The 72,089-nt window shown below is 41.4% G+C and overlaps 2 protein-coding genes across 3 annotated transcripts; one reads left to right on the top strand and one right to left on the bottom strand.

The window, feature by feature from the left end:
- Positions 1-16,792: 16,792 nt before the first annotated feature.
- LOC109912654 (leucine-rich alpha-2-glycoprotein-like) lies at positions 16,793-21,966 on the bottom strand. 2 transcript variants are annotated; one of them, XM_020512080.2, is made up of 2 exons: positions 21,803-21,966; positions 16,793-17,889 (listed from the first exon to the last, which is right to left on the bottom strand). In XM_020512080.2, the coding sequence occupies exon 2, from the start codon at positions 17,877-17,879 to the stop codon at positions 16,872-16,874; it is 1,008 nt and encodes a 335-aa protein (XP_020367669.2). In that variant the 5' UTR covers positions 17,880-17,889; positions 21,803-21,966; the 3' UTR covers positions 16,793-16,871. The 2 variants fall into 2 exon arrangements, with proteins under 2 accessions (XP_020367669.2, XP_020367670.2); XM_020512081.2 differs by having other exon boundaries at positions 16,793-17,884.
- An 8,364-nt stretch (positions 21,967-30,330) lies between these two features.
- On the top strand, positions 30,331-71,249 carry LOC109912656 (very long-chain specific acyl-CoA dehydrogenase, mitochondrial-like). The gene is made up of 11 exons (XM_020512083.2): positions 30,331-30,413; positions 31,915-31,981; positions 33,738-33,810; positions 48,385-48,449; positions 48,901-49,035; positions 54,116-54,260; positions 59,202-59,325; positions 60,027-60,152; positions 63,361-63,559; positions 67,028-67,132; positions 71,067-71,249. The coding sequence occupies exons 1-11, from the start codon at positions 30,331-30,333 to the stop codon at positions 71,247-71,249; spliced, it is 1,305 nt and encodes a 434-aa protein (XP_020367672.2).
- Positions 71,250-72,089: the final 840 nt, after the last annotated feature.

Genomic DNA, 72,089 nt, shown 5'->3' with positions numbered 1-72,089 from the left:
TAATTGTGTACTTCACATGCCAAGTCTCTCGCTTAAAAACAACACATTTCTATAAGCATGTCCTCTTTGTGTGCATGCTTTCCCAAGGACTTCCTAACAGCCTCTAACAAATGATTTGGTGCATCTGGACTCATGACAACGCAAGGTCCACAATACTCTGTGCACTTTGGCAGTTTCTTATTCAAATATTCCTTAACAATGACCTCCCATTCAGGTCAATTGTCTGCCATGATTGCATAGCAACTTTCAATGCCAAATTCAAGATTACTAATATTTAAACATTCAATTAAACCTGAAAAAGGCCTTGGTGCAAATTCAGAGATGCCATTTGTTGCCTTTTCCTCATCCACCCATTTGAATCAGAGTCATCATGTGGAGCAATTGTTCTCTTAATTCAGGCTCAGGCTTGATTTTTAAGAATTCAAGGCTGGTAGGTTTGACTTTAGAGCAACTTAGCGTCACTTCTTATTGAAGCCCAACTAGGGACACCAACAGTTGCGTGTACAATGTAACAAGCTACTTTTGATTTGGCTACTTATTAAGAAATCCCAAAGAGACTCAAATACAGTAACAATAAATTAAGCTTTATTGTGTGTAGAAACCAAAATAACACCCTTCAAGTAAGCAAGTTGAGCTTTACAACTCAACTTAACCATTACCCAATTCTTGGTGGAATTTAGCTATGATTCCAACCAACAGTGCCTGTCTCTGGATAGGTCCAAGGTTTGATTCTTGTGCAGTATGCCACTGAAGAATCCCAAAGTTCAATTCTTATGAGATTTTTTGTCTTGTACATTCGCTGATGTGACAATATGATCCTTTAGATCTATTCATCCACAACTTTGATTATACTTTTGAAGTCATTCAATCTACAGCTTGCCTTCTTATCAGGAACAGATTTATCTTCCTTGTTACGTTTGGTGTTTGTTGTCTGTTTGAAACACATCCTGTCCTGCCATTAACTCCTTCAATTCTTCTGTAGGGCAATAATTTTCCCTTGTGGCATATGGCAGCTAGTTATCAAGCAGTTAAAACTATTTGTTTATATAGCTTTGACTCCTTCAGGATGGCATGGTGGTTCAGTAGTTAGCACTGTTACGTCACAGTGCTGGGATCCGGGGTTCGGTTCCAGCCTCTGGTGACTGTCTTTCTGGAGTTTGCACATTCTTCCTGTGTCTGTGTAGGTTTCCTGTCACAGTGCAAAGATGTGAAGGTTAGGTGGATTGGCCATGTTAAATTTCCCATAGTGTCACAGGCTCTGCAGACTAGGTGGATTAACCATGGGAAATGCAGCATTACTGCAATTGGCTAGGGGTTTGAGCCTGGGTGGGATACTCTTCAGAGAGTCGGTTTGGACTTGATGGGCCAAATGGCCTGCTTCCACACTGTTGAGTTCTATGATGATTCCTGGGCATGGCTAATTAGTATATTGCTTTGAATTCCTTGTCCTGTTATCTCAGGAAACAGTTTATTCCAGAAAAAGTTATTGTTAATTCTTTCAAACCCTTAAGAGTATTAAAGTTCTGAAGTTTACAGTATCATAATGGTGTCCGGGAAATTTTATGGATGAGTGAACGGGGAAGATATTGTATGCAAAGGGGATAGTGATAAATAAATGGAGTTCAGAAAAAGAAGATAATCCAAGGTGGAGGATGGAAAAAGTTGTGGCTGCTCCTTTTTTGAGGTATTTTCTGTGTTGGAGCTGATTTCCTTGAATTCAAGGAGCAGTAATTACAATTTTATAAGCTGTTGCATTGCCTTGGAACTTTGGAAAAAAAAAATCAAAACAATGGCCCTTTGAAAAGGAGGAAGAGAGACAAAGGTTATGATCAAGTGGGAAGTGAAACAAAAGGAAAAGTAAACCTGCACAGCTGTCTGACCCAGCAGTGAACCCGAAAAGCAGACTGGCTCTGTTGATTGGTTTCAAGTATTCCTAGAATTTGGAGTTTGTCTAAGAAAAATAAACAACCAGTGAAATTCACAGCTGACCTTGGAGAAACCTGTGTGGGGGAGGTCACAGCAGTAGAGCAGCTAAGTGGCTTGTTTTTAAAGTGGAACCTTACTTTTTTTTAAATAAATCTACAATGGTGAATAGAGTGGGTTCATTTTTAATTATATGTTTTTATTGAAATCTGTCTCTTGATTTAACTTTAAAACATAGGTCCTAAGTTAGCCTGCAGCAGTGTTTTTAGAACAGTAAGACTGGGCAATTTTCTGGCTCTGTAGATTGTTAAGGTGCAAAGATGGCCTTCAGTAGAGTGATGTGCTCTTCCTGTTGGATGTGAAAGATTAGGGAGAGGTTCCATGTTACTCATGATTATGTCTGCAGGCAGTGTGTTTGGTAGCGAATCCTTTCGGATCACATGGATCGGTTAGAGCAGCAGTGAGGAATTTACAGGAGCTGGGGGTTGTGATGGATGGCAGTTGCAGAGAGGGAGAACAACCACAGATACAGTCAGGTAGATGGGTGACCTCTAGAAATTTTAGGAGGGGTTGGCAGGTAGTGCAGGAGTCTCCTGTGGCTATCCCCATCTCAAACAAGTATGCTGTTTTGAAAAATGCAGGGGGTGATGCACTCTCAGGGGAATGTAGCACTGACAGCCTGGTTTCTGGTACCGAGATTGGCTCTAATATAATGAGGGGTATGTCAGATTCCAAGCGATCGATTATAATGGGGGACTCTCTAGTCAGAGGCTGACAATGAGACATCAGAAAGGTGTGTTGCCTCCCTGGTGTCAGGATCAAGAATATCTCAGAGATGGTGCAGAATATTTTTAAAGGGGAGAGGGAGCAGTAGGAGGTTGTCGTACACATTGGAACTAATGACATAGGAAAAGAAAGGGATGAGATTCTGAGGAGACAATATAGGAAGTTAGGCAGAAATTTAAAAAGTAGGTCATCAAGGGTAGTAATATCTGGATTACTCCCAGTCCCACAAGGATTCACATTTTTGTATCATTCGAATGTCTTCTGGGGTGGAAGTGAACTGTATAAGAAGGATAGATTGCACCTAAATTGGAAGGGGGCTAATATACTGGAAGGGAAATTTGCTACAGTTACTCAGAAGGATATAAACTAGTAAAAGGGAGGTGGCGGGGGTTGGGGTGGTTTGCAGGAATCCCAGGGAGACAGTAAGAAAACAGATCAGTCTGAGACTGGTACAGTTGGGAAAAGGAGCAGGTCAAACAGTCAGGGCAGGCAGTAACAAAGCAGAGAATGAGGTAGGACAGATAAATTAAACTGCATTTATTTCAATGCAAGAGGCTCAACAGGTCAGGCAGATGAACTCAGGACATGGTTGGGAACCTGAGACTGGGATATCATAGCAATTATGGAGACGTAGCCCAGGGATGGACAGGACTGGCAGCTTAATGTTCCCGGGTATAGGTGCTATAGGAAAGGACGGAAAGGGAGACAAGAGAAGAGGGGGAGTGGTGTTTTTGATTAGAGATAACATTATGGCTGTATTTAGGGAGGATATTCCTGGGAATACATTCAGGGAAGTTTTTTGGGTGGAACTGAGAAATAAGAAAGGGATGATCACCTTATTGGGATTGTACTATAGATCCCCAAATAGTCAGTTAGGAAATTGAGAAACAAATTTGTAAGGCGGTGTCAGTTATCTGTAAGAATAGTAGGGTGGTTACGGTAAGGGCTTTTAACTTTCCAAACATAGACTGGGACTGCCATTGTGTTAAGGGCTTCAATGGAGAGGAATTTGTTAAGTGTGTACAAGAAAATGTGCTGATTCAGTATGTGGATATACCTGCTAGAAAAGGTGCAAAACCTGACCCACTCTTGGGAAATAAGGCAGGGCAGGTGATTGAGGTGTCAGTGGGGAATCACTTTGAGGCTAGTGACGATAATTCTGTGAGATTTAAAATAGTGATGGAAAAGGATAGACCGGATATAAAAGTTAAAGTCCTAAATTGGAGTAAGGCCAATTTTGATGGTATTAGGCAAGAACTTTCAAAAGTTGATTGGAGGCGGATGTTTGCAGGTAAAGGGATGGCTGGAAAATAAGAAGTCTTCAAAAATGAGATAATGAGAGTCCGGAGACAGCTTATTCCTGTTAGGGTGAAAGGCAAGGCTGCTAGGTGTAGGGAATGCTGGATGACTCAAGAAATTGAGGTTTAGGTCAAAAATAAGAAAGAAGTATATGTTAGGTGTAGATAGCAGGGATTGAGTGAATCCCTAGAAAAATATAAAGGCAGTGGGAGTATACTTAAGAGGGAAATGCGGAAGGCAAAAGGGAGACATGAGATAGCTTTGGCACATAGGATTAAGGAGAATCCAAAGAGATTCTACAAATACATTAAGGGCAAAAGAGTAACAAGGGAGAGAATAGGGGCCCTTAAAAATCAGCGAGGCTGTCTATGTGTGGAAGATGGGGGAGATACAAAATGAATATTTTGCATCAGTGTTTACTGTGGAGAAGGATATGGAAGATAGACAAAGTGGGGAAATAAATACCGACATTTTAAACTGTCCATATTACAGAGGATGGGGTGCTGGATGTCTTAAAATGCATAAAGGTGGATAAATCTCTAGGATTCTGAAGGAAGCTAGGGAAGTGATTGCTGGGCCCCTCGCAGAGATATCTGTATCATCAATAGCCACAGGTGAGGTGCCAGAATACTGGAGGTTGGCTAATGTGCTGCCCCTACTTAAGAAAGGTGGTAAGGAAACGTCAGGGAACTATAGACCAGTGAGCCTGACATTGATGATGGGCAAGTTGTTGGAGGACAGGATTTGCATGTATTTGGAAAAACAAGATCTGATTAGGGATAGTCAACATGGCTTTGTGCGTGGGAAATCCTGTCTCACTAACTTGATTGAGTTCTTTGAGGAAATAACGAAGAGGATTGATGAGGGCAGAGCAGTGGACGTGATCTATATGGACTCCAGTAAGGCATTTGAGAAGGTTCTCATGGTAGACTGGTTAGCAAGGTTAGATCACTTGGAATACATGGAGAACTAGTCATTTGGATACATGTAGTTCTGGTCTCCCTGCTGTAAGAAGGATGTTGTGAAACTATAAAAGGTTCAGAAAAGATTTACAAGGATGTTGTCAGGGTTGAGGGTTTCAGCTATCTGTAGAGGCTGAATAAGCTGGGGTTATTTTCCCTAAAGCATCAGAGGCTGAGGAGTGATCTTTTAGAAGTTTATAAAATCATGAGGGGTATGGATAGGGTAAATAGTCAAGATCTTTTTCCCAGAGTGGGGAAGTCCAAAACTAGAGGGTATAGGTTTAAGGTGAGAGGGGAAAGATTTAAAAGGGACCTAAGGGGCAATTTTTTTATGCAGAGGGTGATGCATGTGTGGAATGAGCTGCCAGAGGAGGTGCTGGAAGCGGGTACAATTACAGCATTGAAAAGGCATCTAGATGGGTATATGAATAGGAAGGGTTTAGAGGAATATTGGCCAAATGCTGGCAAATAGGACTACATTAATTTAGGATATCTGATCAGCATGGGCGAGTTGGACCAAAGGGTCTGTTTCTATGCTGTACAGTTCTATGACTCTATGAGAGAAGGGATCTGATTGAAGCGTATAAAATTCTAACAAGGCCAGAGAGACTAGATGCAGGGAGGATGTTTTTCGTGTTGGGGACTCTAGAATCAGCAGACACAGTCTCAAGCTACAGCATGGACCATTTAGGACTCAGATGAGGAAACATTTCTTCATTCAAAGGATAGTGAACTCATGGAATTCTCAATCACAGAAGGCTATAGGAGCCAAGCCACTGAATATAGTCAAAAAAGAGATAGATAATTTTTCAGATTTAAAAATGTATTAAGGGGTATGAGAGGAAGTGAGCATTGGCATTGCGATCTAGGATCAACCATGATCGTGTTGAATGGTAGGGCAGGCCGAGGGGCTGGAAGGCTTACTCCTACTCCTAGATTCTTTGGTTTTATTTTTCTATCATGAGCCTTTGTGGGCAATATATGCTGTAGCAGAGATAGGGTGGGTGCGGGGAAGCACAAAGAATATGATGGCCCTTATCCTGGCAGAACCGAAAAGTTCATTGACACACTTCCTACATTCCTGGGTGTTCCTTCAGACGGGTGAAGCCACAGTGACCTGAATGGCATCCTGGGATTAGACTGTGAGGGTCTGGTGTCATGGACTCCTCTGCTGGTCCTGTGGGAATGGGATATGTCTGCACCACCCCATCCACAAGGACTTCCAGGTCACTGCCCACAAAGCAGGGCCCTAATATCACCTAATCTTCCATGTCCAGGGCAAATGGCACAGCCATGCAATGCAGCTCTGCACTAGCAGTGTTTGACTGGGGATATGCAATGGTCTTTTAAAAAAGGCATCAGCACCAGAAAGGATTCTACGATAACCCAAAATATCATGGCAATAGTGAGTACTTCTGGCTACAGCTAGTGGGTGAATCAGGCTAACATTTGTTGAGAGTTTCACCAGAGGGGGCTGGTAGGTAGTTAATGAGTTGGACATGGTAGAGTGAGAAAACTGGCTAGGCTTTGCAGAGAGAAACCCTCTAACAATCTTGATGAAAATGACACCTTTTAAAAATATGGCAAGATTCAGGCCTGTTCAGCCCTTTGCTCTGCAAAGTGTCTATTAGGAAATGCTGCCTGGTCTTCAAATTGCAGAGTATATAAATGGAGATGTAACAATGGTACTATATTGCCAAAAGCTTCTTCTCTTAAGAAGGTGTCCCTTTGGTAAAATTAGTGTGAAGAAGATGCAAAAAAATCATTTGCAAATTTTTATTTTGAGATTTATATAAAAATAATAGCAGATAATTTAGCTCGACAGACAAAGATTGATGGACTTTCCCGATAAAGTCAACTTTGCTGCTTCTCCAATAGCCATTGTGAAAACAGTAAAACCACTACTTTTAATAGACCCCATTTTATTTAATTTTAATCCAAGTTGCAGGGTGCTGTCAGTGTATAAATTAGCTTCAAGCAAGCGATTCCTTGCTTCCAATAGTATGAGAGTACTAATAAAGTGCAAAAACAAAATTGTTTGATTGGAAAGGGGGTGGAGAGGCTGTTTCTGCTTATTGAACAACTGTTATTTACTTGGTCAAGGTTACCTTGCACTTCAAATCTTATCTTAACTTGTTTTGGTACTGTGACCTTGAACAGGATAAATACAGATTCAACCAATTTACCAAACTTGAGTGTCATATGTTTGCTGATTTTAGATCAAAGTTAACAGTGAAGTTCATGATGATATGCGTCAAGGTCTGGTGGTTTACACAAACAAACGAACAAGTAACACCATTTTTTCATGATGATACATAAAACAAGTACTTTATATTGTATTAACTAACTATTCCACTTCTGCTGTTTGTTGTGTCCAGTTTTATTTAATTTTATTAAGTTATTTTCCAATGCACTTAGAGTCATAGAGTCATAGAGATGTACAGCACGGAAACAGACCCTTTGATCCAACTCGACCATGTCCACAGGTATCCTATATATATCTAGTCCCATTTGCCAGCATTTGGCCCATATCCCTCTAAACCCTTCCTATTCTTATACCCATCCACATGCCTTTTCAATGTTGTAATTGTACCAGGTCCACCACTTCCTCTGGCAGCTCATTCCATACATGCACCACCCTCTGCATGAAAAAGTTGCCCCTCAGGTCCCTTTTAAATCTTCCCCCTCTCAACTTAAACCTATGCCCTCTAGTTTTGGTCTCACCCCCACCCAGGTAAAAGACCTTGCCTATGTACCCTATCCATGCCTCTCATGATTTTATAAACCTCTATAAGATCACCCCTCAGCCTCTGACGCTCCAGGGAAAATAGGCCGAGCTTATTCAGCCTCTCCCAATAGCTCAAACCCTCCAACCCTGGCAACATCCTGATAAATATTTTCTGAACCCTTTCTAGTTTCACAACATGCTTCCTATAGCATGGAGACCAGACGTGCATGCAATACTCCAAAAGTGGCCTAACCAATGTCCTGTACAGATGCAACATGACCTCCCAACTCCTATACTCAATGCATTGACCAATAAAGATAGGCATACCAAACGCCTTCTTCACTACCCTATCTATCTGTGACTCCACTTTCAAGGAACTATGAACTTGTGCTCCAAGGTCCCTTTGTTCAGCAACACCCCCAAGGACATTACCATAAGTCCTGCCCTGGTTCGCCTTTCCAAAATGCAGCACCACACATTTATCTAAATTAAATTCCATCTACCAATCCTCAGCCCATTGGCCCATCTGATCAAGGTCCCTTTGTACACTGAGGTAACCTTCTTCGCTGTCCACTACAGCTCCAATTTTAGTGTCATCTGCAAACTTACTAAACATACCTCCTATGTTCACTACGAAATCATTTATATAAATGACAAAAAGCAGTGGACCCAGCACTGATCCTTGTGGTACTCTGCTAGTTACAGGCCTCCAGTCTGAAAAACAACTCTCCACCGCCACTCTTTGTCTTCTACCTTTGAGCCAGTTCTGTATCCAAATGGCTAGTTCTCCCTGTATTCCGTGTGATCTAACCTTGCTAACCAGTCTACCATGAGGAACACTGTCGAATGCCTTACTAAAGTCTGTGTAGATCACATCCACTGCTCTGCCCTCATCAATCCTTTTTGTTACTTCTTCAAAAAACTCAATTAAGTTAGTGAGACACAATTTCCCACACACAAACCATGTTGACTATCCCTAATCAGATCTGGTCTTTCCAAATACATGTAAATTCTTACCTCAGGGTTCCCTCCAAAAGCTTGCTGACTACCGATGTCAGGCTCACCGGTCTATAGTTCCCTAGCTGTTCTTACCACCTTTCATGAATAATGGCACAACATTCGCCAACCTCCTCCTTAAGTTGATCTATCAATCCTGAGAAAGTAGAATACAATCAGGTTTGGGAGAATTCCAAAGATTCCTTCTTATTCCAAAGTGAAAACAGGTAATGCAAGGGTGGAGGGTTGAGGGAAATTAGGCAGAAGGCCTCCTGCCCAAATTATTTTCCTTAAGGTGATGAATCAGAGTTTTCTCGCCTCCTTGAATCATAAAAGGTTAATGACCAGGTGCACAAGTGACTCGGAAAGGTAACAGAATTTTGCAATGTTTTGCAAAGGAATTGAATGCAAGAGTAAGGAGGTTATGTTTCAGATATATAAGCATTGGTGATATCACATTTAGAATACTGTGTACAGTATTAGTCCTCCTAATTAAGGAAGTGAGCGATGTTGGACCAGCCATTATCCTATTGAAGAGTGGAGCAGGCTTGAGATGCTTCTCCTGTTCCTCTTTCTTATGGAAGAAATGTAAATCTGTTGGAAGCAGTTTAGAGAGGGTTTACATGATTAATACCTGGAATGGGTTGGTCTTATGAGAAAATCGTGGACAGCCTGGATTTTGTCTAAACTTCTGAAGAAAAGAAATTCTCATTTCTGAGATCCCTCTTTTTTAAATTGTATACCCTAGTTATAGTGTCTCTCAAAGGGGGAAAAATTCTTTCAGCATCCACTCTGTCAAATCTCCTCAGGATCATAGAAACATAGAAAATAGGGGCAGGAGTAGGCCATTGGCCCTTCAAGCCTGCTCCACCATTCCATATGATCATGTCTGATCATCTAACTCAGTACGCTGTTCCTATTTTCTGCAATACCCTTTGATCTCTTTTAGCCCTAAGAACTATATCTAATGCCTTCCTGAAAATATTTCATATTTTGGCCTCAACCAGTTTCTGTGGCAGAGAATTCCACAGGCTCACCATTCTGTTTGAAGAAGTTTCTCCCCGTTTCAGTCCTAAAAGGACTACCCCATATTCTTAGTCTGTGATCCCTGGTTCTGGGCTCTCCAGTCACTGGGAACTTCTTTTCTGTGTTTATCCTGTCTCATCCTGTTAGAATTTTATAACTTTCTATTTTTTAAATACCAATATATATAATCCTAACCAATCCACTTTCTCTTCATACGTCAGTCCTGCAAACACTGGAATCAGTCTGATAAACCCTTCCTCCATAGCCAGAACATCCTTCTTCAGACCAAAACTACACACAATACTCCAGGTGCAGTCTCACTAAGGCAGTCTACAATTGCAGCAAGACCATCCCTGTACCTGTACTACAACCCTCTCACTATGAAGGCAAGATACCAATTGCCTTCGTCACCGCTTACTGCACCTGCATGCTTACTTTCAGTGACTGGTGTACAAGAAAGCCCAGATCTTGTTGCACCTCACCCTTCCCCAATCTATTTCCAATCAGATAATAATCTGCTTTCCTCTTTTTGAAACCAAAGTAGATAACTTCACGTTTATTCACATTAACTTCATCTGCCATGCATTTGCCCCTCACTCAACTTGTCCAAATCACCCTGAAGCATCTCTGCATCCTCCTCACAGTTCACCCCCAAATCTAGCTTTATGTCATCTACCAACTTGAAGATATTACATTTAGTTCCCTCATCTAAATTATTAATGTATATGCAGTACTCCACTAGTTACTGCTGGTCCTTGGAAAAAGATTTCTTTATTCCTACTGTTTGCTTCCTGTCTACCATTCAGCTTCAAACATGCCAATATTCTAACCCCAATCCCATGTGCTTTAATTTTACATACTCATCTCTTCTATGGGACCTTACTGAAAGCCTTCTGAAAGGCCAAGTAAATCACATTCAGTGACTCCCCCTTATCAATTCTTCTAGTTACGTCTTGAAAACATTCAAGAGATTTATCAAGCATAATTTCCTTCTCATAAATCCATGCTGACTGTCTGATCCTGGCACTGTTTTCCTCAGATCTTGTATGTTTCAATAAGAGTAATTCTTATTCTTCTAACCTCCAGTAGACAAAGCTCAACTTGTCTAACCTTTCCTCGTATGATCACCCCCGCACCCGCAGGAATTGAGTAAACATTCTCTGAACTGCTTCTCATGCAATTATGTTCTTTCTTGAATAAGGCAACCAAAACTGCACTCAAGACTCAAGATGTGGTTTCACCAATACCCTGTAGCAAAACATCCCTATTTTTATGTTAAGTTTCACTTGAAATAAATAACAACATTCTGCTTAAGTTCCTAACCTGCATATTACCTTTATGACATCCTTATACCAGGATACCCAGATTCCTCTGATCTTCAGAGTTCTTCAACATTTCTCCATTTAAGTGATATGCTACTTTCCCTGCCAAAGTGGACAAGTTCACATTTTCCCATATTATACTCCATCTGTTAAGTTTTTGCCCACTCACTTAACCTAGCCATATCCGTTTGCAGACTCCTCGTGGCCTCTTCACAATGTACTTTTCTATCTACCTTTGCGTTATCAGCGAACTTTCCAACCACACATTAAGCTCCTTCATCCAAGACATTGATATTGATGGATGTCTAAAGTCAAGTTTCTGAAAGATCCACTTTGTTTCTTAGCCAGCTCAGGTAAGCCCGTGCAATATTTGCTGATGCCCTGGCAAGAAAAAGGTAAGTAGGTAAATGTAACTACATTTCATTCAATAGTCCAGTTAGTTCAGAATGGATGATTAGCCATAATGGATCAATGCCAGATTTCTAACGTATCTGTACAGGGGCTCATTGTTTAATAGCAGTAGGCCCTCTTCAGCTGATGTTGTTCTATAGGGTTAGGATACATCAGAACTCTAATCAAATGAATTGTTGCGGCAGAATAGAAGTGGACACTAGAGGGCCATGCTTAAAGTGAGTTTTCCAGACTAAATGCCCCTTAATCATGTTTCTTTGATCCCAACAGGCAATACTTAACGCTGCAAACAAAATTTGACCCCCAGCTCTGCAATCTTTGATTCCTCTCTAAAAATGTGTTTTTGTAACTATTTGGTCATATTGTGTTTTCAAATTGCACAATTTTGTATATGTCCTGGTTTGAAAACTGTACATACTGTTTATATTTGTCCTTAATTTAAATACAGTGCAGTACAGTTGTTTCAAAAGTTACCAAACAAGTTGCAGTCAATGAATCATGCAGTTGAGAAAACAGAATCTGGTTCACAAAGTCCTCTCTTCTAATAGGAATTTGTAGCATCTCTAATGGAGCAAATAGTTGTGCCATTTTAACCAAATTGTCATCCAGTGAATATTGTCCAGAAATGGAAACACTGGGCATAAATAAGACACTGCATGTATGGCAAGTCTGGTTTTTATGTCATAGATTTTCTAGTATGTTGGGAAAAACTCCAAAACTAATTTTTAGAAAATAAAAATCAAAAACTCTTGGAAGTCACTAGTCTTGATTATTTTCATCCCATCAAATGGACAGACGCATTTCATTGAAATAGAGTGAATGGAAGTGATTTGCATCATATTCAGTAGAGTGTGCTGAAGGTATAACAGCAATTAAAAATGCAATTTTATTAATTTACACAATCAAATTGGTGACACAGATCCATGGAATGAAATTCTTCAGCATGAGGTGTCACATTTGGGTCAACCGAAGTTGATGCAGTTGAGTTCCAACCACCATGAAGCAACAATTTCAATCCTACAGCCTGGGAAATTTAAATACTTTGAAGGGTTGGAGTTCACTCTGTGCACATGTGCAAAGAAAGAAGAAACCAACAGAGGACTGCCCATTCAAAATAAGAAAGCCAGAGACTGCTAATGCTAAAGTTCACCTGTTGCAAATCATCACAGTGGAATGATGAGGAAAGAACTCATTTGCATAGCTTTCAAGAAGGAGGTAGATATAGCTCTTGTGGCTAAGGGGATCAAGGGGTATATGGAAAGAGTAGGATTAGTTTATTGGAACTCAATGATCAGCCATGATCATAATGAATGGCAGAGCAAGCTTGAGGGGTCAAATGGCCTACTCCTGCTCCAATCTTCTATGTTTCTATACACAGTTCACTTTCATCATGTCAAGAATCACATGACACCAGGTTATAGTCCAACAGGCTTATTTGAAAACACTAGAAAACACTACACCTGAGGCAGGAGCAGAGCTAAGAAAGCTTGTGTTTTCACATAAACCTGTTAGACTATAACCTGGTGTCATGTGATTTTTGGCCTTGTCCACTCCAGTCCAACACCGGCATCTCCACATCATCACTTTCACCAGGCCTGTTGGAATTGTCAAAATATCAGGTAGAGGCAGGAGAGAAAGCTATGTAGAAAATTTTGTTTCATGGTATTGAAGTTTCAGCCGCCATTAATAAAAATAGCAATTCAATAAATTTAGAAACAAATTATAATTTGCTGGCTAAATACAGACTGACGTGGATATCAGATCATTCCACACAGATCACACCATCAAAAAGTCTGTTCTGACTTCAGTTATAGGCCTTGTATAAATTTTGTTAGTATGCATTTTCCATTTAAAGAGTGAACTATGATGCACATTACTTGAAATATTATGGATGCTTTTGGCTATTACCTCGAACGTTTACCTGTATTATTAAAACTTAAAACGCACCGATGACATTTTTGCTCTAACTCTTATCATCTGTTTGAATGCCAAGAGGAATTCATGTTCAGCTAAGAATTAGTTCTAAGACAGTTCACAGAGCAGAGATTATATCAGACAGTAGATAATTTCGGATAATTGGCCTAAGGCCCATTCAAACAATAAGATTTAGAGTACATTTTTAAAGACAGGAAAGGAAGCAAAGTGGCAAGGTGAAAAAGGTTATGAAAGAAGTTCCAGTGAGCAAAATTAAGGTAGCTGAAAGCTGTACCAAAAGCAAATAAGGCCGAGAGGGGGAAAAGCACAGTAATTCAGTGGAACAACAGGAGGTTGTGGATTTTGGGAATATAATTTTAGAAGAATCCGTAGGGTAAGTTCCACAAATTTCTATACAATGGCAGCATCTGAACAAAACCAGCGAAAGTATAAATATCGACTTCATGACTGTTTGCATTAACATGTCATTATAATGCAAATGCCCTATGTAAAAGTTGATCCTGTTGTTTCAGGGATCAAGGCCCAAAAATTTAAGAACAAAAGTGTAATCCTGAAGCTGTTAATGACAGGACAGAGACACGGTTTTAAAATAAGCGCCTCCTTTCAGGACAGAGATAATATATTTTTTGTCTCTCACAGCGTTCTAAACTTTGAAGCTCTGCTTCAGAAGACAGTGGAGATGTGATTGTTGAATAGTTTTAAGACAGAGTAGATAGATCCTTGTTAGGCAAGAAAAGCAAAGGTTATCAGGGCTAGATGGGCATATGGAATTAGAAACATAAAATGATCAACCATGATCTTATTAAATGGTGGAGCAAGCTTGAGGGATTGGATGGTCTATTGCTCTTACTTTGTAAGTTAATAAGTATAATAGTGATGAAAGTAAGTGCTAGTAAATAAGCTAATAAATATTAAAAAATTAACAATGGACAGAATGTATATAGGACTGTAAGATGTAAAACCTGAAGTAAGCCATTGGCTAATTGAATCTGTTTCACCGTTAGTGAGGACATGGCAGATTTGATAAACCTTAACTTCACTACCATCTGAGAGAAGAAATTTCTCTTCATTTCTGCCCCTTATTCTGAGATTATGTCCCCTGGTCCTAGACACTCCCACAAAGGGAAACAACCTCACAGCATTTACCCTGTCAAGCCCCATAATAATCTTACATGTTTCAATAAAGTCACCTCTCAATCTTCAAAAGTCTAACTAGTCCAGGCCTAATCGACTCAATCTCTTCTCAAGAAAATTCCGTTGTACCTGGATCAACTAATGGACCACCTCTGAACTGCCTTCAGCTTCAATTGCTGACAGCTGGTTTGCGATACAGAGTAATGTCAACAGTGTGGGTTCAATTCCCGTAGCAGCTGAGGTTACCATGAAGGATTCTACTTCCCAACCTCTCCCCTCACCTGAAGCATGGTGACCCTCAGGTAAACTCCATCAGCTATCTCTCTCAAATGGGAGAGCAGCCCTATGGTCTAGAAAGACAGCGGTAAATTTACCTTTTAGTTTTATCTTTTCTTAGATAATAGGACCAAAACAGTTCACAGAATTCTATGTGTAGTCTAACTCATGTCTTGCATCTTGCAGTTTTCTTCGTTTTATACACCACTCCCTTTGAAGTCAAGGCCAACATTCCAATGGCCTTTCATGTTAGCCTCTGAACTTGATGTTAGCTTTTGTGATTTATGCACAAGAACTCCCAAATCCCTCTGTCCTGCAGCTTTCTGCAGTCTTTCTTCATTTAAATAATATTCAGCATCATGATCTTCTTGTCAAAGTGCATAAACATGCATTTTCTCATTTTACATGGTTTCTGTCAAGTTCTTTTTCCTGCTCACTTAACCTGTCTATATCCCTCTGTAGACTGTTTATGTTGTCCTCATCACTTGCTGTCCATTTGATATTTATTGCTAGTTGACTCTCAAAGTTTATTTTCTCCGTTTTTTTGTCACCTTTAGATTAAAAAAAAATCCCAACCCTCTTACAACTAATCTTTGCAGATTGTATTTTTTTTTCTTTCAATTTGCTGCACTCCCTGGTTAACTATGGTTGATTTATCCCCTTCCTAGAATCCTTCTTCTTCACTGGGATATATCTTTGTTGTGAATAATTAACTATTTTTCTTAAATGATTGCCATTGTTCCTCAACTGTCTTTTCTGCTGGATTCCTTTCCCAGCGCATTCCATCTAAGTCTACATTCATTCCTTTGTAATTATCCTCGTTCAAGTTTAACACAGTTGTTTCTGATTCCGGTTTCTCACTCTAGTCTGTATAGCATATAATACATCAAGTCCATAGCCTATACTGTTATAAAATAAATAAATACTACATAATTAGCATGAATTATTTTGTGGGTTTTTTTTTGTTTTATTCCATTGTGATAATCCTTTATTCATTTCACTCAGACCCAAATGAAACACACACCAATCACCCACTTAAAAGTTAAGCCCATGATTTTTGGCTTAATAAAAGTCTCATGAATTTAACTTTTACACAATATTTCCCCCACCCATTATCTTGTTCCCAATCATATTGGTGAGTGAATACATGTGATGGATGTTAATTTAGTTAGGATGGATCAGTTCTTCTACATTCACATTGGCTTCCAACATGGCAGTTAATTTTATTTTGTTTAATTTGTTCACAGGCAATACCAGGTAAGGATGGCAGTTTCGTTCCTTTAAGTGCATCTGGGAATCAGATAGGTTTTTCCAACAATCACCAGTGGTCGTCATTCCAGATTTTTATTGAATTCAAATTCCACCATCTTTCACCGGGGTCTTTGAATCCAGGTCCCCAGAACATTACCAGGTCTCTGTATTAGTAGTGCAATGATAATACAATTAGGCCTTCATCTCCCCTATAATTCAAGTCTCAATGGATATTAACTTCACCACTTAGCTCACTTGAAGAACTAAAGTATTCCCTTTGAATAAATGATTTTCTAAGTGGCATTGGAGAAACATTTGTTTTGAGTAGTGTGCATCATTTTATAAAGAAGGGGTTCACCATTTCCACATATATAATGAATAGAGAGACCCCTCCCCTGCTATAAAAGCCAATACAGTACTTTATCAAACTCTTGCCATGTCTTCAGATCTCATACACGATCTGGCTAAAAAGCCAGCTGATGTGAAACTTATAGGGTTTCGACAATGTTGCAGACCCACTGGAAGGAGGCAGGTGGTGGTCAAATGACCTGCCTGCTAACTCCCTGTCTATAAAAATCCCACGCATAGTACTTTAACTAAACAGTTCATCCAAATCATGTATTCATTAGTTGTGTAATCATCAAACATAGAACCATGTTCTACCACTTTCTGACCTAGAATTTGTCAGCAACCACCAGCTCACCTATAAACAGATTATTCAAAAACTTGATGCGACAGCAAAATGGGAACAAGTGTTTATTTTTGCTTATTTGAAGTGACTCATACAAGCACCAAGTACAAAGTGACTCAGAAGCAATTACTTTAACACATTAATTCTACTTCAGTCAGTGTTGTAATCTGTTTTGCCCTGACGATTTCAGGTTTCGCACATACTGTTGAATCGACTGAGAACAGTTTTTCAGAATTCACTGAGAGCCAGTCCCACAGATACTTCAGATCACAGTTACAAACCCATGGATTCAGTGAGAGATCTAAACCCTGTTGCCATTTGGCCCCGATGTGCAAAAGTTTATCAAACACTCCTGGAGGAAGTGACTCCAATGTATTGTTTGAAAGATCCATTGTATCGAGCTTCAGTAGTTTATTAAACAGCCCCACTGGGATCTTTCCAATTTTATTACCATTAAGAAACAAATATTCTAAATTGAGCACACGGTCAAAGGTACCAGGGAGGAAACTACGCAACTGATTATGTCCCAGATTTAACCTCTTCAGTTTAGACATTTTGTTAAATAAATCAACTGATAGATGTTCAAGTTTATTACTGGAAAGGTCAAGTGTTATCAGGTTAGTCAGATTTTGAAATGAATCAGGAGGTAATGATTTCAACATATTGTTTGATAAATCCAATGATTCAAGATTGTGAAGATGATGAAACCATAATGGATTTACAGTTTGCAATTTGTTTCCAAGTAGTACCAGTGTAGTTAAATTAAAAGAGGTGCTAAGTAATTCTGGTGAGATTGTAGTCAGCAAGTTGTCGGTTAAATCCAAGATTCTCAGTTGATGGAGGCCTCTTAGTGCACCTGAAGAGATGTTTGTCAATCTGTTGCTTGAGAGATGAAGCTCTTCAAGTTGGTGAAGTCCACTAAAATCCTTTTCTTTTATAATGGCAATGTTGGTAAATTCGAGCGATAGTCTTGTTGCATTGGGCGGAACGTTTTCTGGTACTTCATGAAGAGATTCAATTGAGACACAAATCACAGCTATGATATTGTTAGAGAAATAGCAAGTGCATTGATTAGGGCAAATGGACATAGACGATGAAAAGCTCAGGAACAGCACTGCAGTAATTTTCATGGCATCCATTTGATCTAAACTTTGTGAGAAGCATGAAAAGAACAACATTACTTGTGGCTAATTTACAACAGTGGACATCAACAATAACTTATATTTGTATTGCACTTTTAAATATGAAAAGATTCAAATGAGAATTTTAAAATAAAGTTTGACACTATGCTACATAAATATTAACTCAGGTAACCAGAATTTGATGAGCACAGATTCCCAGAGTCCTGTGCAGCTTGAAGAGCTTTCAGAGATAGGGAGACATAAGGTACTGGACGGATTTATGACTGGGATGCAAATTTATAAATCAAGAAATTTCTTGACTGGAGCACAAAGAAAGACAGGAGCAGGAGTAGGTCATTTGACTCCTCGTGCCTTCTCTGCCATTCACCATGATCATAGTTGTTCATTGAGCTCAATATCCTAATCCCATGGTACAGTAGTGAAACAATGCAGATGCTATGCTCACGGATCAGTAGACACTGCGCAACAGTCGCCAAGCTGGGATGTTCCCTCCCAGTGGGGGAACATTTCAGCGGTTGAAGACATTCGGCCTCGGATCTTCGGGTAAACATCCTCCAGGGCGGACTTTGGGATTCACAACAACTGATAGCTAAACTCGGTACCCATGAGGACAGCCTCAACCGAGATCTACAGGTGATCCCACCACACTACACTCTCACACACATAGTCAGTCAATGTGACATTTTATAAATTCTTACTTTAGAAACAAAATCAGTCTGACTCCAAACCAAAACAAAACACAAACAGATTCTAAACAAGGCCTCATGCCTAACATGCATTGTTGGACCTGAAATGTCACTTCTTCTTTACGCTGATAAAACCTTTAGTTCTCTCAGGACAGTGACTTCAAAGGAATTTGGGGATTTACACATACATATTAATCAATTAAAACCTTCTAACTGATTAAAGATTTAACAGCACATAAGGTTTGTTTACTACATCCTCATCAGTGGTATGACCCTTTAATCTTTTACTTATAAATTCTGTGTCTGATACTACCTATCTCACTAACACCTGAAGAAGGAGCGAGGCTCCGAAAGTTTGTATTTTCATATAAACCAGTTGGACTATAACCCGGTCTTGTGTGATTTCTGGCCTTGTCCACCCCAGTCCAACACCGGCACCTCCACATCATTATCCTAATCCCAACCTCCCTCGTATCTCTTAGTCACCAGAGCTATATCTACCTCCTTTTTAAAAACACATAATGTTTTGGCTTCAACCATTTTCTGTGGTTGGGAATTCAACAAGATCACCACTCTCTGGGTGAAGAAATTTCTCCTCATCTCAGTCCTAAAAGGTTTACCCTTTTTCCTTAAACTATATCCCTGGTTCTGGTGTACCCCACTATTAGGAACATCCTTCTTGCATCAAACCTGCCTGGTGCTGTTAGAATTTTATAAGTTTCTATGAGATTCAACCCTACCCCCTCATTCTTCTAAACTCCAGGGAGTACAATCCTAACTGATTCAATCTTTCCTCACATGTCAGTCCTGCTATTCAAGGGATCAATTTGGTAAACCTTCACTGCACTCCCCCTGTACCAAGAATATTCTTCCTTAGATAAAGAGACCAAAACTGAACACATTATTTCAGGTGTGGCCTCACCTATCCCCTGTGTAAATGCAACAAAACATTCTTGTTCCTGCACTCGAATCCTCATGCTACAAAGGCCAACACATGGTTTGTCTTCTTTACTGCCTGTTGCACCTGCATATTTACTTTCTGTGGAAGGGTCCTGACACGAAACATCAGCTTTCCTGCTCCTCTGATGCTGCCTGGCCTGCTGTTCCTCCAGCTCCACACTGTGTTATCTCAGACTCCAGCATCGGCAGTTCTTGCTATCTCTGTTTATTTTCAGTGACTGGTTATGAAGACACCCGGGTCTCATTGAACAATGTAGTTCAGAGAACACAGGGCTGACAGAGGAATGGGACTAGCTGTGAGTTTAGGCCTTTCAATGGCATCATGTTTATGGAGGGTATTTTATGGGTGAAAGGCATTGGAATAGGAAAATTGTATGTTACAAAATATATGGATAAGGGTTTCAGAGCAAATGAATTTTGACATGGGTATGGTCAGTGCTGTTACAGAGGTGGAAATAAATATTCTTAGTTGGACAACATGAGATTGAAAGGCATATCTTGGGATCAAACATGAAAGCTATATTGTGAATGGACTTGTTTCATTTCAGACTGTTGCAAAGGAATCAGTTGTTAAGAAACACTGTTCAGAATTGGATTGAAAACAATGACTTCAGTCTTTTCAATATTCAATTGAAAGCAACTGTGACTCAGCCATCAGAGGGTAGATAGTATCATGAAACGTGATGGGAAAGGATTTTCACTTTTAAATTCATTTTCTCCACAAAATGTCTTTGTTGAAACAAAACATGCAAATAATATGATTAGTGGAAATCTCTGGAATATGGTGTTGATCTTGCCGCTAATCCTATGTTGGAATTCAGACATTGACGTGCTCTGGGACCCTCTCAATTAGTTGTTTAATCCTGTGAAATCCCATTCTGGGAGGTCAGGTGGCTAATATACACTGAGCATAATTGGACAAGCAAGCACCAAGGCCAGAGTGCGTGGGTCAAAATAGTTTGAGTAGAAAATTAGGATAACTGTGAAATGTGCAAACTGATCTTTGTGTCCTGATTTCTGATCTATGTTCTTGCTGTGTGGCACTCTATTGTTGGGAGTGGAACTTCAAAAAAATTACAAGTCACAGCCTGTAACTTAAGCTTAGCCCTATAGCATTTTACACAGAAATCATCTGAATTATTAATCAGATTGCAGTTCATTCCCAATAAAGCATCAATTACAGTTTTCAATCCCATTCTTGATCAGGTCATAATGTATAGCTGTTTGGTCAGATCTCGTTTATTCTTTATCGAACTGAACCCTTCCATAGGATACTAACATCTGCTACAGTGAGCTGAATGATAAAAAGAAAAATTATCTTTGCAGAAAAAGCAAGGCTGCAAAAAACCTGAGTGCAGGAGAGTGAAAATCCACAAAAATAAATGTGTGTGGCAAAGGGAGCACCGAGAATAATCTGGCAGTAGGAAAGAGGGACAAATGGTTATCACAAGGCTCTGGATGTCATTCTCAACAGTCCAATAACTGGTCCCAAACTGCTCCATTAAACAGCAGGAGCAACCCACATTACTTCAGACTAATCAGGGTCAGAAACTAGGACATTAAACAGGTTTGCTGAATGGTGTGCAACCTTATACATTATAATATCTGATGTGATGATTAGAAGATATCACATCTCTGGTATTTTTGCAAGTTGATTTCTACTTCTGTGAGGAATGTCTGCTAATATTGTTATTTCGTTCAGAAAATGTCCAATGTTTCTGTTAACCATTACAAAAAAAAATGCCCCATTAACACAATTTCCAGTTTTCACTTTTAGAAGGTGGTTCATGCATAATGACTAAATAACCTTTCTCTACATTGCACCACCCAGTAAAATATTGCTCAACAAAAACCTGTAATTTTCTCAGCAGCCAAGTTGCTATGTTTGACTCAGAGAGGAAGGTAGCAGTTGGTCTTTTTAGCAGTTACATTTCAACAGTTATGTGACGGTGTAATGTTTTTTTGGTACCGTACATTTAAGTAACATTTCAGCAAAGATCAATTATTGTTCCCGCTAAGTATTAAACACCTGGCGAATAATTTGAATCTTTATAACACCCTTCAATAACCGGATAGAAAAAAAATTGGAAAACAGAGCAGAGCCTATTTCTACTGACGGCAGTCTGCAGCCTGCACACCACACAAAATAACCCGTAGCGATTCGTCCAAACAGATCACGGCAGATTGACTGGAAGACAGCTCGTAACAAAAGGACGGGAGAGAGAGAGAGGCCGGAGAAAACACACACGCGCGATTCGGTTAGCACACTCCTACCTTACTGTTGAACTTATTCGGAAGTTAAGTTTGTTCTGTTAGCTTTGTGAGAGGCAATTAATTTGGAGAGGTGTTACATAAGGGTATATAGCCAGTTTTTCTTCGCCAAAACAAGCAACTGTCTGCTTGTTCCTATCAAAGGAAGTGAGGCTGGAATGCTGGAACTGGCGAAATTTGAAGAGACGTTACATAATCACTGGAACTGGGAACATCGCTGAGGTCTGTGCCATTATGGTCAATGGCACTTTCACGCAACATTAGTTAACTGAGCAATAATTACTTTGCACGGAACATACAGAACTCTTATGAAGTGTATGTTGTTTCTTCATTTTAATCTTGCTGTTCTGATAAAACGATATTGCATCAATGAGACTGAAAATGAGAAAACCTGAAGCAATATCTAAAAGTTAGTAAACCTGTAACCTGACCTACCGATAAGAGTATAACTATCACTGACCATTTTACCAGGAAATCAATATGCCCATTTCTTGCTCAGTTAAGACGAGGACTCAGTGAGAATTGTGGAGACTACAGGAACAACGTTTTTGAAATATTCTAACAAAAATCTGTGAATATTGATAAAGAAACTGCGGCTAGTATATTGATAATGGGCTCAGTTGTTAGCACTGCGGCCTCACAGAGACAGAGACCCCGGTTCCATTCTACCCTCGGGTGACCGTGTGGAGTTTGCACATTCTGCACGCGTTTCCTCCGGGTGCTCCGGTTTTCTTTCACAGCCCAAAGATGTGCAGGTCAGGTGAATTAGCCATGGGAAATACAAGTTTACAGGGGTAGGGTAGGAGGCTGGGTCTGTGATGCTGTTCGGAGTGTAGGTGTGGACTTGAAAGGCCGAATGGCCTGCTTCCGCACGGTAGGGATTCCATGAGTGTGAACATTATTCCATGTAACTCATAAGTCAGTTATTGAGACTTATACCTCCCAAATTGGAATTATCTCACATGAGCACAGAACGTGCTTTTAATAGACAAACCTTGTGGCTTCTGACTTAGAAACCGATAATTCATAATTATCTTAGAATCTTGCTTTAGTTAGAAGCTTAATGGTTTTAATTAGTTTTGATTTCTGGTGACAGCTTGGCGTTTTGTTCCACAGCTGAAATTTAGATACTCAAGTGCTGAGTTCCATTTTGAGAGCTCCTTTTCCCCGCTGAATCCTGAAAACCTCTCTTCAAGCAGTTGGCTAGGCATGCTTTGCAAAGCCCCAAACGCAGAATAATTTGTACAAACAGTGCTCTCCCCAGCCGACGTCCAAAACTGTCCCAGCTCCCAGGGGACCACCTGCCAGAAACTGTACAGCATTTTTTCTTTCTATATTCTTTCTCAAATGTGGGTGTCACTTGGTTGGCTCAACATTTATTGCCCATCCCTAATTGTACTTGAGAAGATAATAGAAAACTGTCCTCTTGAACGGCCGAAGTCCATTTGTAGTTGTAACAGTAATTGCCATAGTCCCAGGGGACCATAAGGCTGCTCTCTCTTTAGAGAGAGACAACTGGTGAGTTTAACCTCTTGGTCACTATGCCTCAAAGAAGGGGTGCATTTGAGAAAACAGAACCTTCATGGTGACCTGAGCTTGTGCAAGAATTGAACCCACACTGTTGTTGTTACTGTGCATTGAAAATCTGCTGGCCAGCCAATATCCCCTTCCTTTTAGTGTTTGTACATCCAGAATACTGCTAGAGCCGAAATTCCAGGATTTTGACTCACTGACAGTTAAGCAATAGTAAAGTTCCAAGTCCGGATGGTTTGAGGTTTGGAGGGGAACTTACAAGTGGTGATGTTCCCACATAACTGTTGCCCTTATCCTTCTAGGTTTGGAGACATCATGTGTTAAGATCTAAATGATCAACCTCCACCAACATGGATGTGGGATAAAGGGTTAGCTGATGTCTTTACTCTAAGAATAGTTACTGAGCAGGTGTAAAAGGACCTATGACATAGTGATGTCAGGTCACATTGAATTGGAACTTGAATCTTAGGGTTCCAGAGAGGTCTTGTTTCACCATGCCTTCCGTATAGTCATATTCAATAAAGCCTGAAAGTATTCACTTATCTGCGAGTAGAACTGACCTTACAACATGGTAGAAAAGATGATGAGATCATAGAACCGGAGGCAAGCAGCAAGGAGTGTCTGGAGTGAGACCCAGTGACACTACAGTGCTAATGATGAAAGCTGAAGCCAGCCCAGCTGCTTGAACATAGAAATAGAGATAAACACTTGAAGAGTGATCCCAGTGGAAGTGAACTGCTGTGGTTAAAGTAGTTCAAGGTCCTCCCAGGCACTGGATTGCAGAGAAAGGAAGCCTGAACAATGCTGATGAAATGTGAGAATGCCACAGTTGGGAATGTGGTATGCTGCAAAAAAATCAGTTGGTCACAGTGTAAATTAAGTTACTGCAGATTGGAAGTCTTTTCAAGAAAGGAAATTTGTGCAACACAGAAAAAGGTCAGAAATGCAAAAGGGGGTTTTGATTACCATAGCCCACATAGCAAAGATAAATGATGATGGATAAAACCTTGCATTTATCACTCTCTCTATGTACAGGCCCCTGACTATACTGTGTATTCAATAAACTGGTGCCGAAAGTTTAACAGATATCACATTATTTCAGGTCTCGATTCAAAAATCCTAGGCTAAGATTAGGTCATTGTATTACTGTATATGACTGGTAGTATTATCGATACCCTTCTCATCAGCCAAAGTATGAAATAAGCAATTGTACAGTATGATGATTTGACACATGCTTTGGCTCCTATCTTAGTTTAAGAAGCATCCCAACTGTAGGTCAAAGTTTAATCATTTAATCAGCACAACAATTGACCCATTTCTGTCTCCATAGATACTGCCAAACCTGCGGGTGTTTCACCAGCATTTTTGTTCTTATTTCAACTTTCCATTGTCTGGGTTTTTCTAAGCTACAATAAATCTCTGATTTTTCTAAACCAAAAGCAGACTAATGTCTTTCAATTTTTTCTCTCTCCTATTTAAATACCCACAATATAAACAAACATCCATTAACATTCCAGGGGGTGTTGCAATCATCTGCTGTCTGACACATACTGATTTATAGTCAGTGCTTCTAGAAAGATCGACGTAGTTAGTTTATTAAACCCTTTCAGAAGAAAAAGACCATATGCCACTAGTTTAAAATCCAATCTCTTAAAAGGGTACATATATATCAATCACACATATTTCATTATACAAGTTTATGTCTTGCCACCAAAACACCAGCACAATTGATGGAAAATAGCTAAACCCATATTTGAGGGAAGAAATGAAGGGTGTCTCTTTACTGAACAAAATCAGTCAGTGGATATGAGTTAACTCTCTATCTCGTCCCCTTCTACATCTTATAGGAAGGACATTACAACATGCACAGAAACAAAAAAACTCCAGAATATTAGCATTAGTTCAAAGTTGAGATACACAGATTTAGGGTTTTTGTCAGAAAATCCTTTTCTAAATCAATATTATTGCAGATGAACTTTATCTTAGGGCTTTAAAAGACATGGCTGGTAAATTAGTGAATGTATTAGTGTTAAAAAAAAACCTAGATTCAGGAAAGGCTCCTGTTGAATGGAAAGTTTAAAAAAATACTCTTTACAAGAACTGACTGAGCAGAAAATAGAAAACTATCAACCTTAATATTTGCATGGGGAAGACATTACAATCGATTATTAAAGAGGTTATACTGCGTAAAAAGTCAAAATACAGGTACACCACATCATTAAGAAGGTTAATAGGATGCTATGCTTTATTATAACACAACTCCAACAAAGAAGTAAAAGGGTTAAGCTCCAGTTATACAGTTCATTGGTGAGATTAAATTTCCAAAACTGCATGAATTTGGTCTTATATAAGGAAGAAGGTAAGTGCATTGGGGGTGGTTCAAAGGAAGTTTACTGGAATGAAAGCTGGATTGATGCCTTGTGAAGATGGATGGTACAGGCTGGGCTTGTTTCCATTGGAGTTTAGAAAAGCGATGAGTCACTTTGAACTGTATGAAATCATGAATGACCTTGACAAGGTGATTGTGGAAAGAATTTCCTCTTGTGATTCAGAACTAGGGGACTTTCTTTATTAAAATTAGGAATGATCCTATTGGGACAGAGACATAGAGAAAAGTTTCCTGTCAGAAATTTGTGCAACTTTGGAACTCTCTGCCTCAATGGGAGGTCAAACTTGAGTCATTGAATATTTTTAAGACAAACGTGGATAGATTCATATTATACAGGAAGGTCAAAGACTATCGGAATAGATGAGAAAGTGAAATTCAAAACACAAACAGACTAACCATGATCTCATTGAATGGTAGAATTTTGTTCTTTTTCATCTTATGGAAACAGGCCATTCAGCCCAACAAGTCCACACTGATTCTCCGAAGAGCATCCCAGCCAGACTCACCCCCCTACCCTATCCTTGTAAACCTGCATTTCCCATGGCTAATGCACCTAACCTACACATCCCTGGACACTATGGGCAATTTAGCATGGCCAATCCACCTAACCTGCACATCTTTGGACTGTGGGAGGAAATTGGAGCACCCAGAGGAAAGCCACGCAGACGCAGGGAGAATGTACAAATTCCTCATACACAGTCGTCTGAGGCTGGAATCAAACCCTGGTGTTGTGAGATGGCAGTACTAACCACCGAGCCACTGTACTGCCCCTTTTTCAGATTTTCCTATTGTCATAAAACGTTGATTAGACTTCAAATGAGGGTATGATAGACAGAAATCTGTGAAGAATTAAAGGACTAAATGGACTGTGATATAGGGATAGGTTGGACTAAATTATTCCTGTTGGATAAGCCATGAAAGGCTTTCCTGATCATTATTATTATTCTTGTATTTCAATGGGAAAATGGACTGCATATAAAATGGGCACTGACAGACAATAATATCATGCAAATCAATGGTATAAAACTTCAATTCTCAAAACAGAGGATAGGTAATAAAGAGACAACAAGGTGCAGAGCTGGATGAACACAGCCGGCCAAGCAGCATCATAGCAGCAGGAAGGCTGACGTTTCGGGCCTAGACCCTTCATCAGAAATGGGGGAGGGGATGGGGGTTCTGAAATAAATAGGGAGAGAGGGGGAGGCGGATAGAAGATGGATAGAGGAGAAGATAGGTGGAGAGGAAACAGACAGGTCGAAGAGGCGGGGATGGAGCCAGTAAAGGTGAGTGTAGGTAGGGAGTTAGGGAGGGGATTGGTCAGTCCAGGGAGGACGGACAGGTCAAGGGGGCGGGATGAGGTTAGTAGGTAGGAGATGGGGGTGGGGCTTGAGGTGGGAGGAGGGGATAGGTGGGAGGAAGAACAGGTTAGGGAGGTGGGGACGAGCTGGGCTGGTTTTGGGATGCGGTAGGGGAAGGGGAGATTTTGAAGCTTGTGAAATCCAACTGCCGTCGAGACATCAATCGCCTCAACCTCTCCACCCCTCTCACCCACTCCAACCTCTCCCCCGCAGAACGTGCAGCCCTCCGCTCCAATCCCAACCTCACCATAAAACCCGCGGACAAGGGAGGCGCAGTTGTAGTATGGCGCACTGACCTCTACATTGCCAAGGCCAGACGCCAACTCTCCGACACCTCCTCCTACCGCCCTCTTGATCATGACCCCACCCCGGAGCACCAAACCATCATCTCCCAAACCATCCACAACCTCATCACCTCAGGTGACCTCCCACCCACGGCCTCCAACCTCATCGTTCCCCAACGCCGCACCGCCTGCTTCTATCTCCTTCCCAAAATCCACAAACCTGAATGCCCTGGTCGACCCATTGTCTCCGCCTGCTCCTGCCCCACCGAACTGATCTCCAACTATCTGAACTCCATTTTCTCCCCCTTGGTCCAGGAACTCCCTACCTACGTCCGTGACACCACCCATGCCCTCCACCTCCTCCAGAACTTCCAATTCCCCGGTCTCCAACACCTCATCTTTACCATGGACGTCCAGTCCCTATACACCTGCATTCCCCATACAGATGGCCTAAAGGCCCTCCGCTTCTTCCTGTCCCGCAGGCCCGACCAGTCCCCCTCCACTGACACCCTCATCCGCTTAGCCAAACTCGTCCTCACCCTCAACAACTTCTCTTTCAATTCCTCCCACTTCCTACAGACAAAGGGGGTGGCCATGGGTACCCGCATGGGCCCAAGCTATGCCTGCCTCTTTGTAGGTTACGTGGAACAATCCCTCTTCCGTACCTACACTGGCCCTAAACCCCACCTCTTCCTCTGTTACATTGATGACTGTATCGGCGCCACCTCGTGCTCCCACGAGGAGCTTGAACAGCTCATCCACTTCACCAACACCTTCCACCCCAACCTTAAGTTTACCTGGACCACCTTTAATACCTCTCTCTCCTTCCTGGACCTCTCTGTCTCCATCTCGGGCAACCACCTAGAAACCGATGTCCATTTCAAGCCCACCGACTCCCACAGCTACCTAGAATACACCTCCTCCCACCCACCTTCCTGCAAAAACGCCATCCCCTATTCCCAATTCCTTCGCGTCCGCCGCATCTGCTCCCAGGATGAGGCATTCCACTCCCGTACATCTCAGATGTCCTCGTTTTTCAATGACCGCAACTTCCCCCCCTCAGTGGTCGAGAACGCCCTCCAACGTGTCTCCCACATTTCCCGCAATTCATCCCTCACACCCCGTCCCCGCAATAAGAACCAAAAAAGAATCCCCCTCGTCCTCATGTACCACCCCACCAACCTCCGGATCCAACGCATCATCCTCCGACACTTCCGCCATCTGCAATCCGACCCCACCACCAAAGACATTTTTCCCTCCCCACCCTTGTCTGCTTTCCGGAGGGACCACTCTCTCCGTGACTCCCTTGTCTGCTCCACACTCCCTCCAGCCCCACCACACCCGGCACTTTTCCCTGCAACCGCAGGAAGTGCTACACCTGCCCCCATACCTCCTCCCTCACCCCCATCCCAGGCCCCAAGAAGACTTTCCACATCAAGCAGATGTTCACCTGCACATCTGCCAATGCGGTATACTGCATCCACTGTACCCGTTGTGGCCTCCTCTACATCGGGGAAACCAAGCGGAGACTCGGGGACCGCTTTGCAGAACACCTACGCACGGTTCGCAATAAACAACTGCACCTCCCAGTCGCGAACCATTTCAACTCCCCCTCCCATTCATCAGACGACATGTCTATCCTGGGCCTCCTGCAGTGCCACAACGATGCCACCTGAAGGTTGAGGAACAGCAACTCATATTCCGCTTGGGAACCCTGCAGCCCAATGGTATCAATGTGGATTTCACAAGCTTTAAAATCTCCCCTCCCCCTACCGCATCCCAAAACCAGTCCAGCTTGTCCCCGCCTCCCTAACCTGTTCTTCCTCCCACCCATCCCCTCCTCCCACCTCAAGCCGCACCCCCATCTCCTACCTACTAACCTCATCCCACCCCATTGACCTGTCCGTCCTCCCTGGACTGACCTATCCCCTCCCTAACTCCCTACCTACACTCACCTTTACTGGCTCCATCCCCACCTCTTCGACCTGTCTGTTTCCTCTCCACCTATCTTCTCCTCTATCCATCTTCTATCCTGTCCCCCTCTCTCCCTATTTATTTCAGAACCCCCTTCCCCTCCCCCATTTCTGATGAAGGGTCTCGGCCCGAAACGTCAGCCTTCCTGCTCCTCTGATGCTGCTTGGCCTGCTGTGTTCATCCAGCTCTGCAGCTTGTTGTCTCGGAGTCTCCAGCATCTGCAGTTCCTACTATCTCTGATAGGTAATAAAGAACTAGTTTGTTGATATTAAATGTATGACAATTAAACAATATTTAAAATTTAAGTCTTGTAAACATTTTTTGAAATGAGAATTTTTTTTCAAGTAGGGAACGGTGAGCCTGTGGAATTCTCTGCCACAGAAAGTGGTTGAAACTAAAACTTGAATGGTTTCAAGGAGTTAGACATAGTTCTTTGGGCTAAAGGGATCAAGGGTATGGGACGATAGGAGAACAGGGTACTGAGTCTGATGATCAGTCATGATCATATTTAGTCACGAAGCAATTCTTGCTCCTATTTGCCACATTTCTGTGATTTAACACGTCTGAATCCATAGCCCCCTTCACATCTGAGGAAAACATCCGAGTTTCTGTCGGGGACTTCGTGGTACGCGAGGACAACGTGAGAGCAAATCGGACGGTGGGCCAGTCTACAGAGGGTTGAGTATCTGGAAGCATTTTAACACCAGCACGTCAGGAATCAAAGAGGACAGCAAATCCTCAAATGTTCCACTGGCAAAGTTGAATCACTTTTCACTCAAAAATTGTCACGGCTGGCGTCACAGACCAGTTGCCCTGGAGATGAGGCTCCCTCGCCATTTAAAAGAGGATGTGGAGAACAGTAGCGGCCTGCACCGCTAACTGGGGGCAGTGAGGCTACATTGCAGAGGCGCCGTGCTGCGGATGGCGGTGTTGGGCAGTGAGGGCTGAAAGCGTTGCCTCCTTCCGGGGTAGTTTCAGAGAGCAGACCACACGATGCTCCCTCGCCTGGTGCTGCAGAGCTGTGCTCACCGAACAAACATCGTCCACTGGCGCTCTTCTCATCCCATTGCCAATAGGTGAGCACTGCTCAAACCGAATATATCCAGGTCTCCCATCCATTGGTATCACCGGGACTCATTCGGGAACTTCAAATTGTTCGAAGCGAACCGATGTCGTCCAGTCATTTCCTGATTAATCAAGTGGTGGATCATAAATTTGTCATAGCACAGAAAGAGGCCAGTCGGATTGTTTCTGTTCAGGCCCTCCTAAAGCAAATCACCTAGTTCTACTCCCCAGCCTTTTCCGAGCTGCGATTTTTATACTTTTCAGTCAATGATTTAACTCCCTTCTGAAAATTTCAATTGATCCTGCTTCCGCCACTATCTGGGACAGTGCATTGCAGATCCTAACTCACCATGTGTGAAAGAAGTTTCTTCATCCTCATGTCGCAATTGATTATTTTGCCAATTGCTTTAAATATGCGCCCTCTGCTCCTCAATCCTTCCAACAGTGGGAGCAGCTTCTCTGCCAGTCGTCTGACCCTTCATAATTTTGAACAGTTCCACCTTCTTTAGGGGGAACATTCCAAACTTGTCCAAATCTATGCACATAATTGCAGTTTCTCATCAAATATATGAATCACCATATTAGTGAACCTTTTTTCACTCTGTCTAATGTCTTCACATTCCTGCCAGCATAGTGCTCAGAACTTGACACAGTGCTCCAGGTGAGGGCAAATTACTGTTTTTATCGGAGGGAAGGAGAACGGACATGTCCTATCAAATAATATAGATGCATTTAAGAGCAAGCTAGAGTAAATTTGAGGGAGAAAAGAATAGACAATTATATTGATAGCATGAGACAAATTAGGGTAGGGATGCTGGGGGACTAGATCAGTTGGACTTGATAGCCCCGTTTCTGTGCTGTAAATTATAAGCAAATTTGCATCACTATTCAAATTATAGATCATATTAACCAGTGAAACTACCTAAGGGAAGAGAAGATGGATCTCTGATGTATAAAGACTGGGGTAAATCTTCTGTCTGTCTTTTCATCCTTTATGGTGGGAGATCATGAGAACCCCTGACGTAGCATCCTTGTAGTGCTAATTTCCATCTACCTTGCTTACAATGCTTATAAATCTTTGTGTCATCAACAAACTTGTCTATATGGTTCTGTCCCATCATCCATATCATTAACATGTACTGTATAGAGTTGAGGATCCAACATGGATTGATGTGGGACACTATTAATTCAATTCTGCTAATTAAAGTATCCACAACTATACTGTTTGTCTCCTGTTGGTCAGTCAACTTCCTTAACAGATCAAAAAACTTGCCTCAATTTCACGAGCTTCAATCCAAGATGGATTCATCTAAACAAGTTAACTTTACAACCCCAATTCTTGGGATGTTATTTTCACAGGCTGCTTTAAAGTCAGTTCATATTTGGTATTAAATGTTAAGATCTGCCTGTAAAACACACAGCATATTATTTTCTGAGTTGTATCTGATACCATTTAAGTAATACTAATGGTTTTCTAATATTCTGTATATGTCACATTCCTATTTCCAGCAGAATTTTACAAGGAGTATTTATTCCCACTTTGCAGTTTAATGCTCACTTTGCAAGTAAAGGAAAAAAGGTGAGCCAATCTGTTGAAATGCTTTTTATAATTGCTCATTTTTATTTTTAAGGTAAGAACTGAAATATTAGCTGAAGTATGACTTTTGACCTTTTGAACCTGCAAGCCTTGTCCATCTTCCTGCACAATTGCATACCCTTTAGTTCCCTTTGTGCTCCAAATTCTATCAACCTCTGAGTTGAATTTGCTCAATGACTGAGCATTCTGAATACTCTGGGTACAGACAATTCCAAATATTCAAACCCTTTGAGTGAAGGGTTTTCCCGCCTTATCTAAATTAGAAACGGAGAATCGCTACTGTGTGAAAGCAGGCCATTTGGTCCATTAAGTCCATACCAATGCTCCGATCCAGACCCACCCCCTACCCTATCCCTGTATTTCCCACGGCTGTTCCACCTAACCTACCTATCCGTGGACACTGTGGGCAATTTAGCATGGTCAAACTACCTAACCTGCACAACTTTAGACTATGGAGGGAAACTGGAGCACCTGTAGGAAACCCACGTGGACATGGGGAGAACGTGTAAATTCCATACAAGCAGTCACCCAAGGGTGGAATCAAACCTGCGTCCCTGGCATTGTGAGGCAGCAGTTCTATCCACTGAGTCACCATGCTGTCCACCATGTGGTTCGCATTCATAGCTACATTGTGATTTCCCACCTTGTTTTAAAAGTTTTCTCAAAACCATGCATTTGGTCATCCAAATTTTCAGTCATCTGCACTGTGCGTTTTTCATTGGTCATTTATAATGTTAAATGAACTTTGATGAAGGGTCTAGGCCCGAAACGTCAGCCTTCCTGCTCCTATGATGCTGCTTGGCCTGCTGTGTTCATCTAGCTCTACACCTTGTTACCTAAATGTAAGTTGTTGAATGCCAATAATAATGCAGGAATTCAAATCGATTATATAATTCCCATGAAAACGTATTAATCATTACTTGTGTGTAACTCTTGTATGATATTAGAAATAGTCTTCTGTACAAGATGGTGTGTATTTTTTAAATTGCTACAAGCTTTTGCAAGTTGTATTCTGAATCCAGCACAGTCCCCTCATTTTTATGGCAATGTTGAAGACTGCAGAATGTTCCTAGTTTTTGCAAAGGGAGTCAGCACTTGTTAGTCACAGTATGAAGCTATATTGAACAATATGTTGCAGCTAATCTACAACTGTGTCACTCTGAATGTTTTCATTTCTGACACCAGCTTTGGTAATGGCATTTGAGAGAGATTTCGAATTGTTGCCATATTAATACTGTCACAAGTATGATTTGCAAGCCTCAAAATGCGGTCACATTGGGAAAATGTTTGGGAAGCATCGCTGTAGATGCTTTGGGTGAGAACTGCAATTTAGTGCCAACTGAGGCCAAATTTGGAGCAATTCTTGTGTGTATTTGATATAAAGAACTGGGTTGAGACTATCTGATCACATTTTATGAGACCCTTGCAACCCATAAACAAAGGAAACCTTTCATCCTATCAGCAAAGTTTAAAGTGGAGCCCTGTTTCTAAAGGTGAAAATGTTTAACGTACTTAAGTTTGCCCTCAGAATTGCAAAGTATGAAATAGCACACCTAATGATAATTCACAAATGGTAGTGCAAATGAAATCGTAGGAATTCCATTGAAATGATTCTAGGTCTGAAAAGTAATGCAGTTCTATATTTAATTTTCTATATATTATACTGATGTTTTTGTGAAGTGCTGTGTGAGCTCTGGGAATTTCAATTAAATAACGTGATTTTTTTTTCCCTTTGCAGGAATCAGTTTCCTTTGGTGTGAACATATTTCAGGGTAGAATCAGTACTGAACAAGTTTTTCCTTATCCATCAGGTGAACAGTTTAGTGTAATGGGAAAGAGAGTGTGCTAATGAATTTTTTTTTATAATTATAAAATGTAAGAAACCCTGGCTCATGTGTATACTCTGAAAATTGCCACTTCTACTACTTTAAGATGCATGGAAGCAGAGATAATGGCAGAAGTGCTAAGTCTAGCATTGCTCCAAGTTTGAAATTCATTAAAGTGGAATATAAGGAGATGAAGCAAAGGCCTTTTCCAAGGACAGAGTTTTCAGAGTCAGAGAGAAGGAAGTCAGTAGACATTGTAAAAATATGGTGAGGGGTGAAACTCGACGAAGAGAGTTGGTAAACCTTGCAAACCTTCACAATGAGGTAAGGTGTGCCAGTTTTGCTTATGGGAAAGAGTGACAGCAAATGGCACTGAGAGTATCACTATGGGTGAGGCGAGAACAATAGTCAAGGAGTTCTGAATGTTTTGGGATTGCTGGTGGCACAGTGGCTCAGTGGGTAACACTGGTGCTTCATAATGCTAGGGACCCAAGTTCAATTCCAGCCTTGGGCAACTATCTGTGTGGAGTTTGTCATTCTCCCTGTGTCTGTGTGGGTTTCCTCCCACAGTCCAAAGATGTGGATTCATAGAATCCCTACAGCATGGAAACAGGCCATTTGGCCCAAGAAGTCTACACCGCCCCTATGAAGAGCATCCCTCCAAGAACCATTCCCCTACCCTTGATTTTCCATGTCTAACCCAACCTAACCTAAACATCTATGGGCAATTTAGCATGGCTAATCTACCGAGCCTGCACACCTTTGGACTGTGGGAGGAAACCGGAGCACCCAGAGGAAACCCATGCAGACACAGGGGGAACGTGCAAACTCCACACAGATAGTCACCCGAGGCTGGAATTGAACCCAGGTCCCTGGCACTATGAGGCAGCAGTGCTAACCACTGAGCCACCGTGCCACCATGCTAAATTGCCCATAGTGTCCAGGGATGTGCAGGCTAGGTGGATTAGCCATGGGATAGTAAGGGTGATGGGGTGGATCCCCTTCAAAGGGTTGATGTAGACTTAATGGGCCAAATAGCTTGCTTCCACACTGTAAGGATGATCCACTACTTATGTTTGATTCTTTCTTTTGACTTAGCTTTGTTGTTTTAAAATATTAGTTTAAAATTTCTCCACTTGTTTTGTGAGGCAGTAAACTGTGGCAGGAAAAACAGCAAAGCAGAGTATTAGTTGAGATAACCTTCAAAATGATGTTGGACATAAGCACCTGGGTGATCTTGTACATGCATCACAAAAAGTCAGCATGCAGGTCAGCAATTAATTAGCAAGGGAAATGGAATGTTATTATTGCAAAGTGGATGGAATATAAAAGTAGGAATGTTTTTCTGTAGTACTATAGGATTTTGGTGACACCACATATGGAGTATTGTACATAGCTTTGGTTAGTAAAGGATGTAAGTGTACTTGAAGCAGTTTAGAGAAGATTCATACGATGCATACCTGTGATGGGGGCTTTTTCTTATGAGGAAAGGTTGGACAGGCTGAGCATTGGAGTTTAGAAGAATGAGAGGTGACTTTATTGAAACATATATGTTCCTGAGGGGCTTGACAAGGTGGATGCTAAGATAATCCATGACGTTTCCTGTCATAACTATAATCTAGAACTAGGAGGTGCAGTTTGCAAGTAAAGGACCTCATTAAAGCTGGAGATGAGGAGGAATTTCATCTTCTCAGAATGTCACTAGTATTTGGAAATTTAGGATTTGCAATTTGCAGGTTGCTTCATTCAATATGTTAAGCTGAGTTAGATTTTTGATCAAGAAGGGAGTTATGGAGGTCAGGTTGGGAAATGACATTAAGGCCATATCAGATCAGCTACAATCTTAATGACTAGTCAGGCAGTTCTGAGAGCCCAAATAACCTACTCCTGTTCATTTTTTTAATGTTCTTTTGTTCCTTCTGCTTTTAAACAGCCCTATCATATCCTAATTGATAAGAGTAGATAAAACTGGTAGTCAAAGCTCTTCCAATCCTTTTTTCTCCAAAAATATACTTCAATCATAAAAAAAGACCAAACAGCGTGTTTTGCCAGGTTGATGATCCTTCAGCAGTGGTTAATGTTTGTTTTTGAATGTCTCCCTGAGAACAACTTGTATAACGCAGAGTGTAGAACAGAGTCATGTGTCATGATGCTGCTTAGGGTGAACCTCAACAAAAGATGCTGCACCACTTTCCAGACCTTCTATGTAAAGGCACTTCCCAGAAAGAGGTAGGTCACTGTCTCTTCGCCACCACAGACACCTCAAGGGCAGATCTCTTCTGACGTCAGCCTAAATTTGGTCATGTGTATATGAGTACTCAGGGATCCCAAGTTATTGTGGTAACATGCACTTAGTGTCATGTAGTCATACCACACGGAACCAGATTCTTTGGTTCAACTTGACCATGCGGATGAGATATTCTGAATTAATCTCCTCCCATTTGTCAGCATTTGGCCCACATCCCTGTAAAGCCTTCCTATTCATGTACCCATCCAAATACCTTTTAAAAGTTGTAATTGTACCAACTTCCACCACCTCTGGCAGCTTATTCCATACACACACCACCCTCTGCGTGAAACCGTTGCCCCTCAAGTCGCTTTTAAATATTTCCCGTCTCACCTTAAACCTATGCCATCTGGTTTTGGACTCCCCTACCGTGAGGAAGATCCTTGGCTAATCACCCTAACCATGCCGCTCATGATTTTATAAACATCTAAAAGGTAGGAACCTCAATGAGTTCGATTGGCCACGCTAAATTGCCCATAGTGTCTAGGGCTTTTGCATGCATTTTGTAGACTGGGATAGTGATGGTACTGGAGGCTCAAAATGTCTTTCCATTACAGGCCTGATAAGGAATCTCTCCTGCTCTTAATGCTTGTTGTTCACTTCAGGCAGCATCATGATGTATAACTGTGTGTTCTAGACTTTGTATTTTACAGGGAGGCATTCAAAGGCAAATATTAATTACGGCTGGGAGATCATCAACTTGGTGAAAGATGCTGTTTATTCTGACTGAAACCTTGTTGATCTTCCAGGAATGTAATTTTTCAATATGCTGATAGCGTTGGCAAGGTGATAAATCAATTGGTTTGGCTGCATTATGAACGCATTTTATTTGTCCATCTTATCCTGGAGTGGGCCTTAAACTCTGAGCTTCTGCGTAGAGGCAGAGGTGCTAGCCACTGTGTCACAAAATCATGCTTCGCTATGTCAGCAGCCTACAATAACCTGTTGCCTGTTTTTTTGATTGCTTTAACTCTCACTCACTTTTACAGTTGCTTGTTTGCTCAATAACTCCAGTTTGGTGGAGGTTGTGAACTGACACCATAGGAATCATAAACATGAACCCGAGTTGTGTAAGAGAGTGACAGGAGACATGGTTGTGTGATTTCTGTGGAGTGCTGCAAGCTTTCTATAGCTGTCAATGGTGGTAGTGAGACAGAAACAAACCACTTCTCTGCATAGGAGATAGTAGGAACTGCAGATGCTGGAGAATCCGAGACAACAAGGTGCAGGGCTGGATGAACACAGCAGGCCAAGCAGCATCATAGGAGCAGAGAGGCAGAACACCTACGCTCGGTTCGCAATAAACAACTGCACCTCCCAGTCGCGAACCATTTCAACTCCCCCTCCCATTCCTCAGACGACATGTCCATCCTGGGCCTCCTGCAGTGCCACAACGATGCCACCCGAAGGTTGCAGGAACAGCAACTCATATTCCGCTTGGGAACCCTGCAGCCCAATGGTATCAACGTGGATTTCACAAGTTTCAAAATCTCCCCTCCCCCTACCGCACCCCAAAACCAGTCCAGCTCGTCCCTGCCTCCCTAACCTGTTCTTCCTCCCACCTATCCCCTCCTCCCACCTCAAGCCGCACCTCCATCTCCTACCGACCAACCTCATCCTGCCCCCTTGACCTGTCCGTCCTCCCTGGACTGACCTATCCCCTTCCTAACTCCCTACCTACACTCACCTTTACTGGCTCCATCCCCGCCTCTTCGACCTGTTTGTTTCCTCTCCACCTATCCTCTCCTCTATCCCTCTTCTATCCGCCTCCCACTCTCTCCCTATTTATTTCAGAACCCCCTTCCCCTCCCCCTTTTCTGATGAAGGGTCTTGGCCCGAAACGTCAACTTCTCTGCATAAGCTGCTGTGCAAAGAAAAGCTTGATGGCTGCAGATTTCACAAGCAGTATCAAATTGCACAATAGGCATATTATGTGCAGTGGTTGTTTTGATATACCTTTATCATAAAAGGGCAATACCCTCATGTCTTGCATGGCACAAATAATTTGGCGTTCTCCTGCAAACATCATTCTTCTTTGCTTATTTTAAGATTTTATGTTTTCAAAAAAGAGTTACTTACTGGGTGTATTGTAGAAATTTTACAGTTGTGTCAAAAAGAAGTTTGTTACAACAGATATAAAGTTGAGGACTATCTACATGAATAAATAGATGCAAGGGAATCAAGGGTCGTGGGGAAACGGCAGGAAAGTGGATGTGAGGAATGTTGAATCAGCCACGATTTTTTGATCGGTTGAGCAGGCTTGAATGGCTGAATGGCCTACTCCTGTTCCGATTTCTTATGGTATTATGGTCTTATGCCTGTGCATTGTCAAACCCTCTCATAATAAGCAATATTACCTCTTTATCAAAGCCCTGTAGGAGCTTATTCTTGTCCAGATTTGTAATTTTGTTCATTTAGGTGTTTTTAATTCTCTTGCTCACCCTTTTCACCTCAGTTATATTACCCTATAGTTTTACAATTTGGCACTTAAGATGCACTAATGGGCATAAAATGCCCAAAGATGTGTATGGTTTCTCATGCTCAGACTGTGGGCCAAACTGTACACCACTTACTTTTGGTACTTCTTGTGCTGTGTAAAATAAATGATCTCCTCCAAACTTATTAAAAGCAAAATGCATCAGATCTGAAAAACAAACCTAAAATGCTGGAAATACTCAGCAGATCTGGCAGGTCTGCACTGAAGAAGACTCAAAACCTCAACTCAGTTTCTCACTCCACTGATGTGGTCAGACTAGCATTTCAGTTTGTCAGATTAAAATGTAGTTTGAACATAAACACTGGATATGCTGCATTCCGAGACTTACTGCAGATGTCTTCAATTTCTAGAGGTTCCTAAAATGGATGATTGTTGAACAGAATTGAATTTGGTTGTTTTTTGTATTCCTTTGTAACTTGTGTTTGAGCCTGGCAGTCATAACATTCTGATGTTTCACTCAAGTTACTTTGGAATAAACATCCCCTTTGTTAAATATAAAGTGCTGGGAAAACCCAGCAGGTCTGGCAGTAACTGTGGAGAGAGGAACAGAATTAAAGTTTCGAGTCTGATATGACTCATTTCATATCACATGAATGTTTCAAGAATTTGTGCTGGGTAGTGAACTTTGTTGACACATCAAATTTTATTTGTATTTTAGAAGTTAAATCAGGTACATTTATCCCCTTTCTCAAATTATAACTTTAAATGATTCAGAGTTTGCATCCTACTGATAAACACAGGGGCATTGATCTCTGGGCCACAGTTTATTCTACTTTTTTTAAACTTGATTTTTGATGAACTTTGATCAATGGTGCATATTCTTGAGGTCCAAGAGTTTAAACACAACAAAGTCATATTTTGTGAGCAGTTGAAGATTTACACAACTGACTCAATGCGAGATGAGTCAACAGCAATTAAAATGAAAGCTATTACTGCAGCTGCTGGAGATTTGAAACAAACACAGAAAATGCTGGTGAAACTCAGCATATCCGGCATCATCTGTGGAGAGAGAAACAACCCTTCTTCAGTTCTAAATTAAGAGGAGATATAGTGACTTGATAACTCTGTCTTTCTCTCCACAGATGCTGCCAAATGCAACTAGTTTGTATCTAAATGACTCAAACAGCCAAATTTCTAATTAAGCCCATCTGAAATGTTCCATTTGTTGATAAGATGATTAACTGACCTTGCATGCATTGTACAGAATAATAATAATTATGTTTCCACTGCTTGACATTCAGTGCTTTATTTTTAACTTTTAATAATTAAATCTGCAAAAATGTTTTTAAATGGATTGGCTGGATATGTACAGAGGAAGGAGGAGGAATTCCATCAGTAAACACTAGCAAAGAGGTTTGATTTTTTTGCTCCTATTTTGTAACTGCATCATCTGTCATTAGGAAAAAAGGTTGGTGTGAAAATGCCATTTTTAAAGATACTACTGTTGACTGTGTCCATATCTGAAATATCAATTCCCATGCTTCATGAAAGACCTTTGACTATGATATGCCATATTACTTACGGCCTCTGCCTTTATGTCACTTCTGACGTTTCTGACACATCGATCCACTTGTAGATTCAATGAAATCCATTCACAGAACAGCTAGACTTACGTTAAAAGTAATGCCATGGGCTGCTATCTGCTTGGCCCTTGTGGCATTCTTCATTGGTATCATTGAAGATTACCATGGACCAGTGATCATAGCCTATGGAGTGCTTGCCTAAACCCTGAAATTGTGCTACACAAACAAATTTCTGCCTGAAATTCTCCAATACTCTCCTTATCGGCCTGCCATCCTCCACTCTGCTTAAACCCCAACTCATCCAAAACACAACCACTCAAATCATATCCCTCACTGAATTCTGCTATCACCCCCATTTCACTGATTCAGATAGATAAGTAGATAATTAGCCAATTGAAATGTCATCACAGCAATGATGATGATATAAACAACTAATTGTAATTTATGACTTAGTTACTGACCATTACTAAATCAAAATAAAGAATAACATATTGTATGTATTCTCAATTTTGAAAAAAGTGGCAAGGTGGCTCAGTGGTTAGCAGTGCTGCCTCACAGCACCAGCGACCTGGCTTTGTTCCACCCTCGGGTGACTGTTTGGAGTTTGCACATTCTCCCTGTGTCTGCATGGGTTTTCTCCAAGTGCTCCAGTTTCCTCCCATAGTCCAAAGATGTGTAGGTTAGGTGGATTGGCCATGGGAAATGTAGGGTTACAGGGATAGGATATGGGGGGTGTGTCTAGGTTGGATGTTTTTCAGTGAGTTGGTGTGCACTTGATGGGCCAAATCGCCAGCTTCCACACTGTAGGAATTCTATGATTCTACATAGCATAGAAAAAGGATTCACAATTATGATTATTTCAGCATACTGTTACTTACTGTTAATAACTGCTGAATACAGGTGACCTTAATTAGCAGAATAGACGTTAAAGATCTACTGCAGTCTGCATTTTGCATTTACATTCAAAGATGAAACCATTCCTGAGGAGGGATATGCTTGCCATAGAGGGACTGTAATGAAGGTTCACCAGACTGAGTCCTGTGATGGCAGAACTGTCTTATGAGGCAAGATTGAGGAGTGTGGGCTTATATTATCCAGCCTTTAGAAGAATGAGAGGCGTTCTCCTTAAAGCAGACAAATTCTTAAAGGACTCAACATGTTGGATTCGGGAAGGATGGGTGGCATCTTATTTTTTTTCAGACTAGTGTGGAGGCAGTAAAGTTGGAGATACTTCCCCTCAGGGGAGGGAGGTTTACTTGCATGGTTACGTTCTTCTCAGTGTACTGCATCTTAGTGGTCTGGTCAAAATTTTATGAGCGGGAAGTTCTGGCCTCCCCACTCCTACCCCATCCTCCAGGAATTTTTGGGCTTCAACTTCCAGGCACCATATTTAAAAAGCAACTCAGGAGAATCATTCAACCTTTTCTCATCATCCCAATGCATCCCTGGGGATGCCAGAAACTAGGCAAAGGAAAACCATGCATCCCTAGAGATTCTCCTGAAGACTGCCCAGGAGAGAAGGGATAGCAATAGGAGGCCATAATGACTGACAAAATGTAACCCGGGTGGGTCCAGAGCTAAGTGCTTGTAGGTGGCTCGAGAAAGCCCGACTCCAGTGTTGGAAGAGGTTAAGTGACCTGCTGCCCACCAGCAGGGTAAGTGCCACTCTGTACTCAATGCCTCATACCTCTATGGGCACGAGATGGCATTGTAAGCTTGTCACTGCACAGATTGTCACAGATTCCTAGCCAGTCATTTACATCGGATGCTTCATGCGCAATCAATATCTGTCCTTTCATTGCAGCCACCAATGTAGCACAGCATGAACTGCAGTGATACTGCCTCCCACACACCTGTCTGGGTACACATTCAAATGCAAAAGGAGCTCCAACGCTTCAAAGCCCACACATTACCAGCTTACTGACTTCATTATAATTAACAGAATCATTTTCTATTCAAGATTGCAGCCGAATATACGGGCTGACCCTGGGGCTTGTCCACTCCTATTTGCTTTTTCTCTCCTTTTCTTCTGCTTTAGCTTTTTTACTTTCCTTTTTTATTTTTTGTTTCTCTTTGTTTCCTTTTCTTACGAGTCTGGAGAGTGGTGGGTGAAGGAGAAAGCCTCTGGTGGCAGTGGCAGCTGTAGCAACACCAAGACGAGCTGGACATGGCTCCAACCCAACCCAGGATCTCCTGTCAATCAAGGAGCATGTCCTGGGCTGACTCCCCCGGCCTGGACATGCAGGCTAGACCAAAGCTCCAAGTCTGCAGCTAGGCCCGGGTGCCTAAAGGAGAAGTGGCAGTGTCAGCACAGTGTGACAGTCTCCCAGTGTGGTAGTCTTGTTCTGGTATGGCAGTCTTGTCTTAGCGAGGAGGTCTTGGCCTGGCGTAGAGATCTCGTTGCTGTGTGTAGGTCTACTTCATCTTCGGCTTCCAGGTATTCCAGCGGCCTGGCAGACAGTTCCATCCAGGAGTGGCAGTCTTGGCCTGGCATAGAGGTCTCCTTCAGCAGAGGCTTCCGGTCAGTATTCCAGTGACCTGGCGGTCTTGTCCTGGAATGGTGGTATCGTGCTGCCTATGTCTTCAGGGTATTCCATCACTCCTTAATCGGCTTTCCCTGAGCCTAGGAGCCGTTGACTGAACTGAGATGAACTTTGTCTTACTTTTACTTTTACTTTTTTACTTTTACTAGTTTTACTAGTTTTACTTTTTAAAAATTATTATGTATGACTTCTGTCATAATGTAGGTGCTGTGGTGGGACAACTTATAAAACCTTTCACTGTATTTTTCATGTAAAAATACATGTTACAATAAATTCCTATTCTGTTCTATGTACATCTAATAACGTTCCACCGAAGGTTTGCATGGTACAAGGGCATCACCACCACAAAACTTGGGTTCAGGATGAATATCTCACAGTAATCTTGAGCACACACATCACATAACTGCTTCATCGATTTGTAGTAACTACAGTTCTTTGATAACACTGAGCCCCCTTTCAATCAAAACCCCTTAGCTCCTAACTTTCCATATACCACATTTTTCTTCCTAGCAACAAATGCAGATCATCACATAACGTTAGAAAGTAGGCACAGCATATAATCAAGAAGATTAATGGAATGCTATCTTTTGAAATGAGAGGAAATTAATATAAAATTAAAGATGTTGTGCTTCAGTTATAAAGGACATGGCAAGGCCACATTTGGAATACTTTATGCAGTTTTGGTCTCCCTATTTGAGGAAGGATCTAAATGTTTTGGAGGCAGTTCAGAAGATGTTTATCAGATTGATAGCTGATGTGCTGTTGTCTTATGAGGATAGGTTGGACGTGCTGCACTTGTTTTCACTTGAGTTCAGACGAGTGTATGGTGACTTGATTGAAATATAAAAGACCCTGAATAGCCTTGAAAAGGTGGAAGTGGAAAGGATGTTTCCTCTTGTTTCTTAGTCCAAAACCAAGGGGCATTGTTTTAAAATTAGTGGTGGCCCTATTAGGACAGTGATGGAGATAATTATCTTCTGTGAGAGTCATAGAGCCATAGAGTTATACAGTATGGAAACAGACCCTTTGGTCCAAATTGTCCACACCGACCAGCTGTCCTAAATTAATCATTCCCATTTGCCAGCATTTGGTCCATATCCCTCTAAACCTTTCTTTTCATGTACCCATCCAGATGCCTTTCACACGTTGTAATTATGCCAGCCTCCACCCATTCCAAACAGTTGCGTGGTTTTCCAACCTCCTGCCTCAGAATGCAGTGGAAGTGAGACCACTGAATCTTTTTAAGGCAAACGTTGATAGATTCTTATAAGGCAGAAAAAATGGAATCAAATTTAATGGGTGTAGATGAGAAGGTGGAATTTGAGAAACAACCAGTCAGCCATGATCTTGTTGAATGGTGGAACAGGCTCCGGGAGTCAATTGACTTGTACCTGCTCCTATTTAATGTGTTCTTTCATTTGTATGAACCTATACAAAAGTCTTCAATGCAGGAGAATAATTCAAGGAAATGGAAATGGCTGAGATCTCTGAAACTCAGACGATCAGGTAGACCAGGCCCCTGCTGACTCCAGTGCAAGTGGTGAGGCTCTGGATTGGTCATTAAGGAACTGACAGAGATGTACAGGCAAGCAGGGGAATATCAGGCAGAGGTGTCAGAGATCATGTGCAGAATGGAACGAAGGGTTGTGGAGTCTTCCTAAATCCCAGGAGTTAACAAAGTGCATGCTGGTGCTGCAGGAAGTGAAAGTGGAGAGTTAATAACATGGAAAAATAAGAAGGCATAATAATTAAAGAGATATTTTGCATCAATCTTCACCCTAGAGGATACAAGAAACATCCCAGATTTAGCAATAAATCAAGAAATAGAAGGGAGTGAGGAACGCCTGAAAATCACAATCATGAGGAAAATGGTACTGACCAAATTGTTGGAACTGTGGGCTGACTCTGTTGGAGTTCTTTGAGGAGGTGACGTGTGCTATGGATAAAGGGGAACTGGTGAAGGCATTTGATAAGATGCCATATCATGGATTATTGCAGAAAATAAAAGCTCATGGTGTAGGGAAAGGGTATGGCATGGATACAAGATTGGCTGGCTAACAAGAAGCAGAGAGTAGGCATTATTGGGTCATTTTCAGGTTGGCAAGAAGTATTGTGCCAAATGTCACAGGGGTTGATGCTGAGATGTCAGCTGTTTTTAATTCACTTAAATGCCTCATATGAAGGGATGGAAGGTATAGTTAAATTAGTTGCTTACACAGCGATAGATAGGAAAGTAAGTTGTGAAGAGGACAGAGGAGACCACAAAAAATATACATAGACAAAGATATAGCAAATGGAAAACAGTGTGAGAAAATATGGAATTGTTCATTTTGGCAGGAAGAACAAACAGTGAAATATTGCAGAGCTCTGAGTTGCGAAGCGATCATGAAACACAGAAAGTTAATGTGCAGGTGCTGTAAGTAACAACAGCGGGGGGCAATGTTCTCATGGTATTGTCACTAGACTAATAATCCAGAAACAGGACAACTCACACCCCAAACAGCATAAGCAGCAAGTGACAGACAAAGCTAAGTGATTCCACAACCAATGGATCAGATCTAAACTTTGTAGACCTGCCACATCCAGTTGTGAATGGTGGTGGACAATTAAACAACTGACTGGAGGGGGACGCTCCATAAATATCCCCTTCCTAAATGAGTTGTTCCAGTACAGTTACAACACTGACATCTTCCTGACACTGGGGACCATTGTCCAGGAATGTCCTGCACACAAAAAGCAGGACAAATCCAACCTGGCCAATTACTGCCCCATCAGTCTACTCTCAATCATTAGTGAAGTGATGGAATGTGTCATCAACATTGCTATCAAGTAGCACCTGCTCAGCACTAACCTGCTCAGTGATGCCCAGTTTGGGTTCTGCCATGGTCACTCAACTCCTGACCCTTATTACAGCCTTGGTTCATATGTGGACAAAGGAGCTGAATTCCAGAGGTGAGGTGAGAGTGACAGCCCTTGACATCAAGGCTGCGTTCGACTGAGTGTGGCATCAAGGAGCCTTAGCAAAACTGGAATCATTGAGTATCGGGGGAAAACTGTCCACTGCTTAGAGTTATACTTAGTTGTTGGAGGTCAGATATCTCAGCTCCAGGACACCTCTGCAGGAGTTCCACATGATAGCATCCTAGGCCCAACCATCAGCTGCTTCATCAATGAACTTCCCTCCATCATTAGGTCAGAAATGTAGGTGATTGCTGATGATTGCATAATGCTCAGCACCATCTGCAAATTCTCAGATACTGATTCAGTCTGTGTTCAAATGCAACAAGTTCTGGACAATATCCAGGCTTGGGTTGACAAGTGGCAAGTAACATTCATGCCACACAAATGCCAGGCTATGACCATTTCCAATAAGAGACAATCTAATTGCTGCCCTTGACATTCAATGGTGTTGGCATCACTGAATCCCCTACTATAAAACATCCTGGGGGTTATCATTGCCAGAAACTCGACTAGACTCACCATATTAACACAGTGGCTACAAGAGCAGGGCAGAGGCTAGGAATGGTGTGGTGAGTCACTTACCTCTTGACTCCCCAAAGCCTGGCCAACATTTACAAGGCACAAGTCGGGAAGACTCCCCACTTGCCTGGATAAGTGCAGCTCCAACAACACTCAAGAAGCTTGATACCATCAAGGACAAAGCAGCCCGTTTGATTGGCAACACAGCCACAAGCATCCACTCTCTTCACCACCTATGCTCAGTAGCAGCGGTGTGCTCTATTTACAAGATGCACTGCAGAAATTCACCAAAGTCCCCAGACTACACGTTCCAAACCCATGATCACTTCCATCTAGAAGGACAAGGGCATCAGATACAATGCAACACCACACCTTGAAGTTCCCCTCCAAGTCACTCATCATCATTCCCTCACTGTCACTATGTCAAAATCCTGATATTCCCTCCGAAAGGGCATTGTGGGTGGGTCAACCTACAATATGTGGACTGTAGTGGTTTAAGAAGGCATCTCACCACCACCTTCTCAAGGGCAATAAAAATGCTGGCCAGCCAGCAGTGTTCATGCCCTGTAAATGAATTTAAAAAAAAACAAAGCTAATAAAATGTTATCATTGAATGTAAAAGGAAGGACATTATGCATAACTTGTACAAGAAACTGGTAAAACTGTATTTGTTTTCTGTAAAAGGTATCAGTTGACTCAAATATACACTTGTCAGCTATTTGGGAGTTGTCACTGGCTGGGAAGTTCAGTACTGCTGTGATCTTCAGCACCACAGATGTAGCACTTTAACACAGTTAGCAATCAGACTGCTGGAAGTGGCAGATGCAGGTGTCCTTGTCCTTATTGCAAAGAGCCTCCAGCACTGTGTTTCCTCCATCTGCAGACAGCTGCAATGCCTTCAATCCACTCTCTCTGGGTACACTGCTGGGTGATTCTTAAGATCCTAGCTTCCTGCTTCAGGCATTGCTTGTTCATCCACAGCTGCAGCCCTCCCAGCCTTGTGTCTCTGTTTTCTTTTGATTTGATTTGATTTGATTTGATTTATTATTGTCACATGTACTTAGGTACAGTGAAAAGTGTTGTTTTGCATGCAGATCATACGATACAAAATGCAGTAGGGTAATAGAACAGAACGAAGACCACAATATCGCAGCTGCAGAAAAGGTGCACAAACAGCGAGATTGACTTTAAACTTAAAATGTGAGAGGTCCATTCAGAAGTTTAATAACAGCGGGGAAGAAGCTGTTCTTGAATCTGTTGGTTTGTGTGTTTAAGCTTTTGTATCTTCTGCCTGACAAAGAGGTTGGAAGAGATTATAACTGGAGTGGGGAAGGTTTTTGATGATGTCAGTTGCCTTTCTGAAGCAGCAAGAAATACAGATGGAGTCAATGGATGGAAGGTTGGTTTGCTTGTTGATCTAGGCTATGTTCACAACTCTCTGTAGTTTCTTACAGTTCAGGGCAGAGCAGTTGCCATACCAAGGCATGATGCATCCAGATAGAATGCTTTCTATGATGCATCTATAAAAATTGGTAAGTGTCTTTATGGACATGCTGAATTTCTGAATTGCCCAATTTGGCATTGTTCATCCCTTCTTTTCCTCCTTCTGAACCTTAGTAAAGCTAATGCAGCTGGCAAGTTAGGTTGGCATGAAAGTACTGATGTGAAGAAATATCAGGAATGAGATATATGTTTTTCATTTGAGGTCTTTACATAGTTAACCTACCTTCTGGACACTCTTCAAGTTGCTCATGTCTAGGCTGAAAGCCTGCCCAACAGCCACCTTCATATAGTAAGGTGCAAGAAGCACTCACTGATTTTCCACTTTTATATGCTTCCAATTGCGCGATATTTGTAGCCTTAACCTTGTATCGTTTACCATGCAAATGGCAATTATCACAATGTAACTCTTAGAGGCCTTCATTATTCCTTTCAATCCAACTGTGCAATGCTGCAACCGTTCTGAGGAAGGGTCACCAGACCCAAAACGTTAACTCTGTTTTCTCCTCCACAGATGCTGCCAGATCTGCTGAGCTTTTCCAGCAACTTTGTTTTTGTTCCTGATTTACAGCATCTGCAGTTCTTTTGGTTTTTATTTTGTACAATGCTGCAGCCCATTTTGCAGATGCAGAGATATCTGACCTGTAAGAGATTTATTTTTGAATTGTGATATTTTCTTTATTTGAGAATTCAACTTAAATATGGATTCTGTGTTGTTCTTTCACGCAGTTCTAAATAATGAGCAGGCACAGTTTCTTAAGGAGCTAGTGGACCCAGTCTCCAAGTTTTTCCTGGCAAGTAATGTCATGCTGATTTCCTTCTTTTATCTTAGTTTTATTACTGTGAATATTGGGTGACTGTTCTGAAGGCTTGTTATAACATTGAGGTTCAGAAAAAATATTTCGCTCATACTCAGGAATTGCATTCATTGTGTTTTATTTGATCCTGATTTGTGCTATTTCCATGGCAGTTGAGATGCTACAGCTTGATTGCTGTGCTGTTTGATTAGGAAGGTAAAAATACATTTCCATTTCTAATCCTTTTCTCAAAACCTTAATTGGAAGTGTGCATCTGTGGATGGTGGGCAAGGGGATCAGCACCACTCTGCTGTTTCCTTAATTGAAAGCCGGTTCCACACTAGCTGTCAAGCAACACACATTACCCACAGAAAATATGCCATGAGAAATTGAACAGGAAAGTTACTCGGTATGATGCTAAGCTGTAATTACTGCATTTTTGTTCTAGGAGGTCAACAATGCTGCTGAAAATGATAGACTGGGGAAGGTAGAGGATAAGACCATGGAAGGTTTAAAGGAAATGGGAGCTTTTGGTTTGCAAGTTCCTGTTGATCTTGGGGGTTTGGGACTCACCAATACTCAGGTAAGGGCCTCATCTATATCTGCTCTTTCTCAGTATTTACATTTAGGCATGAATAACTATACCAATGTGTAATATGAGGGGTGCTTGAAGTAAATCCTTAAATCTCTTCTCTTTAACAGGATCAGAGTAGATAAGAATAATGTTGTTTTTATCATAAGCCATTTACACTCTTTTATAAAAAATATAAAAAAAGGTGGAAGGAGTTAATGCATAACTCAAAATTAAGTGTATAAGGATACACTTTTAAAACTGAATTTGAATTGCATTGTATCATCTTTCCGTGTTATTGCTAAAGCCTTGAATTTCCCTTGCTTGTTGTGGTAAGACAGGGTGAGTTGTAGGTACCTGCTGTTTTCAGGATCATGAATGAAAGGGCATAATCAATATCACTCCATCATGTGTCAGCTGAGGTTCCTGGTCCTGTAATGGGACTGTTTTCTCCATGCATTCTTTCAACTTAAATGGGCAAATCAGATGAACATGATTGGATGGTTTTAAGCTATTAAGATTCCTGTGAGATGTTGGAACACCACACCCCCTCCCCCCACACAAAACTCAGTATAACCTATGGTCAGAAAAATGAGTACTTATAGTAGCTTGCTACAATCGGTTCAGCCTGGCACATTTGTTCCTTATAAAGGCATCACAACGTTGAAAATTCTTGCTCACATCTTGGGCCCACAAGAATTTTTTTTAGAGTGTTTATTTTTACTTTGGACAGTTAATGAACTGGATATTAAATTAGTGGAGAGGATTCTGAGACATAGTATTTATGATTATTTGGAAAAGCATAGTTTGATTAGAAATAGTTAGCGTGGCTTTGTGAGGGGCAGGTCATGTCACGTGACTCTTGGATAGGTACGTGGATGATAGTAAAATGAAGGGTATGCAGGTTAGTTTGTTCTTAGAGTAGGATAATGAGTCGGCACAACATTGGGCCGAAGGGCCTGTACTAGCTGTACTGTTCTATATTCTTTATATGTTCTATGTTCTATGTTGCTCAGCACTGCCCTATGTTAACCTTACCCACTGTAAAGGTTACAATAGAATAGCATGGGTTTATCCCCCCCATTTGTGGGGTCATGGGGATAAGGTAAGGGGGCTGCCTTTGGTTGGGATGCTATTTAGAGGGTTGATGCAGACTCAATGGGCCAAATGGCCTCCTTCCATTTCGCAGGGATTCTATAATATGGTATTTGAGCCTGCTCCATCGTTCGGTATGATCATCCAACTCAGTATCCTGTTCTCACTTTATACCCATACCTTTTAGCCCCAAGAACTAATTTCTTCTTGAAGACATTCGATATTTTGGCCTCAACCATTTTCTGTGGCAGAGAATTCCATGGGATCACTTCTCTTTGAATGAAGAAATTTCTCCTCGTCTTAGTCCTAAATAGCCTAACCTGTGTCCTTAATCTGTGACGCCTTGTTCTGGCCTCCCCAGACATTGGGTAAAATATCTTGCATTCATCCTTCCTAGTCTGGTTAGAATTTTATCAGTTTCTATGAGATTCCCCCTCCTTATTCTTCGGAACTCCAGTGAAGAATTCTCCCGGCTGGTAGCAGACAGCTGATTGAGTACAAGTGTATGTGGTGGAAGCTTCAAGTCTTAGGTGAGCATGAAGTTATAAGGAATTACTTCAAATTAGGCTTTGGAGAGAAGTTTCATGCAAAGGTTACCGATGAAATATTAGAGAGCAAGTGAAATCTGTAGAATGTGCAGGTTTATAGGGAATGGATCAGGATGTGATACAAGACAAGTTGCTCCTTCAAAGAGCCAGCATAGTTACAATGGACAAAATGGCCTTCAGCTGTCCTTCTTGATTTCTTGTAAATCCACTTAACAAAAAAAAAGGGGTCAGCTTGGAGTGCCAGCGTAAAAAAGGAGCTGGTCCAGATTTATTTTTTATTCCCACCTTCAACAGGAAATTTGAATTTCTGTACTGGTCCATTACCAGGTATGTAGGCTGTATGTTCCAACAATTGACTGATTAGGTCAAACAGCATGCTCCTTTTAGTTTGTTGCAATAGACAGAGAGAGATCATATTCCAACAGCCTACACTTACATAGCCCAAAACAAAACATCTACTGTTAGATGTGATTTTATGATGTTATGAACAATCCTGAGTGTGCAATAGCCATGCTAACAACCAGTTTAAGATAATCAGTCAAGCTCAAATCATGGCTCATTTATACTTACTGGAAATGACATGCATTCATACATCAGGAGTGTCTTCTGTGCAAACCAAGAGAACACATTCAACGCTAGTGCCATTTTTCAATTACCCGGGGGTTTGAGGAGACTATAGCACCCATTATTTTTCCTGTGGCAAAGTCTCAGCCAATCAGAATCATCTTTCTAACCAATGGACACCATTTTCTTTCATAATATAATTTGTTGTGATTGTTTGAATTTTGGCATTCTTGTATCTGTCCTGATGAGTGCCCCATGAAAAGCTTTGGCAAGAAGTCTCTTTTTCAGCAATGATCAAAAGGAGTTGGTTTGAGATACTGGCAAACTATCCAAAAATAAAAAAAAGAGTAGCTAAAATAAGTGTGAAACCTTTGGAAGATGAGACTGGCAATCAAACAGAGTAAACATGGTTTTATGAACGGGAATCATATTTAGCACGTTTTCTACAGTTCTTTGTTGCTACAATAAGCAGAGTTGATAAAGGGGAATGAGCAGATCTAGTGTGTTTAGATTTTCAGAAGGCATTCAATAAGGTGCCACCTAAAAGGTTATTGCACAGCATATGAGTACACAATATTAGTTATGGTGATTGTAATGACGTCAACCAAGTGGACTTCATAGAATCTGAGTTCCTTGATTGGAGTTGTTCATCTGGTCCAATCAGAGAGCCCTGGCTGACATATAAAAGGAGGGAACATAAGAGATACTGACTCTGGTGCCTGACTCTATATGAGACAGTACTACAGCCAATGAGTGTTCATATGTAAATAAGAGGTGACTTGGTGATGGGATACTGGCCTTTGTGGAGTTATTTCATTTTGGTTATGGATTGAGATTGGTTAATACACAGTAGACAGAGAGTTAGGATTATTGGGTCTTTTTCGAGTTGGAAAGACTATCTAATAGAGTGTCTCAAGGATCAGTCCTTGGGCATTAATTATTTAATATCTATATGAATGACGAAGAGAATGGGGCAAGTGGAATATATCCAAATTTGCTGATGATACCAAAATAGGTGGGAGGGCATGTTGTATTGAGGATATAAGGAATTTGCAATGTTGAGTTAGTGGAGCAGATGAAGTTTAATGTAGGAAGGTGTGAGGCCTTGCACTTTGGTAGAAAGAATCCGAAGACAGATTATTATTTAAATGGGAGAGATGCCAAAGAAGTGCAGTGCATGGGATTTAGGCAGCATGAAACACAAAACATTAGTATGCAATTGTAGCAATTAATTTAAGGCAAATAGAATTTCAGTTTTTATTGCTAGGGTGTTGGAGTTTAAAAACAGGGAAGCCTTGTTACAATTGTACAGTGTGTGTGAATGAAGATGCACCTGGATATTGGTTTTGGTCCTTGTGTTTAAAAAAAAGTGTTCGGACACTTTGGACTGTTCAAAGAGATTTTCAGGCTAATTCCTGGGATGAAGCAGTTGACTTATCAAGAATGGCTAAACAGATTTGTTCTTTATTAATTACAGTTTAGAAGAATGAGGGGTGATCGTGTTGAAATATGCAAGATTCTAGGTATTGAGAAGATATTTCCACTACTGGGAGAATTTCAAACTACGGGACGTAGTTACAGAATAAGAAGGCAGTTATTTAAAACTGAGATGTGAAGGAATTTCTTCCCCCAGAAGATAGTAAATGTCTTGAATTTTTACCTCAGAGAGCTGTAGAAGCTAGATCACTGAAAGTTTTTAAAGAGGAGGTCGATAGATTTTTGAAATATCAGGAAGTTGACAGCTATGCTGAGCTGACACAAAAGAGGATTTGTGGCCTAGGGCAGATCAGCCACGATCTTGTCAAATGGCAGGCAGGCTTGAGGGGCCGAACCACCTACCCCTGCTCCTCTTAGTTATGGTAAGGTGCTCCTGAGTGCCATTGCTACGTTTCTGAACGTAACTTAGAAAAGATACTTTGCCAGATTTCTTAACTGAAGACCCAAGAAACCAATAGTCCTTAGCCAAATCTTGTCCATGAGGACTTGAAATTCTGCATCACTGAAGTTTTTTCTCACTGTTTTGGTATCTTGCCATTTGGATGGAATTGTCATGGGGCTCCTTTGGTATCTGATTTGCAAATAAAGACAAGACACGAATAAGATCAAAAAGAGAGGTGCAAGAGTTAGCAATTTAGCCCAATGAGTTTGTTCCAGCATTCAATAAGATTAACATAAAGCAAAAAAGTTGCAGATTTTGAAGATCTGAAACAGAAACAGAAATTGCTGGAGAAACTCAGCAGGTCTGGCAGCATCCGTGGTTAGAAAGCAGAATTAATGTTTTCCATACAATGACCCTTTGTTTGTTCATCAGTGTCAAACAATAAAATTCCTTCCTTCAGGTGACTGGATTCAAAACATTAACTCTGCATTCTGTCCACAAATGCTGCCAGACCTGCTGAGTTTGTCCAGCAGTTTCTGTTTTCGTTTCAATAAGATTATGGCTAATCCGATTGTGACTTCCACTTTTCCGATTGATTCCTTATAAATCAAAAACCTGTTGAACTTGTCCTTGAATATATTCAATGACACTGCCTCCACTGCTTTCTAATGGAGAGAATTCCAAAGACCAATGACTCAGCAACAAAATTCCTCATCATCACCAATTAAATGCGAGGCCTCTTATTTTTAAACTTTTTGGTTCTCAAAGCGTACAGACTTGTTTTTACAAGAAAACAATTCAGTTGTTCTTTCTGGCCAAAGCAGAAAGAAAATTTACCACTTTACCAACTTGCTGCCTCCTTAGGAAATGAATTGGATCTTCATGCTCTTAGAATAAAATTTGATTTTTGTTTGATTGCTTTACATATCATGATGAACTGCAAATGTTTGTGTGTTTTGCATTCTGTTGTGCTTAACATTCATTCTTCAACTCTACACTGTTATAGTATGCTAGACTGGTGGAGATTGTTGGTCATCATGACCTTGGAGTGGGCATTACTCTTGGGGCTCATCAATCTATTGGCTTTAAAGGAATTTTATTGTTTGGCACTGATGAACAGAAGAAGAAATATTTGCCTGACCTTGCATCAGGTGGGTGAGACTTCATTCAGAGCTTCAGGGTATAGGAAATTTATTATTTATGAGTAGGCATTGTGTTTTTATGTCCTCTTGTCAAATGTATATATTATTTATGACATTTGTAGAAATAAATTGGTTGAGGCTATTAACTCAAGTCTATTCATTTTAAGGGGGGGAGAAAGAGGGGGAGGGAAAGGGCAGACCAGTATTAACACCGGACTGCTAATCCAGATTTAGATTTAGATTTAGGTTTTATTGTCATGTCTACTCAAGTACAGGAATACAGGAAAAGCGTACAAAGTCACCATTCTCAGGTGCCATCTTAGTATATAGAAGACATAATTAAACACAGAATCATAAGTAAAAGAAAAGGCCCAAAGGAAACATCCAGATCACTCCCCTGCCTCTGCTATGAGTCTTTGCTGCTTGAGAAACTAGGCACAAATTCCATCCCTCAGTCTGCAAACACGCACATATCCCAAGTCCCCGCAATGCTGCCGCAGCTGGAATGCCACTGCCTTCGCTGACAGGTACCTGGGCCCAGACATGGCCTGGAGCTGCACCGCTGCCACCGGCACTGTGATGCCATTCTCCAGCACCATCCTTCCTCCACCAATGTTGTCGTTGTATGAGTCCGTGCTGGGTGTAAATATGTCGCTGGGCCCACCACACAGCTGGTGCCTTGCTCTGGCTTATGTTACTGCCTTCTGGGAATGCCATTTCAGCAAAGGAACCTGCTGCTGCTGACACTCCCAGGAAGGGGACTAATGTCACTGAAAAAAGGAAGAGAAACAAAGATAAAGCAAATATAAAAGGAAGAAAAAGAGAAAAAGAAAGGCAGATGGAAGTGGACGAGCCCCGGGCCCAGAACCCGGGCACAAAGGCTGCTACTCTGCTGATGCCATCTCGAAGCAAAAAGACACACTGTAGTGATTATAACAAAGTCAGCCAGATGGACCTCGTAGAATTTGAGTTCCTTGATTGGGGCTGTTAATCTGGTCCAATCAGGGAGCTTTGGCTGACAGCAGTGTCAGACATCCTGTTCACTCAGATAGCTGGCTGTGAGGGAGCTGGATCAATGTCAAGGACTTTCCACGTGTAAATAAAGGGTGACTTGGTGATGGGATGCCAGGAGTTATTTCAGTGGCGAGAAAAGTAAAACACAGTTCTGAAGAAATTCATTCACTTTGATTCGAGGTAAGCATTCTGACATCATGCCATTATTTGAGAAACTTGACTCGTTCGATTCTACTGTCAAAGACGGAGCCCATTATGTTGAAAGAACATATTATTGTCTCCGGGAAAATGACGTGGGGCAGATGAAAAGCATCGAGTAATTGTCCTGACAACTTATGGAGCTGCAGCTTTTTCGGTTATTAGGAGCCTAACCTTTCCTGAGGCACCAGATACTAAAATCTTTGAAGAGTTGACGGATTTAGCTAAGGAATATTATGAACCCAAGCCTCCTCTAATTCTGAAATGCTATTGGTTTTACTCAGCGATTCAAGAACTAGGTGAACCGGATTGGGATTTTTAACTTGGTTAAGATGACTAGCAGAGAGCATGTGACTTCGAATTTACCCTGAATGAGATGCTGAGAGACCATTGGTATGTGGGATTAATGATGTAACCATGCAAATCCGCCTTTTAGCTGAAGCCCACTGGACTTCAAACAGGCGCAACAACTGGCTTTAACATTGGAAAATGTGACAAGAAGAGGAAATGAGTTTCAGGATATTCTGATGGAAGTGGATACCTTTCCAGTCCGATTGAGCTTGGGTTGCACCACTTGAGTGAAAGCAATTGCATAGCCTCATTCAGGACATATCCTGAACAGAGGGACTCTAGGTCAGCCGACAGCAAAACCCCAAAACAAAGCCAAGCCTTGGCCAAATTGTTAAAATTTTCTTTAGGATCCATGCTGGCAAGCCATTGTAGTTGCTGCCAGTATGTGGACTCGAGACAGCAAAAGAGTCCCATCAGACCTAAATTGAGTAAGATAACTTGTAGGCAGGTATCTAGGAGAGTACACACCCTGGAAAGTCCAACTGCATCTGGTTTGGAACTGTTAGATTGCTGATCAACATCCAAATCAGAACCAATCAAAGTAAACGTCTGGTTAATGGTCATCTGGTGCTGATGGAGGTCGATACCTGTGTGGCTGTGTCAGTCATCGCAGAACCCATTTTTATCAAAATTTGCTCTAGACTCCAACCCTTAAATTTGTACAAGACCTTGGCTGGACTGAGAACTTCTACCAGGCAACCTTTACAGATTAAGGATACATCTTTGGTTTTGGTCTTTTACAAGAAGCAGTTGGTTCAGTTACACTTATTGTAGTAAAAGACTTGGGCCCAAGCTTGACGGGGTGAAATTGGCTGAGAGAGATTCATCTGGATTAGCTCAACATTTTTCGATTAGAAAGTGGCTGCCTGAGTGAAATCCTAATTAAATACCCAGAATTCTTTCAGGAAGGTCTAGGGATTAACAAAGGACCCAAGACCACCTTGCATGTTGACCAGGAAGCAATTCCACGATTCTGCAAGGCCCGCTCAGTGCCCTTTGCATTACAGGCAAAAGTAGAGGCAGAAATCAGGAGGCTGGAAAGCCAAGGTATCATCAAATCAGAGCAGTTTGCGGAATGGGCAGCATCTGTCATACCAACTGGTGAGCCTGACGGGTCAGTTTGCCTTTGTGGGAAATTTAACAAATAGTAAACCACTTTTTGCAGCTGGATAAATACCCAATCCATCTCATAGAGGATTTGAATTGGCGAGAGGGGGGTCTGTCCTTAATGAAGCTGGACATGAGGCACGCCTACCTGCAATTGCGTGTGGGTGAGGAGTTCCAGAAATAAGCCACAGTTAATATCCATAAGGATTTGTACCAATATACAAGACTGCCACCTGGAGTATTATCAGCCTGCGCTCTTTTCCAGTTGACAATGGAGAACATTTTACAAGGGCTTCCCCACGTCGTCATTTATCTGGATGACATGCTAATAACAGGGAAGACCAATAAAGAGCACTTGGAGAACTTGGATATAGTGCTTAAATATTTCTCCCTGGGTGATGAATTCCTTAGAAGAGAAAACTGTGTGTTCCAGGCACCTTATGTGACCTACCTGCGTTACAGAGTTGACAAGACTGGAATACACCTTTTGGAAGCTAAAGTGAGGGTGATGAAAGGTGTCTGTAAGTATCGGAGCTCAGGTCTTTCCTTGGGCTGGTGAATTATTATGGAAAGTTTATACATAACCTGGCCTCCATAGTACCACTTTTGTATCAATTCTTAAAGGGTCAGCCTTGGAAATGGCCCCATAGCCAAGCCATAGCTTCCAGGGAAGCAAAGAAATAACTATAATGTCCAAGGTGTTGGCACACTATGATACCAAGCAAGAGCTGGTATTGACATGCGATGCCTTCCCGGATTGCATCGGTGTAGTATTAGCTCACAGGTGGCCCAATGGAGAGGCCATGATGTGGAGGTGCCGGTGGTTTGACTAAGGTGGACAAGGTCAGAAGTCACATGACACCAGGCTATAATCCAACAGGTTTATTTGAAATCACAAGCTTTCGGAGCGCTGCTCCCTTGTCAGGTGAAGTCACCTTGACTTCACCTGATGAAAGAACAGTGCTCTGAAAGCTTGTGATTTCAAATAATCCTGTTGGACTACAGCCTGATGTTATGTGACTTCTCACCAATGGAGAGGAACACCCAATAGCATATGCATCCAGGACTTCAGCTAATGCAGAGCGTAAATACACCCAGATAGAGAAGGAAGTCTGGTGATCATAGTTGGAGTCAGGAAGGTCTACTAATACCTTTGCAGATATAAATTTGTAATTATATGGACCACATACTCCTGCTAAGTCTACTTAAAGAGGACAAGGCAGTGCCGCCCAGAGCTTCAGGCTGAATTCAGCGGTGGGCTGTGATACTAAGTGTGTATAATTACAAGTTGGAACACTCTCCGGAAGGCAAAGTAGCAAATGTGGATGCATTGATCCGCCTCCCATTGGCAGATACACCACCGGTGGTACCGCCACTGGAACAGTCCGTAATGGTTTTAAATTTTAAATGGAAAAACCCATCAGGTTCACAGATGTCCTTTAGGGAATGAAACTGCCATCCTTACCGGGTCTGGTCCAAAACCACAGCAATGTGTTGACTCTGAACTGCTGGCATTGCCAGCCATCCCATGAATGAATGAATAATAAAGTATATTAAGGGCTGGATGACTTTACATAGGTGATATACACTCTGAAAGGTATCTTCTAGACATGGCTCATTATGTTTCATTCATAATTTTATAAGACATAGGAGTTAACCCTCAAAAACCTTATGACCACAGATTTTGTGCTTCATTTTGTCAACATTAGAAATGCAGATCCCTTTAAGGGTAAACCAGAACAGTTCCAGTATTGATTAAGAGCTTCAACTGTTTCTAAGGGCTCTTGTGGTGTAGCAGTAGTGTTCATACCTCTGAGCTAGTAACCCTCTATTCAAATCCTACCCTGCTCCAGTAGTGTGAAAAAACATCACTGAACTGTTTGGTTATAAAATAAAAAGCTGGATCCCTTTAATTTGATGATTCAATAACTTGGTGCTTTTTTTAAACTTGGTGTTCCTTCCTGAAATGTAAATTAAGAGAAAAGTAAGGAAAGCATGTAGAGAAAAGAAATCCCCTTTACTTTCCCTCCTTAGCACTAAAGAGGTTACATTTTATGGTTTCCAAATTAACCCTTCTGTGAATTTTGTGTGTGAGAGTATGAGTTTCATATCATTTGGGGGAATTTATGTGATCGGCTTCGACTTGCAGGGATTTAGGAAAGGAAGCTCAACGCTAAATGACTTTTAATTATTAATTTGGCTTTTAGCCAGGTCCCAAATAGATGCCAAAGCCACTAAAACTTTTTTGTCCTACTTATTCTTTTGCTTATCCATTTGTAGGTAAAACAATAGCTGCCTTCTGTCTCACTGAAACAGCTAGTGGATCTGATGCAGCCTCTATAAAAACAACTGCTGTGGAGAAGGGTGAAAACTACATTCTGAATGGAGGCAAGCTCTGGATTAGGTGAGTGTCAACTGTATTATCAAGATCAGGGATTCAAGGATAAAATGAATTGAGAATTCTGTTGTTTCCTGGAAGATGTGGCAGATGTTGGTAAGTTTGGAAGAATAGCAGTATCTACCAAAATTAATAGAGGAAGATCTTAGAGCAGTCTCCTTCTTCACCAAATGCACCAACAACTTAGCTACTGGTAGGCTTGTTCTTGGGTGAAACCCACCAGTGGGCTCCTCACTCCAGTGCAACAAGCATTTCATTGCACCTTCAGATAGTGTGATTATCTCCATTATAGATTGTGTGGAGTTTCGTTGCTGCGAGAGAGGGAACTGGGATTAATTTTTAATCTTGACCACAGTAATCCCACTGTTTACTAGTATTGAGCCTCTTATCAGCTCTGACACAAGGTTGAAGCTGGGGTGGGCACAGTGGGATGTCAGACATATTTCTGACTGAACTCCATCCCAAAGAGGAAAACTCAGGCTACTTAATCCATTGGATTTAGCATGAATTTCAATTCTTGTTTTGGATGTTTTAAGGCCAAATATCCAACAGGAGTACTGGAACATAAAATCCAGTTGCCTGACTGGATATTGCTCCTCATCGAAAGTTTGAGCTGTTAGTAGCCACATTTTTAGGCAGAAAGAAGAGAACTGAGCGCATAGAGAATTAATTCTTTGTTCAGTCATTTATTTTTGAATTTTTTTCAGTAATGGGGGCACAGCAGAAATCTTCACTGTGTTTGCAAAAACTACTGTCAAGGATAAACACACTGGAAAAGAGAAGGACAAAATCACTGCATTTATTGTGGAAAGAAAATTTGGAGGAGTGTCTCAGTTAAGTGAAACAATATGTTGAGATTTTTTAATCTCAATTTTCTGGTAAGCGTTTTTGAAGATGTGCTTCTTTGGCTAAGTATCTACTTTTCTCCTAGTTTATTATTATCTCTGATTTGTTGTCAAAAATGCTTGCAATATCTCATATTATTAGATCACCACTTGTTCTTCTGAAACCTTGTGGGAGCTTATACAATCTGTTTCTCTATCTATTTGACTATTGATGTTGGTTTTCCTTCAAATCCTTTCTTACTTCTTTTAGAGATAGAGAGCTGGATATTAGAAGCCCTTGTCAGGCACATTTCACTGTGGGGGGATTGGGGGCTAGGGGGATGGTTTTTGTGTAGCTTTCCCATTCACCATAAGCTCACTCGCACTATAGAGAGGATCAGTGGGTGCCAAAGCTCATAACCTACCTACTATACATATATAATATATATATATATACACAAAGTATATTTATCAATAACTAAGGGACAATAGAGCTTTGTTGGAATCTCAATTAACCCAAATAATAATAGCGTCCATGTGATGATATAGGTGGCTGGGATAGCCAGGCAGGAATGGACAGCCAATTATTTTTATTTTTTAGAGAAGCGGCTGAGGCAGAATGCTACATTCAGAGAGTGCCCTTTGCAATAAGTGCAGGCCAGTCAGCAACGTCCACGAGTGAATTAAAAAAAGTATCGAGGGAAAGCCCTGAGGATAGCACCCCTGTTTCCTTCCCACCTGTCTGCTACTACCTGTTGACGGTGTCAAAGGCCTTTGTAAGATATAAGAAGGCCATGTACAGGGGTAGTTCATTTCTCTGCATTTCTCCTGCAGCTGTTGCATGGTGAAAATCATGTCCTTTATGCTCCTCCGAGGCTGAAAACCATACTGCGATTCTGGGAGGAATTCCTCAGCCCCAGGGAGGAGACAAGGAGGACCTTGGCGATGACTTTTCTAACGGTTGACAGCAGGGATATTCGCCCTGGTTATCACAGTCAGACTTGTTCCCTTTTTTTGAAAATGCTCATGACTGTGGCATCTCGGAGCTCTCCCAGGATGCGCTCCTCCTTCCAGATAAGGCAGGCAAGGGTACTTAGCTGCAGCAGGAGCTCTTTGCCTCCACACTTCAATGCCTCAGCGGGGATACTGTCTGCTCCAGCAGGCTTGCTTTTCCTAAGCTGGCGGATGGCCTTCTCTATTTCATGAAGAACTGGGTGTTGCTGAGCTCATGGCATGTAGCATGCTGTGGGATGCATTCAAGGATGCTTGGATCAATGACAGAGCCCTGGTTGAGGAGGTCCCATTTTCACTGCACAACAGCTGCAGAAGAAATGCAGAGAAAAGAACCTACCCCTACCTGTCCTCAGCCCATCCTCTGCACCTCGCTCACCCCAACTACCTAAGGTTGCTCAGGTTCCCACCCAACACGCTATACATAGCTCAGTCTAGGTTCCATGCTGAACTCACAGTGGACCTGCAGCTCCAGTAGCAGCCACCACTGAACTCTTGTCACTTCCAGCATAGTTGGAGCTGCTGGCCGAACAAATTGGCTGGCAAATCCCAAGAGCAAGACTTCCTCCCTGCAAAAAACCTACAAAAGACTCTGTAGGATATAAATAGGATGCTCCCTGTAGTTGGAGAGTCTAGAACCAATGGACACATTTCAGAAATAAAGAGGATGAGGAGAAATTATTTAATTCAGATGACTGCGAGCCTTTGGAATTCTCTACTGCAGATGACTATGGAGGTTCAGTCTTTCACTATGTTTAAGGTAGAGTTGAAAGATTTCTGATTACCAGTGTCATAAAGAATTATAGGGACATGATGAGTGAAAAACATTAACGTATTCAATCAGTCATGATTGTGTGAGGCATTCAAGAGGACATTGGGTATTATTTGGCTAAAAGATATGATGGGCCAAATGTCCTCTTTCTGTGCCATAATACTTCTATGATTTTGTGTTGAATGGTGGATCAGACTTAAATAGCTGTATGAAATACTCCTGTTCCTATGTTTAAGCTGCTATATATCGTTTTTGGTTGAATGCAAGATTTATTAAATGTGCCACTGTTCAGTACATCACTGTCTTTTTTGATTTTTCGCTGGTTCTCTTTTTTTTATAAAATCTCAGGTGTTAGCACACATTCAGTTTAATGTTGGTTTGGACTACAATTGCTAGATAATTATGGTAACTGCTCTGTTGGACCTATAGTAAATTGTCACACGCACAGGACGTTTTTAGATTTCTTTGAGCTGATTGTGTGGAGATTCTCAGTTTATATTGTATCCGAGAATATTAGTTCCTGCTTTTCATTCTCAGCCTGTTTGATACTTAATAGGTACTGGCTTGTGCTTTTACTTTTGAAGATAATGCTTTCCTTCTTCTCTTAGTTTGATCTCCCTGTGCCGTTAATTGTTTCCAATTATGAGGACAAGTGCCCACATATTTCCTTGATTCATAATTGTCATTCTCCCTGTATTTGCTTTCCTGGTGGATATGTTGGATATTCCTGGCACCCTTGGTAATTGGTGTATAGATAACTACATTGTGCAGAGGATCATGGGCAAAATTAGCATTCTATCATTCTGTAAAGCAACATGTGACTATTGGCTCTGACTATCCCTGCCATTTGGAATGGAAAAAGCAAGAATATTAAGTTAACCCAATCCTGAATGTGCAGACATAATCACAAAACAGAATTGGCCGAGATCTTGTACGCTTTTATTTGCTGGCCTTCCCATGGGTAGTGTAAGGACGGATTTTGGGGGAAGGTAATGAAATAAAATGTGCATATTTTATCATTTAATCCCTACACTGTGGAAGCAGGCCAATTGGCCCATTAAATCCACACCAACCCTCCAGAGAGCATCCCACATGCATAACCCTACATTTCCCATGACTAACCCACATATCCTTGGATACTATGGGAAAGTTAGCACGGCTAGTCCAGCTAACCTGCACATCTATTCGACTGTGGGAGGAACCCCACTCAGACAGTGGGAGAACCTACAAACTCTACACTGAGCATCACCAAATGGTGGAATTGAACCCAGGTCCATGGCACTCTGAGGCAGCAGTGCTGACCACTGAGCCACTGTAATTATTACATGTGGAACATCCAATCTTCTTTGTGTTCTGCTTGGATCTTCTTCACTTCCTGATCCATCATGATGACGCTCTGTGCCTCACACAATGTTTTTTTTTGTTTTGATTCAGTGGGCCTCCTGAAAAGAAGATGGGAATCAAGGCTTCTAACACAGCTGAGGTCTATTTTGACAATGTGAAGGTGCCAGCGGAAAATGTACTTGGTGGAGTTGGCAACGGGTTTAAAGTCGCCATGAATATACTGAACAATGGTCGATTTGGCATGGCTGCTGCTCTTTCAGGGACAATGATTGATGCTATTTCCAAAGCAGTAAGCATACATTTGGTTTATGTTACAATCCTTTTGTGTGTAAATGTCTTACATCAGATCCTGGATTTAAACATATGAAACAGTGGTGCCACAAATACTATTGCTCCTTGACTCCATCACAGGGCCTTTTATTTTGTATGCAATGTGCATAGCTCTATGCCGGTAAAATGTAAAAGCTGCCTGTAACTTAGCTAATAGCTCTTTTAATGTTAAGCCAACTGCTTGCAGAAATCAAAATTGCCATATAACCTTTAAATAGGGGAGTTTAATGATAAAAGAGATTACCAAAGTTCAGAAACAGTTTAGAGAGGGGAAATAACATAATGTTGTTTGTAAGGTTTTGAAAGTGGGCTGCGTTTTCAACATTGCCAAAATTGACATTGGCAAAATGGATTTCCTAGTAATACAGCTGCACTGAAACTTATACTTGACTTTTCTTAGCTGTGATGCTTACACGATGTGTTTGGACTTTGGACCCTGTCTATCAGAACTAGTAAAATGTCAATTAACTCAGCTGGCTGGATGATTGGTTTGCCATGCCAACTGTGTGGGTTCAATTCCTGCACCAGCTGAGGTTACCACAAAGGACTCCCCTTCTCAATCATCTCCCCTTTCCTGAAGCCTCGTGACCTTGAGGTTAAGCCACCACTGGTTGTCTTTCTTTAATGAGAGTGCCGCCCATGGTCCAATAAGATGAAGCTGTCTTTACCATTTACAACAAATTGTAAAACAAGAGGGATTTTCAGCTTTTGGTAAGTTGGTATGCAGACCTGTGACCAAATGCAAAACATAAAAAGATTTTGTAGACATTCTGATCTTTTCCTCCATTACAATGAGGAAGTAAGGTTGCGCAATGCTACCATTTCAGACACAATGGAAGAGATTCTTGTCTTTGAGATGGGTAGCTTGAGTTAAGGATGTTCCTGGCTTAGGAGAAAGTGCCCCTTCAAAACCAAATATCACATTGCGGTGGCATTGGGGAGAGGGGTGTGAGACTGGGGAGAGGGGTGTGAGATTGGAAAGGGAGGGTGTGGAGTTGGAGGAGGTGTGGGATTGGAGAAGGGGGTTATATGAAGCAGATCAGAGACAGCCACTGGAGGTCTTCAGGTGCTGAAACAGGCCCATTGGAAGGTCTCCTCAGTACCTGGGTTCTTTGACACACATTCCATATGCTCTATCTCCATGCCTCAAGCCAACTCATGACCCTTTTACTCTTGTTCACCTAATGTACATTATATCAAGAACCAGTGACTCCGATAGGAACGATGGCATGTATAAAAATGATAAGAAAAAGACACCCACTCATACTTCTGTGAGAAACTGCTGTTTCTTCAACTCTATAGAATTGTCAGTCAAACAGACTATTAAAGTATCAATAACAGAACCTAAATATTTCATATTTCTTTCTTCTGTGCAAATTATCACTAAGACATTTCAAAAATAAATTTCAGAAAGAACATCTTATTAATAAGCACGAGGATGTCAAACAAGCAAAGTTCTCAACTGAGTTCAGCAGGCTTCCACTCTCATTCTTTTATAGGCGTGGGATCTCAGTCAAGCCTCATTACGTATAGTACATATAGGGTAAAGTGCATTGACATTGGAATGGAGGCATGGAGGTGTTATAGGGAATAGGTGGATGCATGAGTTAGCATGGAAATGCAATGAGAGTGACTAGTAAGATAATTTGAACTTGGTTTTCACGAGACTTCTAAATCCAGACTGTGGTTCATGACTATAATCATAGAAACTGTCTGGCTCCATGAATAGTGTGGATTTAAGGGATATCTACCCCAGCAATGGAGTCAGCCAGGTTCAGAGTGAAGGGGGTTTGTTTCTTTTTTCAGAAATAAAATCTTATTTCCTGCGAAAATATATTGTTCTATTGATTATCAGTGCAACTCTTCTAATTCAACACGTTGTTCCTAGGATCTGGTGTTTTTTTTAGTTAAATCCTTGCCACACTATAGTATGCAGTTCAGAAAGTTCTTGCATATCTGTCATGAGGGTGTTTACTATCCTGCACTATCAGAAATTGAGGCCCCAGCACAGAACCCTGCAGGACTCCACTTGTCACATCCTACCAATCAGGCAATGACAAAGGCTCCTTTATACATGCTCAGAGATAGTAAGAACTGCCAATGCTGGAGTGAGATAACACAGTGTGGACCTGGAGGAGCACAGCAGGCCAGGCAGCGTTACAGGAGCAGGAAAATTGACGTTTCGGGTCAGGACCCTTCAAAAATTAAGAAGGGTCCCGACCCGAAACGTCAACTTTCCTGCTCCTTTATGCATGCTGTCTGTTTTCTGCCAGGCAAGCTTTAACAATGCTAATATGTTACCACCTACACTAAGCTTTGATTTTCTGCAATAACTTCCACTCCAACACCTCCTCACACCACCTCCACCTCCCTCCCCGCTTCCACGGCACCTTCCTGTGCAGTCACAGAAGGTGCTAAACTTGCATGTTTGCCTCTTCCTGTCTCAGATGAAAGACCCAGACAAACCTTCCAGGTGAAGCAATGATTTACTTGCAGATCATTCAATCTAGTTTACTGCATCCGCTGCTCACATTGTGGTCTCCTATACATAGGGAAGACGAAACTCGGACTGGGTGACCACTTTGGGGAATATTTCTACTCCGTCTGTAAAAATGACGGCGAGCTTCCAGTTACTTGTCACTTCAACACACCACCATGCTCTCATGCTAACATTTATCTCTGAGGCCTGCTGCAGTGCTCCAGTGAAATTCAGTGCTATTTAGAGGAACATTACTTCATCCTCTGCCTTGCTAACTTAACAAGCCTCAGGACTCAACATTGAATTTAACAATTTCAAAGTGTAAACACCTTTCCTCCATGTTCATTACACACCCCACACCCCCAGGTATATGGGTTGCTCCCAGCACAGCCAACTCATTTTTAACTATTCACACTTACCATTAGCATCCGTTCAGCATTTAACTCCCACTCAATTTATCATCAGCAATCCCTTTATTTTATCTGTCTCTGGGCACCATCTCCATCTATTTGACTCCCTCATTTCTCTCATCCCCTGTTATCAGCATAAATACCACCATTTCCCAGCTGGTTTTCAGTTCTGACAGAGTCACAGGACTTAAGTGTTAATTTTTGTTTGTCCCTCTCCACAGGTGCTGTCGGATCTTTTGAGTTTCTCCAGCACTTGATTTTTGTTACAGCTCCATCAGTTTGCTTATTATCATTTCCCTCATGATTGCAATATTGCTAGGTTCCTTTCTCTCTACAACCTCTTGATTTATAGCAATTACTGGAATTTTTTTTTATATTCTATATTAAACAAAAACTGCAAAAGAGTAGAATCATCAAGTTTGATTTGAACTGAAACTAGAATAATAAACTCCACTCAAAATGTTGTTTCTTTTTAACTTCAGTGTTCATCGTGCTTATCCAATATCCTTTACATTTTCTTTTGTAACTGTTTCAATAGGTTGACCATGCCACCAATCGAACACAATTTGGCAGCAAGATTCACACATATGGCCTCATTCAAGAGAAAATCGCTAATATGGCTATGCTACAGTATGTAACAGAGGTACAAATTCCAGAACAAATTTTCTCTCGCCACTTCCTGATTGTGTATAAATGAGTCATCCAGACAGGAAAGTCCCATGTTTAATTGCCAACTCTGTTGCATTAGCAGATCTGAATCGGAATAGCAATAGTCATACCTGGTATTAAAGTCAGAAAGTTGGAGCATGTTTTGTCTTGTTATTTTGTGATTTTATCCTGAAAAGTGTCACAAATATAATATGAGCATATGAATAACTTGACAGGAAAAGAAGAAGGCCCACCTAGTTTGCTGTATACCATCCTGGTAGCCACTTAACATGATAATGAAGTTGTTAATTAATTATAGTAATTAACCTCAGTTAGTCTGGTAGGACTCAAAATGAAGTACAAGTAAAATTTCCATTGTGCAGAGCTTTGAAAACCATAAGTCATTTATCATTCCAAGCAAGCAACACATAGATATGTCACTGTATCAAATTAGTCATAGTAAATGCCAAATTAGCATGTTCTGAAAGAATCAATCTAGTTTTCATTTAAATGAATCAATCCTGGTACTACTATCTATCTAGGGAACTTGCTTTCCAAATTGATCATTCATTTCATTAAAATACAATTTGAGCAAATTGGTTTTTAATGTAGTCGTTTGAACTGCAGGTTGTATTCACTAACTCTACTTGAAAAAGGTGAAGCAGTTTTTCATGGTTTACACTATCTAGTTCCTTTCAAGTTATAAAAAGAACAATCATGTCATCTCTCAATTTTTCTTCAGAGAAACAATGCTTTGTTTACATAATTGTTCCACATAATCCAAACCCTTTATTGTCTTAATCATTCTGGTCGCTCTCTCCAATAGCTGCAATATCCTTTTCATACTCTGGTGACATGACCTGTGCACAGTACAGAATACATGACAACAAGGTGCAGGGCTGGATGAACACAGCAGGCCAAGCAGCATCATGTTTATTTCTGGTTCTGAGGATGTCATTCCAGACTTGAAACATCAACTGTTTCTCTTCCACAGATGCTGCCAGACCTGCTGAGTTTCTCCAGCATTCTGCTGGCTTGCTTCAGAATATACAATATATTTCTGATACATGATATCATCTGATTTGTTTTTCTCATCACCAAACATTGTCACAAGAGCCGCAACTATTGTCAGTGAGGATTCTAGATCTGTCTGTTTACCACATTGTAATAACTCAGGAAACCCAATTGGAAACATTTTGGTAGGAGTAATAGTAAAAAGGATTATTACTTGAATGGTAAAAAGTTGCGGCATGCTGCTTTGCAGAGGGACCTGGGTGTCCTTGTGCATGAATCACAGAAGGAAGGTCTGTAGGTACAACAAGTAATTAGGAAGGCAAATGGAATTTTGTCCTTCATTGCTAAAGGGATTGAGATTAAAAGCAGAGAGGTTATGTTGCAGCTGTACAAGGTGCTGGTGAGGCCACACCTAGAGTACTGCGTGCAGTTTTGGTCTCCTTACTTGAGAAAGGATGTACTGGCACTGGATGGGGTGCAAAGGAGGTTCATTAGGTTGATTCCAGAGTTGAGGGTGTTGGCTTATGAGGAGAGACTGAGTAGATTGGGATTATATTCATTGGAATTCAGAAGATTGAGTGGGGATCTTATAGAAACATATAAAATTATGAAGGGAATAGATAAGATAGAAGTAGAGAGGATGTTTCCACTAGCAGGTGAAGCTAGGACAAGAGGGCATAGCCTCAAGATTAGAGGGAGCAGATTTAGGACTGAACTGAGAAGGAATTTCTTCACCCAGAGGGTTGTTAATCCATGGAATTCCTTGCCCAGTGAAGTAGTTGACGCTGCTTCAGTAAACACTTTTAAAAAAAAGGTAGATTTTTTTTGAACAATAGAGGAATTAAGGGATACGGTGAGAACATGGGTAAGTGGATCTGAGTCCACGAAAGGATCAGCCATGATCTTATTGAATGGCGGAGCAGGCTCGAAGGGCCAGACGGCCTACTCCTGCTCCTAGTTCTTGTGTTCTTGTGTTCTTGTGAAAGGAACATTATTAATTCTTGAATACAAAAATAGAGGCACTGCTCATAACATACATAGGCTAGTCCCAGCCCTGGAAAGACAATTCTGCAGACCTATTTCTGCATCTGCTTTTTTAAATATTTAACCTATTTCCCTTATCAACCTATTGAGAGATATTATTACACCCTCTAGAGCAGGAGGGATTTCAGTGCAGGTCTCTCAGTTCAGGGGTAAGGGCATTACCTCTGCACCACAGGAGGGTCCTGATCTACTTTGTGAAAGACTTAGGCAATTAATTCTAGCTGGCAGGCTATTGCTTGTTACCAAGGGAACTCATACTCAATGAGCTCTACAGGAATATTAATTAGTGGTTTCCCTGGGCCACGTAGGGGTTATCACACACATACACTGTTTTCTTTCCATTTCTTTCCAATTCCTTGTCCTCGTGATTTTCTCTCTATTAAATTTGATCTTCCATATATTTGATCAATTCCCATGAATATTCAAATGTTGCTGTAGCTCAGCCTGTTTAGATGTAGCATTACCATCTATATTAGCTTTCTTTCATTTGCAAATTTAGGTATTGAGTCGAAGACTGCTAGATCTAGAACATGCGTAAGAACATTAAACAAAAGAAGTGGGACTTATCAGTAACGTAATGCCAGACTGATGATAATCCCTGTACAATGAGTTTTATAAGATAACCAACAAAATCTATCACATAAACTGAGAACTGTGAATGCTGAAAATTTGAAAGGAAGAGGGAAAATGCTGGAAATACTCAGTTAGTCAGGCAAAATCTGCAGAGAAAGGAAAAGTTAACATTTAAGGCCTGTTGCCAATTAATGGCCTGCAGTTCTTTTTGCCCATCAGTATCACTAGGAGTAGTGGCAGCTACAGGCAATGTACCTACTAAACAACAGAGTTCAGGAAGGACTCCAGGGTGAAAGGAAAATGAGGGGAACTTTAGGTTTGTGGGATGGGGTCTTGGAGATGGAAGTCAGGGAAGTCAGAGATGAAGGGATGACTCTCAGTGAGATCTCTCCTCCTAATGTTGGGTTTCTTAATCAGGCATTGAATGCTTTTGAATGTTTGATCCTATCCCCAACCCCTTGTTTTCCAGGCTTTCCGCATGAGGGGAAGCATTGGTGGGGGGTGGAGGGGGGGTGGGATTCTGGTGGAGCATTAAATCCTACGGTTTATTTCTGAAGCAGTCTGAAATCCAAGTAAATCTAAACTCCTATCATATTCCTACCAAACCCCTTTTATCATACCTTCAAAGCAAGCTAAGCTTGATTGGCAAGACCTCCCTCATTTTCTGTATTCTTTCATTATTTCCTTAAAAATGCTGAGATGCATCTTATCTGGCCTAGGATTTATTTGCCTTCCAATTATACAACTGTTTGATTTGCTGGGAATAAAGTGAAGATTGTAATAACTTTCTTGTGAAACAACCTTTAGTTTCCTTTCAAGATCCAATAAGTTACCAAGTGTCTCCTTGGTAATTTCAGAAGTTTGCCAGTTGCTAATCTGCTGCACTGCAAAGGTACACTGCAAAACACATTTCTTTTAGAATAAATTTAAAAGATTGAATAAATCAAGAACTGCATGTTCTTACATGCAGGAGAAAAGTTGTTTTACAATTGTGATCTCTGTAATACCACGCCACAAAGCCGCAAAGAATCCTCGCAATCTTATGTGTTAGGATGCATAGCATTTGTGTATTAGGTGTCAATTTAGCCCTTGTATCTTTTGTCTCCATTTGTATAGCATTCTAGATGAAATTTGAATTCAACCCACTGAATTAATTTGGTTTTAAAAAGATTTTGCTTTGGGCTCAGCTGGAGTATTGAGTCCCATTGTTATAGATATTTACATAAGTAAAAGGACGAAATGTGAAATAATGCATAGCATAATACTTTTCTTACTAAAGCTCATGTATATTTCTACAGTCGATGGCTTATGCAGTCAGTGGTAATATGGATGCAGGAGCAAGTGAATTCCAGATTGAAGCTGCAATTAGCAAAGTCTTTGCTTCAGTGAGTATTGGCAGAAGGAACTGTTCTAATGATTGGATCGAGTTGCAAACTGTTATTGCCCATCTCCCTAGCAGCAGAACTTCCTTATTTGCTTGAGAGGACCTAGACCATATTCTAGTTCAGTTTAGATCCTCAATAGAATGAATCGCTAACAATGTTACAAGAGCATAAGATGATGCAATGAAGTAGTAGTGTGATGGTTTGTGTCTTTAGTTTTCTGTACAGCAAGTTTCTTGGCTACATCACTGGGAAATGAAAGGTGTCAAGCAGGAACCAGAAATGTTGGCTAAGGGGTGCTCTGGAAGTCAGAGGAAGAGCAGGATACTCAAACTAACCTCTTACTATTTTGCAGTGAGATTTCACCTAAAAAAAAGAGAAAACGTATAAACAAGAAAGATCATTTGCAGATTGTGCTGAAGACTTGTGCTCCAGAACTAGCTGCACCCCCCTAGAGATAGTAGGAACTGCAGATGCTGGAGAATCCGAGACAACAAGGTGCAGGGCTGGATGAACACCGCAGGCCAAGCAGCATCATAGGAGCAGAGAGGCTGACGTTTCGGGCCTAGACCCTTCATCAGAAAAGGGGGAGGGGAAGGGGGTTTTGAAATGAATAGGGAGAGAGTGGGAGGCAGATAGAAGAGGGATAGAGGAGAGGATAGGTGGAGAGGAAACAAACAGGTCGAAGAGGCGGGGATGGGGCCAGGAAAGGTGAGTGTAGGTAGGGAGTTAGGAAGGGGATAGGTCAGTCCAGGGAGGACGGACAGGTCAAGGGGGCGGGATGAGGTTGGTCGGTAGGAGATGGAGGTGCGGCTTGAGGTGGGAGGAGGGGATAGGTGGGAGGAAGAACAGGTTAGGGAGGCAGGGACGAGTTGGACTGGTTTTGGGATGCGGTGGGGGGAGGGGAGATTTTGAAACTTGTGAAATCCACATTGATAC

The sequence above is a fragment of the Rhincodon typus genome, chromosome 13, assembly GCF_021869965.1.
Source record: "Rhincodon typus isolate 14 chromosome 13, sRhiTyp1.1, whole genome shotgun sequence".
NCBI lineage: Eukaryota > Metazoa > Chordata > Chondrichthyes > Orectolobiformes > Rhincodontidae > Rhincodon > Rhincodon typus.
Note: the sequence above shows the minus strand (reverse complement) of the source record. Positions and strands in the feature narration are given on the sequence as shown.

What these genes read in the sequence shown, in the direction of transcription:
- LOC109912656 (XM_020512083.2), top strand. Translation starts at nt 30,331, where the DNA reads ATGCTCCCTCGCCTGGTGCTGCAGAGCTGTGCTCACCGAACAAACATC. An exon ending in TTTGCCTGACCTTGCATCAG is followed by an intron (nt 54,261 to 59,201) that starts GTGGGTGAGACT and finishes ATCCATTTGTAG; the next exon opens with GTAAAACAATAGCTGCCTTC. An exon ending in TTGATGCTATTTCCAAAGCA is followed by an intron (nt 63,560 to 67,027) that starts GTAAGCATACAT and finishes CTGTTTCAATAG; the next exon opens with GTTGACCATGCCACCAATCG.
- LOC109912654 (XM_020512080.2), bottom strand. Translation starts at nt 17,879, where the DNA reads ATGGATGCCATGAAAATTACTGCAGTGCTGTTCCTGAGCTTTTCATCG.